The sequence below is a fragment of the Salminus brasiliensis genome, chromosome 2, assembly GCF_030463535.1.
Source record: "Salminus brasiliensis chromosome 2, fSalBra1.hap2, whole genome shotgun sequence".
In the NCBI taxonomy this organism is placed as follows: Eukaryota; Metazoa; Chordata; class Actinopteri; order Characiformes; family Bryconidae; genus Salminus; species Salminus brasiliensis.
In genome coordinates this window covers 56781886-56853974 of record NC_132879.1, presented here as the reverse complement: position 1 = coordinate 56853974, position 72089 = coordinate 56781886, and the positions used below count along the sequence as shown (strand labels likewise).

Below are 72089 nucleotides of genomic sequence, written 5' to 3'. Positions count from 1 at the left end.
AAAAGAAGCTGAGTTAGTGAGGTCAGGATGTTGGATGATGATCAACATCCCACCACCTCATTGTTCAACATCAACCAACTCCCCAACTCATCCTATCCAAAAGTACTGGATGGAGCACCACCAATCATCATTCCAGAAAACACAGTTCCTCCACTGCTCCACAGCTCAATGCTGGGGGGCTTTATACCCCTCTATAGCTCAGGTTCATGCTTACTATGTGCTCCAGAGAGTCCTATTCTATTGGCAGTACAGGGACTAGACAAGCTGTGTGTGCATTTGCACATCAGCGTCAGCAATGGGTGCAACTTATATTAGTAGATTAATGCATTTATTAGAAAAGGTGTCCACAATTATATGGACACATAGTGTTTTATTTTGTTGCTTGTTTTTGCTTGTTTTCATTGCAACAGAATGAAAGATATGAGAAATGCAGAACAGGCCTTCTGGACGGCCTCCAACTCTGTAACCCTGAAATTAGCAGAATGAACTGTTCCATTAATTGTGCATCTCAGAGTGTTCACTGTTACGACCAACCCCCCCATAACATCTAAATGCAGCTGTCATTTTAATGCCACGGTAGTTTGGACATAACAGCTTTATGTGATATTATTTGGAGGCTGTCAGAGCTGTAATATCACAGATGTCTCGTCTGCCTCGTCTTGGCCAGATCGCTGGGCAGCGTGGCAGAGGGGAATTCTAACAAGGTCGTTAGCGAGCGGGTTTTACGCCGCATTGTTCGTTATCTGTCAGAGACAGGCCCAAATGTTAACAAAGCTGTCAGCTGTGAGTTAATTCACTGATCATTTCTGGCCTTCGCCGCCTCGCGCTTGCCTCCGTTTTGCCATTTTAAAAAGGAGAAATGGCCTCGCTCAAGACAAGAGCCTAAAAAAAAAAAACAGAGTGTGATTCCGTGTCGTTCCTGAAGAGCTTCTGTATGGTTGTGTTCTTGCCAAGCGGAGTTCATGTTCACCCTTCAACTCCCTCAATTGCTCCAGGGCTGTGGAGTACAGCATCTCCTCACTTTGCTGATTATAGCCTCATCCCTGCAATTAGGCTCATTATTGACCATTTGGGACCTCTCCCAGAAGCCTGAGAGACTTCATTGTCTTTATCTGAGCAGAGGGGCTTGTCTGGAGGGCCTGTAGAGGAGCAGACACTTGAGAAGGTGCGGAAAAGGGAGCTTTTCACAGAGCATCTGCATGAGTAGACAGGAGGTTAATAGCCGGCAGGACCTGGAGTGATGGAAACATAAAGTTCATGGAAGTAAGGGGAGCATTTTGAAATGCTAATGAAGACATCAAGATGGAGCAGAAGTTCGGCCGCAGATTAGACCTGAGCAATTTCCATTACACACTTGAGAGAAGCAGATATTTCTCTAACAGAGCACTTCGCTAACCAAACTTTCAATAGTCCAGCATTATATCGTTGGAATATTGCAGGTTGGATCCACAGTGATGCCACAGCCATCCGTAACAATCCATCCCAGAGAGCATAACTGGCCTCACTCTCTCTGGGCTTCTTCTGAAATCAAGGCCAAATAGAGTTTATCCAACACCTACACTATCATTGCAACCACCTAGCAACACCAACCGACCACCCAGCAACCACTAAGCAACAGCATCTCAACCACCTAGCAATTACTTAGCAACCCTACAGCAACCACCAAGCACTCATAGCATAGCACACTCATCTGACAAATAGCAATGCCATCAATGTTCAATTACCTAGCAACTACCTAGCAACCACCGCATAGCAACCACCTAAGAGACATTGGCAACCACCAAGCAACGCAATAGCCACCATGAGCAACTATCTATCTCTACTGTCCAGAGAAGAAGACTTTCTACTAGAAAGTCTTTTGAGTAGAACATTGTTGTGAGGATTTGATTGCATTCAGCAACAACAAGAGCTGAGTTAGTGAGATCAGAAGATGTTGGATGATGATCACCACCCCAACTCATCATCCCCAACTCCTCACTTCTATATCTCAAAAGTACTGGATGAAGCTCCACCACCACCATCACTCAGTGCTGCTGGGGGGCTTTATACCCCTCTATAGTCTGAACGTCTGGCATTAGGCAGCATGGTGCCAATAGGGTCATGATGTTGACCTCCTCCTGCAGAGAGTCCTATTCTATTGGTAGTACTTCTATACAGGGACTGGACAAGCTGTGTGTGTGCATTAGCACATCCGTGTCAAAAGATGTAATGGGTGCAGCTTAAAGTAGCTGAATGAATTTATTAGAAGGGGCGTCCACAAATATATAGACACGTGTGTGTAGGTACTGGATGGGACTAAATTTGGGAGAAAATTAGGAGAACATTTGAGGAGGTAAAACTGATTTATAGAAATCTTCCTTTCTCAATGAAGAACTGCAGACAGGGTGAGTTAGAGCGAGGCTTAATGCCATGGCTGTCAGCTTAATACACTTTCACTCTGCCTTCTTATTCCTTCTTAAAAGGAGGGTTTAAAAGAGTGAGAAGTCGTGCACTCAGACGGCTGAGGCGGTAAAATCATCCACTTCAGCAGACGGTAAAAGCATTTCTTAGAAGTAGGCAAGCTTGTTTTAGGAATTCCAGCTGGGCCACTTGCCTTGCCAGCATTAAGGAGTTGGGTGCAACACGGAGCAACAGCAAGTTCTGTGCTAACTGGGTTTATTAACTGGGTTTATTAACTGGCTTTGAATTATATCAATACTGTGGAACAATCACTCACTTCAGCCTCCAATAACTGATGATAACTGAACTGAACGCTGCAAACCCAGCATGTGTGATATACAGTAAAGTCTTACGCCGCTGAAAGTGTACCTTCTGCTCCACTGGAACAATGCCATAGTTTGGTTTCCTAAAAAAAAGCTACTCCAGCATTTCCAAGCTAATTTCTATCTGCTGCATTCGTACTGGTTTAGGACACTTATCACGGCTGCTTGTAATATAGGAATTGCCTGGGCTCCCAATGCCCTGCACATTGTAGTGTATTTCACTACTCCAGCACACCTGACCCAGCACATGAGGAGCTTGGTAATGAGTTAAATCAGGTGTACTTTACTTAAGTAGAAATGTTGGTTCTCTAAACTTTAATTATTATATATAGTAATTATTTATTTTCAGACTTTTTACTTCTACTTCTCACATTTTCGCCCAATTATCTGAACTTTCTCCTCCTTACATTTTAAAAACAGCCTCGTTCTCCTATTTCATCTCCCTTAGTTTTCATTCCGTCATCAATAAAAACCCTCTCCAGATAAATCTCTCCATCCGGAAAGTGAGAGTCTGATCCTGATTGGATGAGAAGTATAAACAGACTCCATTCTGACTCCCTATTGGTTTATAAGAGATCCATCGCACCTGCACACGTCCCGTCACTCTTCAGCAGCTCACAGCAGACGCCTGTAGTCTAGTATGAAGACTGTGTCCGTGGCAGAGACTCAAGAGAGCTGCAGTGAAACGTCCCGACTGAGCCCCACATTTACATTCCAATAAAGCTTATTGATCACACGCCTCTGAAGTCTGACTTTCTGCAGCTTTACAGAACTTCTAGACAACGACTCCTCATATTTTCCTCCATGAAGCTCATGTTGATGCTCAGTAGAGCACAGAGACGCTCCTTTAATAGAGCTGATATTACTGAAATGCTTCATTTTCAATGGGCAGATCTGCAGCTGAAACAGGAGCCTAGTGCAGCCCAACATTTTTAACATCAGCATTTTAATAGATCATTCTCCTCATTATGACTTTTAGAGAAATGGGTTTTGGGGAGGGGGGGGGGTAGTGCACTATAGACCCCTGTGGCGCGGCCTAAGCTTTCAGCCTTTGTTTTCCTTCCATTACTTTTACTTTTCTACTTGAAGTGGTTCTGAAACCAGTACTTTTACACTTTTACTGGAGTAAAAAGCTTCAGTTGATACTTCAGCTTCTATAGAAGTCTTTTAAACACTCGTATCTCCACTCACTTCTACCTGAGGAATGAATGGGAATACTTTTGACACATTTTACAAGATGAGGGAAAGCACAGTAAATGTGTATAGTTTGGGATCTAAATAGTAAAATACAGACAACATTATTTAGGGTGGACACCACAGCAACCACCTAGCAACACCATAGCAAGCACAAGCAACTATCTAACTCCTTAGCAAACACCTGGTATACCATAGCAACCACTAAGCAATACTATAGTAACCACAAAAGAACTCTATAGCAAACACCAAGCAACACTACTTTACTTAATGCCCACCTCAGATACTATAGCAACCACCTAGCAACACCATAGCAACCACTTAGTAACTCTAGAGCAAACACCCAGCAACAATATCTTAACCACCTAGCAACTATTTAGCAACCACCTGGTACACCATAGCAACCACTAAGCAAAAAGAGTGCAAAGTTTCACCTTGGTGATAATGTGACACACACATGCAGTGACTGTCTGCTTCTTTTGTGCCCTATCTGTGATAAACCCCACTGCGATCCAGGCGTCCTGCACAGCGCAGTTACAACAGCATTGTGACCCCCGGAGAGACTTTAGGAGCCACTGGGTTTGGCTGAAAGATGCAGGAGTGTTTCCTTTGACAAATCATCCATGGAGCAGTTCTTGAAGGAACCAAAGGCAGTTCTTCTGAGGCTTCACTCCAAAGATAGCAAGTACCCTCACTACCACTAACAACAAGGGCCCTGCTGCAAAATGGAACAGCTCTGAGCTCGTCTTTTGCTTACTTTGGTGTGTCAGAACATCAGGGCCTCTCTTTGTCACGTTTTCATGCGCTCTCGCCGAACGGAGAATGCAGAAGTTCGCTTCAAACACCAGAGGGAGTTATCAACAGGCAGGGAATCGGTCTCATCTTCGTGCATAATGAGGAGGTTTATTTCAGGAACATCAGGTGGTGCGTTTTTTCTGTTGTTTTTTTATTTTTTTAATTTACTATTTTTTTATTATTATTTTATGGAGGTTGAGATGTGATGATTCTATTCCTGGCTGTGTGCTTCGCATCAGACCACCCCAGAAACAAGAGCGGTGGGAATTCAACATGAATACGGAAGCATAATTCAAAGTTGTGGATGAAAAACAATCTTGTTTGCAGTGTGGAAAGTTGGGGTGGGGGTACGAGGGTGGAGGAGTGGGGTTCAGACACTGATTCTGTGCTGTGATTCTTTAAATATGATGGTATTTCAACTGCATTAAATATAGACGCTGCCATAAATAGAGGAAATCCACAGCAGTATCAGAGATTAGCTGTTGGCTGCCATGTGTTTTCACAGGAGCAATATTCCATTTCAGCTACATCTTCTGCAGGAGCCGCCCTGAAATAAACAAAGAGAGCGAGAGCTTTGGTGGGAGTCGCAAAGTCATAACAAATAATTCCTTTTCTATCACTTTCTGTCTGCCAATAAAGCATCTGAAATAGCTTTGTGTTCGGGGACGATTTAAAGATGAAGGAATATAGCAGCAATAACCTACAGGAAAACACCTCGGCGCTCTGAAGGACTGCAGGAATTGGACACTGAGATTGGAAGAAGCTCCATCACACGGCCATGTTCCTCAACACACCTCACGTGAGCTGTTTAACTACCTTCACTGAGCAAAAACTGGGCAACCTTAAAGCTTCTCAAAGTCATGCCAGAAAGGGGAGTCAAAACCGAGGTGAATTTTCTAAAGAATCATAAAAATGGACTTTCACAAAATATCAAGGGCGAAAATAGACGCTATTGTCTCAGTTGAATATTAATGTTATTAAATATTGTCACTGACCTTTACATTGTTTGAACAGCTCATGATTAACGGACGAATAAAATATTATACAAAATGACTTTATAAAATCTCTTTGCATGAACGAAAGTGTAAGTTTACTCAAAATGAGGCAACAAAACATGGTTCTGTATTGTTCTTTGAGTGTCAAAAGCCAGCAGTTGAATTTACAAAACTTCATAACATCAATTTTCAATTAAAAATGTTATTTATGTATCGCTTTTCACAAGGAATGTAGTCACAAAGCAGCTTTACCGTGATCCAGGTCTAATCCTCTTTTGAGCAAGCCTACGCCAAAGGTGACAGCGGCAAGAAAATCTCCCTCAGATCAGGAGCAGAAAACCTTGAAAGGAACCAAGACTCCAAAGTCGACCCCTTCCTAGTATGGTCGACGCTGGATAGCAGAAGAGAAAACAAAACAACAAGACTAGCTGGACAGAAGAAGTGGGTTATGAAGAGCTGTGACTTTGTAGCCATGCAGGTTAAACAGCTATATAGTACCAATATCTTGTGTGGCGTGAATGAATCAGTGCGAGGATCCAGAGCTGGACATCATTGCAATAAGCAGCAGGGTGGTGGAGAGCCAGGTCAGGACGGGGCTCATTAGAAAGCGATTGAAAGAAAAATAAAGGTGTTGGAGAATTGTGGCAAATGTTTTCAAGCTTACACATTGGGAAAGCCTGATCCAGAGGGTAGGCAGGCAGCAGCACGCAACCCACAAACAGACATAAACCAGCATTGAGCAGACAGCAAGGAGAAAAGAGAAAAGGAAGAAGGGGGTTAGGAATATAAGTAGTCTAATAAAGGGCCTGTAAGGGAAGTAGGTCAGATAGACTACAGCAGTCATGATCAATACCCTGTAATCAGAGCAGTACAGAACAACAGCGAAGAAAACAGTAGCCTGTAATGGAGGATTAACTGAAAGCTTGTGTGAAGAAAAACATTTCAATATAGATACATTCTTATTCTTCAAAATATTTTAAAATAGATATTGTTAAATAATAGCTTTACACTGGTCTCAGACTGTGAGAATACAGTTAAGGTCAGTTGGAAAGTTGAATGACCCTGTTGATGGTTCACAGGCTGTCCTTCCTTTGGAACTTTTTGTAGGTATTGACTAGTGCATATTAAAAAAAAAACCCACAAGACCTGCTCCTGATGTTTTGGATATGTTCTGATGACCCAGTCACTGTCTAGAACATCATAGGTTCTTCTTGTCAAAGAGTCTCAGATTCTTACGCTTGTCAATTTCTCCTGCGTTTAACACCAACATCACCTTCAAGAACTGATCACTGTTCACCTGCTGCCTGATATGTAGATCCACCTCTCGACAGATGAAGATCCCACTGTAGATGAAGATCATCCATGTTCTAGCTGATTGGTAGATCTGTTAGAGCCCAGACACACCAAGCCAACAAGGACAAACTACTACCAACTACAACCAATTGTGGATTGTCCTCCATCAGCTCACTGTTACCTACAACTGATGGCTGACATGAATGTATATAACATTCATGTCACTAGGAACAGCTAGAGCCAACAACGTAGGACACTCCATGCAAACTGTAGACAATGGTCAGCTACTGACGCTCTCCAGTGGCCTGCTGGTGTCCAACAGAGCTAATCATCAGTAGGTATGTTGATGTTGCATGTATGCACTGTTTATGTGTTACTACACACTGTTTAGAGAAATGGAGTATGTGAGGTCAGCAAGGCTTCTACACCTCACTGTAGTATCCATATTTTATTGTAGCTCTCATTTTCCCGTTTTGCCGCTTAAAAAAGCATGTTATCCAGCCTGAATGGCCTAAACACCTTCCTCCTCAACAGCACACAGCCTTATGGTACTTTTAGTGAAAGCTTTCTTTTCTGTTGTTAATCAATTTTCTCCAATTTTGTCGAATTGCCAATTATTCCCATTCGGCCAGTGGCTTATTAACGAGCGCGAGCCGGTGATTTATCAAGGCATTTGCGTGATCGCCAGCGCCGTCCATTAACAAGCAGCTAAACTAACCGCTTCATCCATTTCCTGTGAAAACACGTGCCTTCACCCCTCCACAATGGATCTGTTAGAGGGCTGGTCCAGAGCCAGCAGTGACAGCCGAGAGATTGATTCCTATGGCCTGTGTGCCGCCGATAGGGAAGCAGGCCACTGCAGGCCCGGCTGTGCAAAGGCCGCTTGGGGAGAATACACAATGGACCGGCCTGCGGTGCCTGACCCCACTCTGACTACCCGATTTCAACATCTGGGTGGTCAGTGCATGGTAGGGACCCTTGCATAGAGAGAGAGGCTGAAAATGGGCACAAAAGAACAGCAATAAGGCTATGTGTGTAGAAGGGGAGATTTAACACAGCCACTCAGGGGAGAGTGAGTGGCCGGAAAATGTCCAGCATCCAAATGGAATGAAACCCAACACGTAATTTCAGGTCATTTTCTGCAGCAAACTCCATGTTATTTGCAGTCAGCCATTAGTGAAGTGTGAACTTTTTATACCTACTCTCTCTCTTTACTGTCTGTCTCTGTCTCGCTCACTCACTCTCTCACTTTTTCCTGCCTTGTCTATTTTTCCCTTTTCCCTCTTCCATACTCAAACTTTCTGTCTCCTTTTCTCTCTCTCTCACACTTCCTCTCTCTACTTCACTCTCTTATTCTCTTCTGATTTACTGTTTCTTAGAGAGCTGCACAGGGGTAACACATTCTGTCCCCATACCAACTGTCCCCAACATTGTCCTTCCTCCCCACATACTTCCACCTCATCCCCACTCCATATCTCCATATCCCCATAGTACCCTTTTGTAGTACATCCCCTGTAGTACCCTTCACCATCCCCACCACATCCCTATAGTACCCTTTACCATTCCCATCCCCATAGTACCCTTTACCATCCCCTCCACATCCCTATAGTACCCTTTACCATTCCCATCCCTATAGTACCCTTCACCATCCCACCACATCCCTATAGTACCCTTTACCATTCCCATCCCCATAGTACCCTTCACCATCCCACCACATCCCTATAGTACCCTTTACCATTCCCATCCCCATAGTACCCTTTACCATCCCCTCCACAACCGCTATAGTACCCTTCACCATCCCACCACATCCCTATATTACCCTCTACCATTCCCATCCCCATAGTACCCTTCACCATCCCACCACATCCCTATATTACCCTTTACCATTCCCATCCCCATAGTACCCGTTACTATTAGCATCCCCTGTAGTACCCTTCACCATCCCCACCACATCCCTATATTACCCTTTACCATTCCCATCCCCATAGGACCCTTCACCATCCCACCACATCCCTATATTACCCTTTACCATTCCCATCCCCATAGTACCCTTTACCATCCCCTCCACAACCGCTATAGTACCCTTTACCATTCCCATCCCCATAGTACCCTTTTGTAGTACATCCCCTGTAGTACCCTTCACCATCCCCACCACATCCCTATAGTTCCCCTTTACCATTCCCATACTACCCTTCACCATCCCCTCCACAACCGCTATTGTACCCTTTACCATCCCCTCCACAACCCCTATAGTACCCGTTACTATTGTCATCCCCTGTAGTACCCTTCACCATCCCCACCACATCCCTATAGTTCCCCTTTACCATTCCCATACTACCCTTCACCATCCCCTCCCCTCCACATCCCTATAGTACCCTTTACTATTCCCATCCCCATAGTACCCTTTTGTAGTACATCCCCTGTAGTACCCTTCACCATCCCCACCACATCCCTATAGTTCCCCTTTACCATTCCCATACTACCCTTCACCATCCCCTCCCCTCCACATCCCTATAGTACTCTTTACCATTCCCATCCCCATAGTACCCTTTACCATCCCCTCCACAACCGCTATTGTACCCTTTACCATCCCCTCCACAACCCCTATAGTACCCGTTACTATTGTCATCCCCTGTAGTACCCTTCACCATCCCCACCACATCCCTATAGTTCCCCTTTACCATTCCCATACTACCCTTCACCATCCCCTCCCCTCCACATCCCTATAGTACCCTTTACCATTCCCATCCCCATACTACCCTTCACCATCCCCTCCACATCTCCATAGTACCCTTTACCATTCCCTCCACAACCCCTATAGTACCCTTCACCATTCCCATCCCCATACTACCTTCACCATCCCCTCCAAATCCCTATACTACCCTTCACCATTCCCAATCCCATTTCTGTTGTACCCTTCATCATCCTCATCCCATCCTTGTAGTAGACAACACCATTTCCATTCTGTCCCTGTTGTACCCTTTACCGTCCCCATTCTGTTCCTGTACTGGCCTTCTCCCTTCCTTATTTCATAACTGTTTGATCTCAGTGTTGCCTTTGGAAAAAAATGACTTTGTTAAAATAGAGAATGATGTTTCTGAGAGCTTGCCAGTCACCTGTGGGGCCCCCCAGGGTTCGACTCATGGGCCACTGTTATTTAATTTATATATGCTTCCTCTTGGCCAGATACCTTATCACAGCTATGCAGACCATATTCAGATTTCTTTGGCCCTCTCCCCAAACAAACTAGGGTCCTCTTGATAAGTGCCTTGAGCACATCACCAACCGGAAGGTATGGAACTTTGTGCAGTGGAATAAAGATGATTTTACTTGAGAACAGTGATGAGAGGCACAGACTCTGCCTGCCTAAAAGATGGCACAGAAAGTCCACAGGGCCATAGGGCTGTCTAATTTTGCCTCTCTTCCAGGCCTTACGGGGGGCAATCCACTTTTTTGCAAACTTCCAGAAAGTCTGCTTGGCTTCAGCAGACTTTGCTCGTGGAATTCTGGCTTGGATGGGACAACATTAATCGAACAAGGATTGAGTCCAAAAAAAAGACATAAAAAATACGGACAAATCAACAAGCACAAACCAGCACACACACACATGCACAGCAACCACCTAGCAACACCCTAGCAACCACCTGAAATACCATACCAACCACCTAGCAACACTATAGCACCCATCAAACAATCACTTATCAACGCTATAGTCACCACCTAAAAAACCATAGCAACCACCTAGCAACACTGTAGCACCCATCTAGCAAACTACTTAGCAATACAATTGCAACTACCATCAAGCAGCCACTTAGAATTGCTATAGCAATTACATGGGATACCAAAAAACCCACAAAGCAACCACCTGACAACATCCTAGCAACCATCTGAAATACCAAAGCAACCACTTATCAACACTATGGCACCCATCAAACAAACACTTCTCAACACTATAGCAACCACCACACAACACTATATCACCCATCTAACAAGCTACTTAGCGATGCAGTTGCAACCACCTATGATGCCATGACAACCACCATGCAACCAATTTGAACTACTATAGCAATCACATGGGATACCAAAAAACCCACCAAGCAACCACCTAACAACAACCTAGCAACCATCTGAAATACTAAAGCAACCCTCTAGCAACACTATAGCACCCATCTAACAATCACTGAGCAACACTATAGCAACCACCTGAAATACCATAGCAACCATCTAGCAACACTATAGCAACCACCTGGGATGCCATGGCACCATCAAGCAACCACTTAGAACCACCATAGCAATTAGCAGGGATTCCATAAAATCACATAGCAGCACCATGACAACCACTAGAAATTAACCAACCAAAATAACCAGCAAGCAACACTCTAACAATCACTTTGAAGCATCATATCAACCACTTGGAATACTATAGCAACCATCTAGCAACACCATAGCAACCACTTAACAGAAAGTTAAAGGCCACACAGCCTAGCCTGCTGAGGAGTGGGAGCCACTTAACCACTTTTTCAGGAAAGCACTTTTTAAGTTTTACGTTATTCTCCTGATTTAATTTGATTTATTTAATAATTTCCTTTTTTAAATGTTTTATTTATGTTATTTTTATGATTTTTTTTAATGTAAAGCACCTTGAATGACCTCTGTGTATTCCTTTCTTTCTTTCTCTCAACTATTTCCCCTGTCTCTCTCTCTCTCTCTCTCTCTCTCTCTCTCTCTCTCTCTCTCTCTCTCTCTCGCTCTCCTACTCCCACGGGCGGCAGACCTCAAACCTTCGGCATATAAATTACTCTCCCTCCCACTGGAGTCCATTTCAGGCGCCCGCTCGCCCACTCGCCCACACACTCTCGCCCTGATTCCCAATCTGCCACCACTTGAAGGCCGGAGCCTGAGGTCCAGCCCGGGGGCTGCTTCAGACCGGAGTACTGTACAGGAAAAAGAAAGAAATATGAAAACACACAGGCCCGGTCCAGGAGCTCTGACCGGGTCCGAAAAAGCCAGTCACCATCACGCCCCCCCACCCCCCACTGACCCCTCTCCTAGCCGTGACGGGTGTTTTTCTGTCTGCCGTCGGAGCCAGGCTGATTATGCTGAATCAAGAGCTCTTAAATTTATCATCACAGAGAACACAGAACCTCATTATTATGCATAATGCATTACACATAATAGAGAGTAGAATTTCTCAACAGAGATTCGACAAGTATCAGCTATTTAGCGCACACTCAAATTCATCCCACCGTGGCCTTTGGCCGAGCGTAGATATGGCGCTGTTGAGACTGATAAGCTCCCACTGACTCATGAATAGCCAGCCTTTAGAGAAACATGCATTTAACAGAGCAATGAATTAAAAAGTCTAGCGGAAAGGAAAACATTCAATTTGCTGGATAATGAACAGCAATGTGATCCTACTCCATGATTAAGGCACATACAGACTTGTGCATAGAGTCATTCCACAAAGCAGGTGTGTCGGAAGAGGAATGCACAAAGCCTAAAAGCTCTTAATTAATTATTCTTGAAAAGGTTTATGAGAGAATACTATTTTTAAAAGAGCAAAAGTTTATCTTTAATCATCTTTCATTAGTACATGACACATTTTCACACCTCCATATTAACCAACATGACATTTGCATCTGAAAAATATCAGTATATTTGTCATAAAAACTTTATTATTATATGACAAAAGTATTGGGACACCTGTTCATTCATTGCTTCTTCTGAAATCAAGGGTATTAAAAGAGCTGATGCTTTTGTTGGAGTAACTGTCTCTACTGTCCAGGGAAGAAGACTTTCTACTAGATTTTGGAGGAACATTGCTGTGAGGATTTGATTGATATCAGCGACAAGAGCGGTAGTGATGTCAGAATGTTGGATGATGATGATCACCACCCCACCTCATCATCCCCAACTCCACCCAACTCATCCTAAAAGTACTGGATGGAGCTCCATCATCATCATTCCAGAGAACACAGCTCATCCACTGCTCCACAGCTCAATGCTAGAGGGTTTTTTACCCCCCTCTAGCTGTGGGTATGCATTTGCACATCTGTGTCAGCAATGGGTAAAAATAAAGTAGCTTTGGTGTCCACATACATTTTTACATTTAATATTTTAATTTCCAAACAAAAAAGCTATTTATTTGTGATAATTCTATGATTTGTGTGAAATACCACCCCGTCACACCAACTTGTTTTATCTATGAAGAATGTGCAGTTGCTTTAAATGACATCACATGACGTCTTTGAACAGAATTATGAAGGTCAGTTTTGATGTTGTTTCGATTGTATTTTTGTAGCTTTTTTCGTGTTCATCAAATGCAATTCTACAACCCCGTCATGTAAAGCAGAGAGCGAAAATAGGTTTTTATAAAAAATTGTGATGCTATTATTGCAAAGAAGATATTTTTGATTGGCGCTGGGTCAGGAACTGCAGCCAATTTAGGATGAAATTTATCGTCCCATCACTTATTACCCCGTCACTTACCACTCTGTCACTTACCACCCCATCACTTACCACTCCGTCACTTACCACCCCATCACTTACCACCCCGTCACTTACCACCCCATCACTTACCACCCCATCACTTACCACTCCGTCACTTACCACCCCATCACTTACCACCCCATCACTTACCAGTCTGTCACTTACCACCCCATCACTTACCACCCCGTCACTTACCACCCCATCACTTACCACCCCATCACTTACCACTCCGTCACTTACCACTCCGTCACTTACCACCCCATCACTTACCACTCCGTCACTTACCACCCCATCACTTACCACCCCGTCACTTACCACCCCATCACTTACCACCCCATCACTTACTACCCCGTCACTTACCACCCCATCACTTACCACCCCATCACTTACCACTCCGTCACTTACCACCCCATCACTTACCACCCCATCACTTACCACTCCGTCACTTACCACCCCATCACTTACCACCCCATCACTTACCACCCCATCACTTACCACTCCGTCACTTACCACCCCATCACTTACCACCCCGTCACTTACCACCCCATCACTTACCACCCCATCACTTACCACCCCATCACTTACCACCCCATCACTTACCACTCCGTCACTTACCACCCCGTCACTTACCACCCCATCACTTACCACCCCATCACTTACCTCTCCGTCACTTACCACCCCGTCACTTAATTCATAATATGGCTCATATTAGCTGGGAAAATATGTTTTTGGAGGATGAGCGTGTCTTTTATAGAATGGCTACATATGGAAACTTTTTCATTACAGCTTAAATACGTGTGGAATATACACAAATGAGCCAAAACATTAGGACCACTCACAGACTGAACAAATAACACAGACTCTCCCATAATAATGACACGTCATGTTATATGTCATTTGTCATGTTACTTATATGTTAGATATAAGTGTTTCTCATGGTTCTGCATAGAACCACAGCTTGTACTAACAAACCCTATTCAGTTATGAATCCCAATCCCAACTACTGAGAATTATTTGCCAACCATTTGCTTTAGCATATCTTGCGGAGCCCCACAGGGTTCCACTTTAGGGACTATGAAAGTTCTATACTATGATATGATCATATTGAAAGTGAAGACCTGAGGTGTGGGCCCACTGGCAGATCTAAAGAACCCTTGAAGAACCATTGCTGTGGCCCAAACTGGCTGGGAAATCCATCAGGTGCAGATGGAAGCTGTGTGACCTTTCCACAGGGGGCAATCCCAGGGTCATGCTGGGCTATTGAGAAGTTTTAGGTCATAGTAAATGGAAAAATAGTGGTAACTGGTGTGTGCATGTGTGTACGAGTGGGGTGAAAATTTGCTGGTGTGTCAGATTTGACAGCCCTGGGGTTGAAGATGTTCTAATGGTAAGAGTTCTGAGGATCCTGTAACGCTTCCCTCATGGTAGAGGCTGAAACTGGACGTGGCTGGGGTGTGCAGGGTGTGAGGTGATGCTGCTGGCTTTCCTCAGGCCTCTCTGACTATAGTGAGTGTACTAAATGAGAGGCAGAGTAGAACTGAGCCATTTTCACCACCCTCTGGAGAGCCCTGCCGTCAGCTGATGTCCAAAATAAGGCAATATCTAGATAATAGTAATGTCTTATAGTCACACTCCTCCAAACACACTCATACAGTCATAATGCACCAGTCCAGCAAAAGCAACCAAAGCAGTGAAGGATGGCTAGCTGTATAAAACCGCAGGACGTTCAGAAGATGGCGAGATAACACTGCAGGTGATTATTCTGCATCCTGGTGTAATTCGCAGGGCATTGTCCCCTTGTTTTGTTCTCCGATCAATACTCCGAGGGAATGAGCAACAGCATTTATTCACTATTAATCAGCCGATGCGTCGGGCTGAGTGGCAGGTAGAGGACGCCCGAGTTGAAGCACAGCGGGTTATCCGTTCAGCAGAGGAGGATCAGACGGCAGCTTTAACCCCAGTTCAAATCTGTCCAATTCACTCTATCAATAGAAACAGCCTTACTGTTCAAACTATCTTTCAACCACCTGACCTTTTTACCCCACAGTTTATCTTTACGCAAAAAACTAAGGAGCCAAAAATGATGACGACTACATTATATACAGCATTCAGTTCCCTAAGCTAGCGGTTCTCAAACCAGACCTCATGGCCCTGTGACTTGTGAGGTGGGTTGGACCGTCTGGACATCTGGAAAAAAATTTATGGAGTAAATTTGCCCAGTTTTATCCCAATTAGTCGAGTCAAGCACATCAAAAACACATCAATGTATTCATATTTTTACTGTAAATTGTATATGTAAATGTAAATATGTAAATGTCCATTCTACTGTGAAAATTCATGGAAATTCAATGATTTGTGTGAAATACCACCCCGTCACACCAACTTGTTTTATCTATAAAGAATGTGCAGTTGCTTTAAATGACATCACATGTGGCTGTGACATCATTTAAGTCTTTGATCAGCCAGGAATTATGATAGTAAGTTTTGATGTTTTTTTTTATTGTATTTTTGTAGCTTTTTTCATGTCCATTAAACGCAACCCTACAACCCCGTCACGCAAAGCAGAGAGGGAAAATAGGTGTTTATAAAATTATTGCAAAGAAAATATTTTTTGATTGGCACTAGGTCAGGAACTGCAGCCAATATAGGATGAAATTTATCATCCCATCACTTACCACCCCATCACTTACCACTCCGTCACTTACCACCCCGTCATGGTTTATTCATAATATGGCTCATATTAGCTGGGAAAATATGTTTTTGGAGCATGTCTTTTATAGAATGACTACATATGGATACGTTTTCATTTATCTTCACATACATGTGGAATATACACAGATGAGCCAAAACATTAGGACCAAACAAATAACATCTATCCCATAATAATAACACGTATTTCTCATCGTTCTGCATAGAACCACAGCTTGAACCATATTCAGTTATTAATCCCAATCCTGCAGAAACTACTGAGAATTGTTTGGCAACGATTTGCTTTAGCTTATCTTGTGGAGCCCCACAGGGTTCTACTTTAGGGCCTATGAAAGTTCTATTGTTTTTGTGCTGTTAACTGCATCCATGCTATTTATTTTTTTGCTCTAAATTACATGAATCTCTCAGTTTTGTACTATAAAATATATTATTTCTATCCAGGTTTTGTTACATTATTAAAGCAATGAAAGTTTTAATGCAAATTACCTTTATTTTGATCAAGTTTTTTACTGTTAATTGCATTCATGCTACATACGTTTTTGCAGTAAATTGCATCCACACTCATTGTTTTTTACTGTACATTTCACCCACATTCACCATTTCTACTGTAAATTACATCCATGTTTACAGTTTTTATGGTACATTACATCCACGCTTAGTTTTTACTGTAAATTCATCCATGTTTACAGTTTTTATGGTACATTACATCCATGCTTAGTTTTTACTGTAAATTACATCCATGTTTACAGTTTTTACTGTAAATTACATCCATGTTTACAGTTTCTATAGTACATTACATCCACACTTACAGTTTTTACTGTAAATTACATCCATGTTTACAGTTTTTATGGTACATTACATCCACGCTTAGTTTTTACTGTAAATTACATCCATGTTTACAGTTTTTATGGTACATTACATCCACGCTTAGTTTTTTTACAGTAAATTACATCCATGTTTACAGTTTGTACTGTAAATTACATCCATGTTTACAGTTTCTATGGTACATTACATCCACACTTACAGTTTTTACTGTAAATTACATCCATGTTTACAGTTTTTATGGTACATTACATCCACGCTTAGTTTTTACTGTAAATTACATCCATGTTCACAGTTTTTATGGTACATTACATCCACGCTTAGTTTTTTTTACAGTAAATTACATCCATGTTTACAGTTTTTATGGTACATTACATCCACGCTTAGTTTTTTTTACAGTAAATTACATCCATGTTTACAGTTTTTATGGTACATTACATCCACGCTTAGTTTTTACTGTAAATTACATCCATGTTCACAGTTTTTATGGTACATTACATCCACGCTTAGTTTTTTTTACAGTAAATTACATCCATGTTTACAGTTTCTATAGTACATTACATCCACACTTACAGTTTTTACTGTAAATTAAATTCATGCTATAAATCGTTTTCTAGAAAGACTGCTTAAGAAACCATTGACAAAATGTTATTTTTTTCCAAATATAACACGGGGGGTTAACTGTGCTGGGTGAATATTCTATTGCAAATGAAACAATAGAAATGGCCCAAAATGACCTGAAATGTACACCGAAGCTTCTTCTTTAAAGTTACTATTCTGAGAAATGGAGAAATGGCTTTAGCTGCGTCTGCAGTGTTAGGCAAGAGTGCAGAAAAAAGTCATGGAGTGTGTCTCCGTCCTGCTAAAGCAGAAGTATCAGTCGTCACGCTGTCTCCAGGAGTGACAGAGCTTAGCGACAGGACAGATATCTTCCGAATTCAGTGGGATAAAATCCGGGATGTGACCCTTTTTCCAGTGCAGATAAGACATATCACTCTAATGAAACGCTGCCGCCTGTTTCAGCGAGGGGAGAAAGCTATCTCGAGACAGGTGGAATGGGCCCTTGTGTGAATACTCTGGCTACACTGGCTATGCAAAGGGAAGACGCTGACTGAGATTGACATCCAGGGCGGCCCTGTGTAAGAGCCGGAGCAGACGTGATGCCTTCAGGCTGAGATAAGAGATTTTTTATGTATACATGATGCAGTCGGCCTCCTCCTGGAGACACATCAGGTCCAGGTTAATGACAAACATTTCATTTTGTTTCATCACTCCTCTGAAGCTGTGAGCTTTGGCAGGAGCAGTCAGGAGCCATTAGAGCGAGGCACATTACTGTTATCTAGAGCATCTTTTAAGAACAAAGGCTAGCTGAACGCCGGCTTACTTATCTACACTAGGACCAATGTTTTCGAACAGACTTCTCCAGCGTGTAACAATGTCCTGAGCCTCCTAAATGACCGCATACGGAGGTGGAGGAGGGTCAGGTGAAGGGGTCAAGGTTTTCCCATTTAAATGTACACAAATTTCACATCAAATATTCACAACTGCCATATATATATATATATATATATGAAACTATAAATCTATAAAAATAAATATCTCTAAACTATAAATATAAAAATATATATCTTTATATATATAAACTATAAATCTATATAAACAGACAAACACAATTCAGAACACTTGTCAAAAATGTTACTTACCTAAAAGTCCTGTATTTGTATTTTAATTGTACTTATGGATTAATAGTAGAAGTAATACTTTATTGTATTATATATATATATATATATATATATATATATATATATATATATATATATATATATACCACCAGCTGTAACAGCAGATTCCATATAATGAGGTCATACATGTGTAATAACATGAGACTATAAATCTATAAAAGTACATAATATAAACTACTACTTCTATATTAAAATATATATTTTTTTATATAAACATAGAAACTATAAATCTATGTAAATTGTATTTATATGAACTGCAGCTACTGAGATTCACAGTGTGTAACTACAAGAGTCAAACCTGAAGATATGTGTGTACTGAGCTAAGCTGTACAACTGTAATCCATCAGCCAATAGATCACCTGTAGTAACACTGTTATTGAATGGATTATTAATGTGTAATTACACAGTTATTACAGGCACGTAATAAACATCAGGATCCGATTTTCTTTATAATTGATGTACTTGAACTCACACACAGTCTCTCTCTCTCCCCCTCTCTCTCTCTCTCTCTCCCCTGTGTAAACTCTCAGGGCACAACCTACCAAGCGCAGCGACGAGTCCAGAGACACGGATTTCTCCGCAGAGCTCCTCCCGATGCCCGCTCTCAAAGCGAGGTAATTCTGTTTGTTAGAAAGAGCAAAGGGGCAAAAATGAAAAGTGTAAATCTAACAAATCTCACGCAGAAGCCCCTGGCAGAGCCCCCCAGGATCAAATCCAATTCTGGCGAGATACACATTAAGCCCTGTCACTCACGGCGCCGCCCTTGAAAAAAGAGAAGAAAGAGGCATGTTGATGAGACCGGTGGAAGAGCTCTCCCAGGACGAAGCTTTTCTTCCACAGGCCTCCCTCCTCAGCCTCCTTCCATTCTGCCTCACACACACACACACACACACACACACACACACACACACACACAGAATTATAAATCACAGGCGTGATTAAACTGTACCCTATATTTATGAAGTTACTGTATAAATAATGCTGATACACTCTATGGACAAAAGTATTGGGACATTTGCTAATTCATTGTTTCTTCTGAAATCAAAGCTCCACTCCCATTAGGCAGCAGCATGGTCCCCATAGGGTCATGATGATTCTCTGCTCCAGAGAGTCCTATTCTATTGGCAGGGACTAGACAAGCTGTGTTTGTGTATCAGCAGCAATGGCTGCAACTTAAAGCAGCTAAATGCATTCATTAGAAGGGGTGTCCATAAACATTTGGACACATAGTGTAACATACAATGTCTCTTACAAACTGGTATGCAGTGGTCAGTACCTACCAAAAGTGCTCCAAGGAAGGACAACAGGGTTGACCGGGTCATGGGCACCTAAGGCTCATTGATGCTCATGGATGCCCCGCCCACTTCACAACTTACTGGACTTAAAAGATCTGTTGCTAACGCCTTGGTGGTGCCAGATACCACAGCAAGACGCTGTTGTGGTACTAATGTTATGGCTGATCGGTGAATATGAAGTTTTATGTGGTGAACTGTTTGTCAGGAGGCACCAGCTCCATGGTCATCCTCCCTCCTCCTCCGTAATGGTGTATTCCTCATTTCTGATGCCATAATTAGCCGCAGGCTTGCAGAGAGGCCTCGTGTACAGTCTTGAGCGTGCAGTGCTGAGTCTATTTACTTTAAAGCTGGTCTTTGCTAATTATCTTCACTACACAACTAATTACAGCGCACTTCAAACAGCGCCTCTCCCGATGAGCCTCAGTCCCCCGTTTTCAAGGTGGACCGAATCGTGACATTTATGGATAATTGAGTAATAACCATGTTGCCTGAAGGAGAACGGGAGGCAGTTCGTGACCGAGAGCCAAACACAAATCGCCTTTCCCTGCCTTTTGTTATGGGGACAGAGGACAGATACAAGGGAACGTCCCGGTGCCGAGGTCACGCCGAACGTTTGCTGTAGCCTGACGGCATCCTGATGCAAATCAGAGCCTAATAAAGCGAAGTGACTGGTGAAGGCAGCTAGAGTGTAATCCATTTCCTCTGTCTAAATATTTATTCCATTTGTTCATCTGGCAGTGCTAACATCAATGGCTGCCACAGTGTTCCCTGTTACAGTTTGGAGAGCTCCATTAGCATAAAAATCAATTCTGTGTGTAAGTAAATGTGGCCCACCAACAGAGTTCGGCAATGGAGAGGAAGCTCATCAATAACAAATGAGCCCGGGCTTGCCATTTTTTAATCAGAGATATGATTACAGAGCGTATTAGACGGAGAGACGGAGCAGACGTAGCGATTTCATCCTCTTCATGGTGCCTTGAAGGAGTTCTTCACCGTATCGTCTGTCAGCCCCTCCTGTTTCATGCGGCCAATCAGCTCGGAAAGTAATCCTGAAGTTCTGAGTTCTGACTAATGTCAACAAGATTTTGGGCCTGCCATGAATTTGGCTCCATCATTTCAGACCACTTCTGTCAGTCCTGTGACCGACATCCCCGTGTTTCAGTGTCAGGTCAACAGGATTTGGGGCCTATTAAGATTCAGGAGAACCATTTTTGGCCATTTCTATAAGAGAGAGTATAAAGGGCTTCTAATGATTTCAAATGATGTAAAAACACATGTTGGGAAGTGATAATGAAGAGTAATACACATAACACACATTTTTGGACCATGATTAGACATTTTGACACAATATAATTACATCTAGCATTTCTGAATTATGTAAAAAAAAAAAAAAAACGTGTTGGAATGTAATTCTGAAGAGTTTCAACTTTGTAGACAGAAAAAAAAAATATTCTTAAATAATTATTATAAAATAATTATTTAAGGGCCTACCAAGATTTTGAGGAACCATTTTTGGCCATTTCTGTTAGAGAGAGTATAAAAAGCTTCTAATGTTTTCAAATGATGTAGAAACACGTGTTGGGAAGTGATAGTGATAAGTTTAGACTAATATCAACACATTTGTGGACCATAATTAGACATTTTAACACAATATAAATACCTTATGTAAAATAAATGTGTTGGAATGTAATTCTGAAGAGTTCAACTTTCAGAAAAACAGAAAAAACAATTATTATTATTAAATAATTATTATAAAATTATTATCATTTTGGGTCTACCAAGACTTCAAAGATCCATTTTTGAACATTTTGAGAAGAAATATCTAAGTTTTGACAAATTTAATATATATATATACAGAAGAAAGAATAAACATTTGTTTTTGGCCTCTAAAATTTCTAAATTAAGATATAACAATATGTTGGAAAGTAATTCTGAGTTTTTTAGACACTTTTATAAAAACATATAAAACATATATAAATCTACAGGAGAAACAATAAACATCTACCACCATGTTGGGCCATTTCTGTTAGAAACAAGAAAAAGTTTAAATTACGTAAAAACACATGACAGTGAAGAGTTGTGACTAATATCAACAGATTTTAGGATCATAATGTGAAGTTTTGAGATCAACACTTGTTTATATTTGACTAATATTAACAAGTTTCATTATCATTTTAATTATAAATTGACATTTTGACACAATATAAAGGGCCTCTGATATTTTACGGTCAACAGGATTTTGGGCCTACCAAGCTACTGAACCACTGGTTGGGTCTAGGTCTGTCAGCATGATTGTCTTGAGATTTTGCCACAATATAAAGGGCCTAGTTATTATAAATGATCCAAATGAACCTATCTTTCAGTGTAGGTTAAGGTCAACAGGATTTTGGGCCTATCTTTCAGCTTCATTGTGGGCCTATCTTTCAGTCTGATGGTGTTGAAAGTTCAAAATTATTTTAAGCATTTTTCACAACAAATGTCGGAACAAAGCAGCTTCACAGAGATACGCGTCCAAGCCTTCTTTTGAGGAAGCCAAAAGCAACAGTGGCAACAAAAACTCCCTCAGGAAACACAAGGGCCTCAAGTATTTCCTAATGTATAAAAAACGGCAATAAAAAAGGTTATTCTGAAGTTTTGACTCCGAAAACAATAGAAGTCAGTGGTAAATGGCCTCAGAAACTGCTAATTGTTTCAAGTTCTGTATAATTTCAGTGCTTTTAAGAAGTAGAGGAAACTGCGCTATGGTTACAGTGTGTAGTTATCACCCCGACGCTACACATACAGCAGACAGGAAAGAGTTAATATTATTATAAAATCATTACTTTAACCATTTAAGATTAAGAAACCATTCTTAATAGTCATTACACAGCAGTGTAGGACAAGGACAAGGACAAAGCTGTGATCCATTACTTCCCAACCTGCACTTTCTTTCCTGCTGGTTCAGGGGATTGAACCTGTGACCTTCCGGTCACAAGCCCACATCTACCAACCTTCTCTAACCTTCAGGCCATGGCTGCCATCCAAACAACAGAACTGCCTTAAGAAAGGCTAGCACCAGCAACAGTCAGACATCACCTCACCAAGATTTGAAGCTCTTGAAATCCATAGATTTTAGAATAAAATAATGAGGAGGTGTCTGAATACTTTTGTCCTTATGGTGTGGATAGGGAACACTGTTTTGTGTTCAAATATAGACACTATTAATGTGAACTGATTGCAATTCCCAGGGCAGGAACTTGAAGAACCACATGAAGAACTGGATAAAATTTACCACCCCGTTACGTTTTATTGTGAATTTGGCTCCTATGTCTGAATTAAAAGGCTAAATAGACTCAGGTTAAAGCTACGATGTTTTGATAACGACCTGAAAGCTCCAGCTCTAGCTGTTAGTCCAGACTTCAGCAATGTCCACCATTTGGCAGCTCCAAGCTCCGAGCTAGTCGTCTATCGCAGTTAAGAGCGAGGCCCTAAAATCTGTCCTGAATTTGTGTTTAATGTCAGCAAACTAAACGAAATGCAGAAATCTAACTTCTGATGTTTGTTGTTGACTCGCTGTACCCGGTAGGCCTTTGTTTTCCTCCTCTCGCTCTCTGAGGGAGCTGTAGGTTAGCTAAAACAGAGCACATTAATATTTATTCAGCTGCTGCCTACCCAATATTACGCCGAGTTTCTCTCACTGCCACTTGAGAGGGGGTCCGCTGAGGTAAGCGGTGAAGTGCTTTCCGCACTCGGAATACGACTTAAAAGAAAGTGGAACTGTTTAATTCATCTCATTGCGTAGTTTACATCTCTGAGACGCAGCTGCTAGCCGGTCGGCTGGCCTGCAAATACGGCTGTCCTGAGAACACAAGGAGGAATGACCTCTGGACCAACACTGCGTCTTCATTTAGGACCGATCACCATGAAGCTTCTGTGTGGAAAGCTTTCTGCAGAGTCCTGAGCAGAGGAGCTTCTACACTAGTTGTTTGTTTTACTGGGGTCACACAGACTTCAGAGGGCCACAGCCGTACCCCTCAGCTTGCATAATAATATTACTACTACTAATAATAATCATAATAATAATACATTTTATTTATAGGTGCTGTTCAGGACTCTCTAGGTCACCGTACAACGAAAAAAATGTATAATATTAATAGGGAAGCAAATACTAGTTACTAATAATGACATTCTCATTATTATTATTAGTAGTAGTAGTAGTAGTAATATTAATAGGAAAGCAAATAACTTATAATGATATTATTATTGTTGTTGTTGTTGTTGTTGTTGTTTATAATAATAATAATAATAATAATAATAATAATAGTCATATTAATAGGGAAGCAAATACCAGTTACTAATAATGATATTATTTATTATTATTATTATTATTACTATTATTATTATTATTGTTGTTGTTGTAGTTTACAATAATAATAATAATAATAATAATAATAATAATAATGATGATGATGATGATGATGATGATGATAATAATAATAATAATAATAATAATAGGGAAGCAAATACTAGTTACTAAGAATTATATTATTATTATTATTATTATTATTATTACTACTACTAATAATAATAATAATAATAATAATAATATGTTAGAAATAACATTAGCAATATTTCTACATAATAACTATTTATTATTATTATTATATGAGTAATATTACTCATGTATATGAATATGAATATGAGTATGAAATATTTCCAGGGGTGCTGCCAGGGATTTTTGGCCCTTAAAAGATATTACACTGGGCCCCACAACATTTTTAGAGCCCCTGTCATTCATAGGCCCTTAGACCCATCCTAAGGTTTCCCCACTGCACTGCACCTCTGCAGAAAACTACAGGCATCATCCGTTCCTGTTAGCTAAATAACCCACACCTCCAAAATCTTTAAGTCTGAAGTTCATTCTGTTCGGTTGGCTCAGCTCCTGAACCACCTTGCTGCTGCTCAGCCCTCAGGCTCTGGAACTAAAGCGATTTATTTCAGACCACAAAGAACCCAAACAGAGCCTAGCGTACCTCAAAATCCAAAACTATCTAGACACTCCTTAACTAGTGAATTCTGCTACTTTAGCATGTACCTACTGCTCACAGTTCAGATCAGGCCTGGCCCAGTAAACACACTCACATGGGGCTCACAGGGGTGGAACATGAGCCAGGTGGGTTTCCAGTGAGCTCAGGTGGGCATGGGCTCGGAGCGGGTTTGTATTTGTGTATGTGATGTTACTGAGACCCAGTTGAGCTTCCCAAATGGGCCTCATTGTTACAGCCTCCCTTTATCTCACATGGGTCCCATCTAGGACTCATTAGCAGTGTACAACCCAGATGGGACCCATGTTTAATCCCTCCTGGTCCCATCACTGACCCTGGTGGGCATCTATATGTGGGGCTAATGTGGAACCCATAGACAACCCAATATTTTGAACCCACAATGTACTAAATATTCATGTTCTACGTTCTAAGTTCTGCTGCAGTTCTAGAGGGATTCGAGCCTTTTTGGAGGAGTTTTTGGCCCCAATATCTTTTAAAGATCTCAAGTTTACAGCAATAGTACGTTCACTTATGGTCTTAAGCTCCGTTATGGGGGATTCAGAATGAACAACAGCTCATGAATTACAGCTCAGCGCGTGAAATGATTTGCTACTTCAGTGATGCTCAAGAAGCATGAATTCAGAAGGTGAGGTGAAGTAAAAAGATGGGCCTGCAGAAACTCCGAAAAAGAGCTTTCCCTGGCATATGGCAGCGAGGTTGGTTCCTGAACGCAGCAGATTTCCACTGGAGTTGACGTTTCGCACTGAAGCCTCTGCGACACCTCCATGCAGCGTGTGTGAGGGATTATAGAGCCCCTGGGTTGTCTCTGGGCTTCACCTGCTGACTTCGATCAGAGCGGCTCAAAGCCCCTGTTCCGAATGCAGCTAGGCCTCCTGAGTGCGTCCGGATAATTAGGGCACTTTCGGCGCCGTCAAAGTCATTTGATGACGCTGATGTGGGAGATTGATATTCATGCTCCACTTGCCACCCTCTCCACCTGAGCGTGGCGCTCACCTCCCCGTGCAATTAGTATCTGATAGCAAAGAGAGACGACAAAAGTGGCGCCCGTGCCGTATTTGCATTCAGCACCGCACATTCGACAAGCTCTAAGCAGCACAATCAACAGCTAGTTTGGCCCTTTCGACACGGTCAATTTCAGAGTCGAAGGTGTGAAAGAGTTGAACGATTTCTCCTAATATTACTGATCAGGGGTTATTTTGGGTTTCTGAATAGCAAAAATGGCCCTGCCTAATGTATGCACATAGTTTAGTCAAGTTAGTCAAAGACTTGGTAATACATACTGGTGATGATGCAAGAAAAGTCGGGATCCTAACCCAAACGATTGGACTGAGCGGACTGTTTATTCAAAGTAATATGTTTTTTGTTTGTAATATGTATTGCATGACTGGGCTGATTGGCCTGTATATTTTAAAAAGTGATACTTAAGCATCTACAACAGACGTACAGATGCTTGTGCACTAATCCGAAACACAGTAATACACACTGGTGCTGCAGGCCTGTATATCTGTAAGCCTGTAAATCATAACATAACAATCGTAACATAAACGAAATGGTTGTGAGTACAGTATTGGCCAGTATATGTTATGATCATGTGCTTTTACATAGACAAAAATTCTAAGGATATTAAATAACCTAGCCCAAGTGTGCAATACATACTGGTACTAATGTCCTTGGAATCCTTAGAATATGACAACTAAATGAAATATTGAAATACTGATTAGCTTATATTTATAAATAATATAGCTTTCCTACTTCATGTGCATAGTTTAGCCAAGACTCAGTAATACATACTGGTGATAACGTTCAGAAATGATCTAATTCACATGACTGGACTGACTGGCCTAGTGGTACTTTATGTGGTATTGTGTGTTGTAGTTACAGAGCTGAAAGAGTTTCTAGCAATAGTTTTTGCATTTTGGGTTTCTGAATTGCAACAATTCATATTTTGTGCATTATTTTGTCAGTTTAGCCCAAGAGTCCATAATACATACTGGTGCAAATGCTGCAATCTATAGGTCTTTAAATCTGTAACCTGAATGAAATTGCTGTAGATATTAACCTAGATATTTTAAGATGATGGAGTTTAATATAGAAAGGTTTTCTAGGAAATTTAGAGAATTTAGCCTAGTACAATAATACATACTGGTACTAATGTTGCAATATATGTTTTTGCTAAATTCAGTAACCTAAACAAAATGACTGCACTAATTGGCTTATATTTTAAAGCCAAATGGTATAAAAAAAGGTATATTACATTGTTTAGAGCCCAAGACTTTGTAATACATACTGGTGCTAACACAGCAAATCTATAGGCATTTATATCTGCAACCTGAATGAAATAACTGGACTGGCTGGCTTGCATTTTAAAGTATTATGGCCCCGCCTACTTTACATGCATATTTGGGTTAAGTTAGTCGAAGACTCAGTAATACATACTGGAGAAAATGCTGCAAATCTATAGGTCTTTAAATCTGTAACCTGAATGAAATAGCTGTACATATTAAGCTAGGCATTTTAAGATGATGGGTATTTACACAAAAAAAGGTTTTCTAGGTAATTTTAGAGAATTTAGCCCAAGTAAGTAATACATACTGGAGTTAACAATGCAAGTCTGTAAGTCTTTAAATCTGCAACCTATAGGAAATAACTGGACTGGTTGGCTTGCATTTTAAAGTATTATGGCCCCACCTACCTTATGTGCATATTCGGGTTAAGTTAGTCGAAGACTCAGTAATACATACTGGAGCTAACGCTGCAAATCTATAGGTCTTTTAATCTGTAACCTGAACAAAATGACTGGCCTGACTAGTTTATGAATGGCCTAATGGTTCTGCATGCATTAGGTGCATTATTTAGAGAACTTGGCTCAAGACTCTGTAATACATACTGGTTATAATGGTGCAAATCTATAGGTCTTTAAATCGGCAGTCTACACACAATGACTGGGCTGACCAGTCCAGATATATACTCAGGGACTATGTCTTTACATACGTTTTTTTTCCTTTCAATTTATCATTCTCTAAAATCCAAAATAAAGTCAATTCATACTGGTGGTAGTCCCCCAGCCCATAGACCTTACAATCTACAGCTTAAACAACATGCCTGGACTAAACCATCCATATATTTTGAAGTAATATGCTATAGTTGCCTAAACGAAGATGTTTAAGCAGTAATTCAGTAAATCTGTGGGAATTTCGGTTTACGCTAGTGTAAAGGGAAAAGCCTTATTAGATGAGTACAGGCTCCTATTGCAGCAACACTCCCCCATTCCGTCTACTTCGGGTGCACAGTTGCATTAACTTAGCCAAATACTGCACGACACGCACCAGAGCTAATGCCATGAACCCGAAGCATTAAGGTCTGTGACCTAGTCTAAGGTCATGTAGTTCAAATACAGGCAAAACACAGTGAAGACCACAATAACCAGGAACTGTCCCAGGGCCAGCAATATTAAAACTGCCCGGCCTACTTTATGTGCATGGTTTAGCCAATTTAGCCCACAACTCATGTAATACATCCTGGTGATAATATTTATAACCACAGGTTTTAGGCCTTAAAATACATAACCTAAATGAAATGCAGATCTGACCAGTATATATATATATCTCATAGTAATGTTATTAATTTACCTCATTTTTTTTATTGTAAATATAGCTGTGTGTGTTATGAAGACTTAATGAGGACTCTGCTGCATTCAAAGCAGCCCATGTCTGAAACGCCAACGGCTTTCATACTGATGAAGCCACAGTGCCATCCAGTGGCCGAGAGAGAGAGAGAGAGAGAGAGAGAGAGAGAGAGAGAGAGAGAGAGAGAGAGAGAGAGAGAGAGAGAGAGAGAGAGAGAGAGAGAGAGAGAGAGAGAGAGAGTCTCTCACAATTTTATTATTTATTTTCCTTTTTATTATTTTATTCATTGACACCTGACAAAGAAAAACTGAGGACTCTTTTGTGGTTCATATGTTTTGTCTGTTTTATTATCAGTGTGTCTATAAAAAAAGAATAGAAAGACAAAAAAAAACAAAACAAAAAAAAAGGAAAATTCCAGCAACCGTTCTGTTATCCAATAAAAGGAACTTCTCTAACGTATAAAAAGCTATCCAAACATCTACCCTTTGCTACCCAGATTACAACTAAATGAATGTAATGAATTCTTTCACTAAACAGTAAAACAAAAAAATCTAATTAATAATAAAAGGCAACCAATAGAAATCTGCCGGAATGTGCCATCAATGACTACAGACTCAATTCTTTCTTTCCCACTTAATATAAAGTCAATGCAGATACCCATTTTTACCCATTTCTTCACAATAAATAAAAACACAGGCACATTATTCCACAATGATCATGAAGGTCCCAAAAACACAAGCAAACAGTCAGCTTAAGCAAAACGGAACAAACGACACAAACAAACAAAACAAAAATACAAATAAAAATTATAATAAAGAAAAAGCATAAAAATGGAAATGTCTGGGCAGCATTTCTTTTCTTTTGGTTTCATGAGAACAAAGCACGTTCAGTTTCCATAACAACAAGACTTTGTGTGTGTGAATCTGAAGAATACAGATATATATATTTAGTTATATAAATATATCAGAACAAAATGGCGCTAAAACGGTTGTAAAAAACATTACTGGTTACAAAAAACAGTTAATACCAAAAGGGAAGTTTATGTTTATAAACTTCAATAATTTAAACAAAAAAAAAGAAAAAAAAAAAAGAAAAAAAAGAAAGAAAGAAAGAAAGAAAGAAAGAAAGGTCTCACATTGTGTTCAAGCCCTGATCTTGCATCCTTTCCTGCATGAGCTTCACAATTCACGTTTTTCCTGCATCAGTGAGGAAGACAAGGGGATGCTGAAGGTAATTCAGTAATTAATCAAAGAAAAAAAAAAAGAAATTAAAAAAAAAAAAAGTATAAATACTACTTTATATTTAAAAATAAAATAAAATGAGAGAGAGAGAGAGAAGTGAATGTACAGTACCCACTGCGGTAACTCTACAGAATAAGTTAGCATGGGGGGGTCATTTACAGTTATATACACAGTTCCTTAAATACGTGGAAATGAAAATGTTAGGTGGAGTCATGAACGGCGTGACAGGAGGTGGTGAGTGGCAGCGGTCACTCGGTGGTCACTCGGCACAGTGAGGAAGAACTGCTCAAACCCCTCCACACACTCAACGCAGCAGCAGCAGGACGAAGAAGAGCGGAGAGGCAGCGGACAGGCGGCAGGTTCACACGGAGGCTTGGAAGGCACATCGAGGGGGTATTTCACAAAGCAGGATTTCTCGATTTAGCTGGAGGTTCAAGACCCGACCCAACCCAACCCCCCCCCCCCCCCCAACCCACCCCTCCAACCCACCCCTCCTTTTCCTACATTACTACAAATGTGACGACTCTGGGCTCAGGCTATCAGAGTTATCATTAGAGTCATTTGCTGTGCTCCCAATGTAATTACATATTAATTATGATATAATACTACATATGTGTACTATGTACATAGTACCTTTTTTTCTCTCTTTACTTGTTGGTATACTATAAATCTGACAGCTGGGTTTTTTTTTAGTGCGTCAGAATGATAAATTATGATGAATGGACCAATAGAAATGCTCCAAAATGACCTTGAGTATTTATTATTTATTTATTTATTTTGCCTTGCCGTCCAGTTAAGCATTTATTTTCCTTCTTCTGTAAAGCTCCCGTTTTTGAGCGTGACCATGACAAAGCACTGCATTAACGGAAAGTCTTTGACGGTCCTCGCATCTTTAAATGAGCTACGAGTCCGAAGTGATTAACCGCAAAAAAGCGAGAGACCCTGGATAGTGGAACACCCCCCAAAGCACCTCTGAGTAAGCGCCAGGCCGGCAGGACGAACACTAAGGCTGTTTGTTTTCGGAAACCTGCCCCCTGCGCGGAGCTGCTGAGCCGTGCTGAGAGAGCAGGCTAGTCGAGGTCACTAAGGTCACTGGTGGGCTCGTCCTGAACTCGGCTCAGGTGGTTCATCGCCCGGCTGAAGGCGATCTGTACAGCCTTGCGGATGGCCGAGGTGCGTCCCTCCATCATTTTGATCTTGTCGATGGTCTTGTCGATGCCAAGAGGAACCATTTTGGATTTAGGAAGCCATTGCCTGGAGATACAATATTTCATGGTTATGACAGGGTGGATCATTTCTCTTACCTTCTAAGCGAATCACGAAAAAGGAGCCTGAGGCCACTGAGAGGCCTGTGGCTGTTAAACACAAGGTTTGAGGAGTCTAGAATTTATCAAGCTTGGGATTTAACTGGTGACACGCTTAAATGTTTTCATATATTGGATATATTGATCATTTTAATTGTATATGATGTTAATAAAGATCGAATAACAGATTTTCTATGTAGCCACAATATAAAATATACGATTTCAGCTCTTTTGAACTTTTATTACCCTCAAATCTAACATTTGCAGCTATTCCCAACACTGCTAGCAGCCTGGCAATGCAACAAAGGCTGAGAGCTAGCTAAGGTCCCCTGAAATCTCACCAGCTGCGCTTGTTGTCGAAGAAGAGAACGAGGAAGAGCTTCTCTTCGGACTTGTACTGCATCTGCTCTCCGATCCTGAGCACATCGAGAGGGGGGGTCGGAATGGACACCCCGTTGTGATGGCAGCCCACCCGGGGCATGTGAGGGTCGATTATCTACAAGAAACAAAATTATACTGGTTACAAACTCAACGGGTGAAATCAGCGGGGAATCTCTTCTTCAAGGGCCGACCGCTACAGAGGCGCAGAGGCAGCAAGTTGCGCGCAAATGGCCAGAGTCCATTAAAGGCACAGGGGTTTATTATTGAGAAGTGTTTGAAATGGTCAGCTGATCTCTTTAGAGGTAGAGCGCTGCCACCTAGTGGATGGAGAAATGCACCATGTCCCAGAATGTTTACACATACTCTCATCTCAGGGGTGGACAATATGTCAGTGTTCTCATAGTCATTAAAAAATGACATTAAGACACGGTTTTCTGCAGGGATGCACAACGATACGGGAATTATGTCAGTATCAGCAGACAAAGAGAATGGCTTAAGATAAAAATATATATTATATATATTTATAATATATATATATATATATATAACAGAATTTCAGAATTTCATACAGCTACTGATTGCAGCCAAGATTGGCTAAAAGCAATTCTGCTCATAATGCTGTATATATCTGCTCTACAAAGCAGCCCTGGAAGCTGCAACGAAGTAAGTAATAAAATCTGATAACTTATAAAATGGGAATTAAGGAAAAACATTTAAAATATTTAAAACATTTTAAGTAAAGTTAAATTCCTAAGCCATGTTTGTTACCAGTTATTCATTTTGTTTAATGCAATTTAAGTGTGTATATGAAAAAATGTACACAAAAATAATAAAATATAAAATTCAGCAAAATAGTAAAGGCATTTATAGAAATGCACATGAAAATATATACATCTCCCCTTTTCACGCACATATATATTTATTTATTTATTTATTTGCATAGGCCCACTTTGATTGTGAGATGGGTACTGCTAGTGCTGAATTAATTGTGTAAAATAAAAACAAATATATAGTTAGCAGTAAAAATAATACAAATATAAAGTTAATTTAAAAAATAAAAAAAGCAAAGGCATCCATAGATATGCACATGCCATACACCCCCCCCCCCCACCACCCCCCCAAAAAAACAAAGCCAAGTAATAGGATATCTGTCTACAATTCCTTGCTTTTAGTGTGAGATGGGTGCTTATAATACTTAAATGTGCATTTTTTTGTGTGTGAAAAGTAATTTCTTAAAAATAAAAAATAATAGATATAATAATATAAGCAACAATAACCTGGATATTTGCCTAGGCCCAAAATTCCCATACCAATGCATCCCTTCTTTGGAGTACAGATTTTTTTTTTTTAAACAAATAAATTACATTTTCGCCGTTGATTTTCCAAGTTGTATTCTTACCATATTGCCCACCCATTCACTGACATTAATGAAATAAACACATGCAGAAAATCTCCTTAGAGCCCTCATTACAGTGGGCAGTGAGGGAGTATGGATGTATGTATGTATGGTTGTATGTATGCGTGTGCGGCAGGTATCGCCCTCCTTGGTCAGCTCCCTGCATGGGGGAAATGGGGCGCTGAGAACGGAGAGAAACATGGTCAGTTAGCAGACAAGCATGCTCACACTCACCAAGGCAGGGTATGAGGGGTATCCGCTACATTTTGCCCAAACTAGTTTTAGAGGTTCCAGAACAACTGTTGCAGCAGTAGCAGGCATCCATATATTGCTGCTGCCAACCTCTACAGAAGCAGGAATAACGAGAACACAGTTATGAGGGTTCACTGCAAACAGAGCAGAACACGTCCAGGAGCCATGCCTCAACACAGCACACCAACTTTAACACACACACACACACACACACACACACACACACACACACACACACACACACACACACACACACACGTTATCTCATAATCTGAAAGATAAGGGACAAATACGCCAAAACAGCAGAAATCGGGACAGTCCTTTTTAGTCCTGTTAGTTCAGTTCTTCAGTAATTTTTCATTTATTTGTATTTTTTTAAACTCACTTCCTCAAAGTAATTGATCAATTACACCGATTACATCAACCAAATCCACCACAGATGGGAGACTGGATTACAGTCTTTTATAATGGGGAAAAGAAATTTACTTTATTACTTTTTTTGCAGATTCAAAAAATGACCCGATCTCACTAAAGTGAACACCACACTTTTCTGACTACCAGAGCCATAAAATAATAAATATCTTAATATAATATAATAACCCACTCACACGTTATCTATGAAAACGAGGGCGGGGTATTTTCTGACTCTGGCTCTCTATGAGCAGTGCTGATGGTAAACAAGCATGCCTTCAAGACCACCGTTTCTAATGGACGATTTGTAAGCATGTCCACTTACCTAACACACACACACACACACACACACACACACACACACACACACACACACTCTCCAAAGTGTGAACACACTGCCTACTACTGCAGCCACTGGCACATGCCCAGCTACCTACTCACCAGCAGCGAGTCTAGCGGCTTTGGCGAAGTTGCCAGTCTCAATGCAAGCGATGAGCTCGCTTTTGTCATCCACAGTGTTTCTTCGGACGAGTGCCGGCTTCCCCTTTCCACACTTTGGGAAACTCAGAGGGATGCTGCTGAAGAGAGACAGGGAGAGAAAGCGGTGATGCTGATACAGTGATGATGATACATGATGAATAGCCCAACACTGAAGTCCAGGACAGAGCTGCAGAGGTTTCTACAGTCTTGCTGAACACTGACCTGACTCTGTCTCAGTATATAACCCAATCAACATCAGCCACAGAACGGTTTTGATGTTACAGGGAGGAAGAAGATACTCAGCCTTACATTTAGAAAGGAGTACAGCGAGCCCGTCTGAATGAACTGCAATGACGCTGCTAAGTACAGTACAGGAGCCTGCCATGGCCATCAAACACTGTATGATCCGATATCTAGTAAACCAGACCCTTTGCCATCCATGACGTATAAACTCAAGTCCCTAGTCCTGCAGTCGGCCTTTCTTCCACACATTAGTGAAAGAACGGGAGGTTCTGAAGAGCTCACTGAACTCCAGCGTGGTTCTGTATGCAATAGGAGACACCGCTGCACCAACAAGTCTCGTGAAATTCACTAGATCCGATTTCTGAATGCGCCAACCCCTTTTAGCTCAGTGGAAATCTCATTGCTCTCTCAGACAGATCTGGCCCCGCAAAAATAAATATAGAAATAGAAGCAATTTCGATATCTGGCTCAGCTCACTGTCCAGATAATGCACAGCTATGCATATCTGGGTAATGAAGAGGGGCTGAAAAGTGTATGAACTACACAGCGCTCCAAAGGACACTGGATCTGATCTTTAATCCAAGCTTTATTATTGAGACAGATGATTGGACAACATACAGGATAACAGGCATAACAGTGTTTTCCTATTCCGGTCATGTAGCGTTTTGAATGCCTTCCTCCAATACGCCTGATAAGGTGCACATATTTGTCATTGTTCTATGTACAGAGAAATGAGCCCTCCGCATTTGACCCATCTGTGGTAGTAAACACACACACTAGTGAACTAGGGGCAGTGAACACACACCCCCCCCAGAGCGGTGGGCAGCCAACTCCAGCACCTGGGGAGCAGAGAGGGTGAAGGGCCTTGCTCAAGGGACCAACAGCGGCAGCTTGCTGAGCCCGGGTATCGAACCAACAACCCTGTCATCAATAGCCCGGAGCTCTAACCGCTGAGCCACCACTGCCCCCTAATGCACCTAGATCATTTTTTTTTCCCAGTATAAGAAATTTATTTATTTATTTACTGGTAATAAGAACAGTCTGACACCAACTACCCACATTTACTGTTTCCAAAATGTTCAATTAGAAAATTTCTAAACACATTAAGCAATAGGGCATTTTAGGGATGTAGGTTTTAATAATTTTGCCACTTTGCATAAATTAAATGCCAAGTTCTTGGGTCGTTCTGGGACCATTTCAATTACTTCCACACATTCTCATATCGTTTGCTGCATTTACAAAAGGTGCGCCTCCCTCTACGCTGGTTGGGATTTAATCACGTCATCACAAACATCACAGCTCGGTATAAGTTAAGTGTTTTTTGTCGGTTGTCGAATATTCGGTGCATCCCTAGCTGCATCTGTGCATCTCAATGTAAAAAAATGCATGTTGGGGGCCACTACTGAATTACTGCCTCAGCAACTGAAGGTACTGTTTACTGTGAATTTGCTTCTGAACATCAATAAAATCTCAATATTTTACCATCACTGACCACTAAACACACTCATGGAAACACCTTATACTTCCCAGTACCCTCCACTAGTGTTGCTAACGACAGCATTATGAAGTGACCGACTGCTACAGACAGACTGCAGAAACAGCCTACTGTCTCCTATAGTCAAGGAGTTATTTCCTACTGGGCCTGGCAACTGGCTGCATGCTACTGAGCTGAGGAACCCATTAGTTTGGGCTGAACAGGCACAGCAACTCAGCATAGCTACGTACGGCCACAATTCTGCAACACAGACCATCTTTCAGGTGAAGTGTATAAACCGTATAGAGCATGAAGGGAAAGCTAAGCCAAGCGAGAACGAATGTGGGATTGAAGTCCAATTAGCACAGAGCCCTGAAAACCACCTGCGTCCGGAGTGTATGGTACATTATCTGCCGCTAGGTTGTGCTCCACTCTCAAGTGCGGATGCTGGAGGGCTTAAAAGGTTGCAGATAAACATTAAACTCTATAATAAAGAGCCATTTAGATATGGAGTTTGAAGTGCACTGGAAATGGGGGAAAAATTAATATATATATTTTGTAAAGTATGTTTTTGATCAGAAACTAGCAGGTGTCTGATTAAACTGAATCATCACCAATCCTTAAGCCCTCTAAATCACTATACTGTACACAAGCCTACACTTCATAATCATATGGTCATAATTTACATCAATTTCACAGGCCCTCAAATAGAACCCTGTGGGACTCCACAAAATCTGGTTTAGAGTAGATTTTGCTTTAGCATTAATAACGCAATCATGAACTTAGGGTTTAAGGGGTTAAACGCAATACACAGACGCTTTAGGCGCTCTACAGTAGCGGGGTCCACACCCCGACGTCATAGGAGGCGTGCAAGGCCTTGTCTGCGTCTAGAAACCCCAAAAGTTACTGTTTTTTTCTACCAAACCAGACCACAGGAAATGGAGAAGGCAGCAAGTCATAAACGTATATATGAACTAATATTACTTATCTAATGCAATTATCAGTAAAGCAATCATTTTAGATAAACTAACACGCTCCCCTGCTTAATTAAACCTGGCTTATATTGAAACTAAGCTGGCATTTATATATTTTATTTTATATATATATGTTTTATATCATATCACTGTCGTAAATGTGCTGCTCTACGCAATAACTGTGATTGGCTGGGCAGTACTAGGGGTGTGCTGAATGCGAGTGTTGTGACTGGCTCAGTTCATCAGCAGCCAACATCATATCTAAAAGGGATCAGCTGTCCCATCTTCCCAATTACTGCTCCTTCTCTCCTCTCCTCGATTCCCCCACCTTCATAGGAAAGGAGGAGGAGTAGCAAAAGTTTCTGGACGAAGCCCTTGTCTGCTCGGAGGATCAGGTCCATCAATGGTGCCCAGAGGACGCCAGATGCCTACAGCTACAGCAAACCTAAGGATCGGAACCTTAAAAGCAGCGACTCTACCCTTTAAAAAGGCCTGGGTCGGTTTGGGACAGCCCTCATCCTCAGGAGCTTTGGGAATACAGCTGTTTGGGTTGGTCTGAGACCTAGGCTGAAGTGTCCATCATTGTGTTTAATGGAGAGCTTGAAAGAAAGTCCGGCTGCCATAAAGAGAGGGTGCGGCACAGCTGATGGGACAGTCCTCCCAGCTCAAAGCCTCTCGCTACAGCCGTACTACACTCCATATGGGCAATTTGGAGTGGGTGTCTGTGATTTTGTGGGGGTGTTTATGTGTGTGTGTGTGTGTGTGTGTGTGTGTGTGTGTGTGTGTGTGTGTGTGTGTGTGTGTGTACCTTGCGGTACCCAGCAGACTGCTGCTGGAGGAGATGCTGGATTCTGAAGCACACCTGCGGCGGGACTCCTGCTTCCTGCTGGGACTCAACTTCTTCTGCTGCTCCAGAACAAAACCATTCGACAGGCCTGAGAAAGAAAGAACGAACAAGAGAGAGAGAGAGAGAGCGAGCGTGAGCAAGTTAACATGCATAAAAGACCCTGCAGTGAGCATCGCAGAACAGGCCTGAGGGGAAACAAATTGCAGCCTGCAAGCCGGCTGAAGTCTGAATACTACGCTTTCGTTTGATGCCCTTTTCCCCCGCCGCCTTCACTATCAGACTGACTCTGGGCTTCGGTTTTTTTCCTAGTGCACTGTATGCCATCCATTTACAGTACTGTGCAACAGTCCTGGGCCACCTGAGGAGGACTTGAGCAATGAGCAAATTTGCTGGCAAAATAACAAGAGACCATTAGAGACCAAGTAGTAGGAGATATCCAAATGTTTGGTACCTACTGTACCTTAAAATTACTGATAAATAAGTACAATCAGTACAATAGGCCTACTTTAAAACACACACAGCATTAAAATGAGCCATTTGGAATGGTTACACCCATTGTCCAAATGTTTGTGGACACCACTTCTAATGAATGCATTCAGCTATTTTAAATTAGAACAGGACTATTGGCACCATGTCTAATAATAATGCCATGCAAGGCGTGGGCTAGAGGGGTATAAAGCCCCCCCAGCATTGAGCTGTGGAATGATGGATGGTGGTGCTTCATCCAGTACCTTTGGGTCAAGTTGGGAAGATTGGGATGATGAGTTGGAGTGGTGCTTAATGCAATCAAAACACTCACAGCAATGTTCCTGAAGCTAGTAGAAAAGAGAAAACTCTTTTGAAGCCTTGAATTCAGAAGTTGTGTCCCAATACTTTTGTCCATCTAGTGTCTGATTCACTTCTCCTTACAGATGGAGAGTGTAGTTTTACACCACCGCAGTAAATACAAATCATGCTTTGAGCGCTCCTTCATGGACAGCTGTACACATGCATTTCTGGACAAGCTGAGAGCTCCAGAAGCTTGAGCTGAAGGTGGAGCAGCATGTGGGCTGTAGAGGCGGTAGAGTAACACTACAGGACTTTACACTAATATGACTCTATGGGTTCTGCAGTGTTACACAGCAGCAGTTCTGGAGAGAGGTTCTCCTGTTCTCCTGCAGCTCCACCACCAGACCTCCATAGTGCAGTAGCAGCAGCAGCGCTCCGGCCCGGATCAGATGCAGACTTTGTCTCCAACCCTAACCCAACCTAAAGACATCTGCACAATGATATACCTATACATACATAAACTATATGGACAAAAGTATTGGGATACCTTCTCATCGATCGTTTCTTCTGAAATCAAGGGTATTAAAAAGAGTTGATCCTGCTTTTGTTGGAGCAACTGTCTCTACTGTCCAGGGAAGAGGGCTTTCTACTAGATTTTGAAGGATGGAGCATTGCTGTGCGGATTTGATTGCATTCAGCGACCAGACAAGCTGTCCGCATAGCTGAAGGCATTCATTAAAAGAAAGGTCCACAAACATTTGGACATACAGCATATGCATATACAGTGTATTAGTTAGTTAAGGTCTGGATCCTGCTCTGACTGCTGCGCTCCTGCAGTACCAGTGTTGGGCCGTTTGGTGGGCAACTCCTCTTCCCCTTCACTGCCCCTGCTGGCACTGCGTGTTCTCCTCCTGGTGTGGAGCAGGGTCTCCAGGCGGGGGATTACCACAGATAGGAAAGTCTTGGCGCCCAGCTGAGGACACTCTGCCTGGGCTTCCCCCCCACGCACAGGCTTCTGGGGGCTCGCGCTTTTAGACTTACGGAAAAGCACTGACGTCCGTCTGTTTACCGGACCGGAGGGCTCAGCCAGGGTCGACGTGGCAACCACGCTGACGTCGCCATCAGCATCGAGCAGCAGCCGTTCTCGCGAGTGTCCGTTCAGGTTCTCCTTGCGGGACGGGAAGGCGTCCTGGTGGCCGTCGAGCTTGTCTGCCCGGTGCTGCTCGGAGCAGGGCTCGATGGGCTTCAGCGTAGGGGGCTCGGAGGGGCCATCAGTGTTGGGGAGAAGGGGGTGAGAGTCGGAGGGCTCCAGTTTTGGAGGAGCCGATTTGTCACCTGGAGAAAAAAACAAAATAAAAGAAGATCAGTGAACACAGACAATCCAACAGAACCCAAACTAGGCACACCAGGTCGAGGAGACACGGAGAGGACAGCAACACCAGCCATTCTTCTTGCTACATTCTTGTTACAGCACTATGCTAGGCAGCTCCTGTGAGCCACTGCAGCATCGTACACTAGTCAGCCCCCCCCCCCCACCATGCCTCATAGTAACAGGGTGGTAAATAGGCATGTAGGCTTGCATCTGAGCATTTTTCACCCTAAGCAAAGCCACTCACTATTTATTAGAGGTGCGACTCTCTACACACCTCACGACTCGATTACAATTCTAAGGGCTGCGATGCGATTACACAGAAATTTGCTAGGGTGAACCATGCCCTGAGGCTTGGAGTCCAGGTCGGCTTTCCTGGGGTCTGTGTGTGAAGCCGGACCCTTTATTGGTTTGGTGAGTGATGGGGAAGGAGGTTGGCGCGAAGATTGTTCAGCACATAGTTGGATGGAGAAGAGGGCTTTATAAAGGGCAAGAGGATGGGGCGTGGTCCTTCTCCCAAATGAAGTTATGGGATGTAGCATGTGTAACAGCCCATTACTAATTTACTTCCAGTATCTTTTATTGATTGAACAAAGGGAAGAGATATGGCAAGTCAACTGGAAGCTTTTACAGTGGGGCTACAGTGGAAACGTCAACATCTCATGTAGGAATTTCCCCAGTTCAGCAGCAGAGGCAGCAGCTGCCATCAGTAACCAACACTAAATCCTTCTCAGCGGCGATCCCGGCGTCAGTAGGACATCTCCGATGTGGGATGCTGCTGTAACTGAGCTGAACCTGGTCCTTAACGACAGAATACAACACAAATCCTTGGCAATAAAAGTTGGGATAGAGTTTGCAATTCACTTCAGCCTTTCTAAGCTGTGCGGAAGCTTGGAAATTGCTTGCTCAAGGGAGCCGAAGTGCTTCCATATGCTAGCTTTTAATGCAAAGGGGGCCGGCTGGATTTCCTGTCCATTGTCCACTGATGGTCACAAACTGTCCGGGCTCTGCCCCTCTGCACCTCCGACGTCAGCCTTTTTGCTTTCCGTCAACATTTACAAAATTAATCTGAGATTTATGACACACCTTTGAATCAATTACTATTATTTACATCAAAGAACAACTTAAATGCTTAATACATGCATAGTTTATTATGCAAACCAAATACAGCAAACCGTGGACACCAAATAGGTCTCAAGGTCAACTAAATTTGGGAGGTTTACATCTGTGTAAATTTGTATTTCGGCCAAATTATGTTTGAAATAATTTATTATCTGGCCTGCGACAGCAAAGCCAGCAAGAGCAAGCGTTAGTCCGAGTCCAGCTGGCAGTCCCAAAGTCTGAAGACTTCTCTGCGTTCTTCACAGAACCCAACCACCTCAGACCACACGCTGCTGAAAAAGGTTTGTCTAATATAACGGAGATACACACATACACTTTTACACACACACACACACACACACACACACACACACACACACACACACACACACACACACTCTTAATTTGTTGTTCCTATTCATCATCAGCCCATATGTTTGGCAAGCTCGTTTCATCAGGGACTTTCAATAAGCTCTACAATGCGAGGTTCTAAAAGGTTCTAAAAGGGGGCAGAAAGCAAGATTTCCATTAAACCCCACATCTGCTTTGTGAGGAATTTTAGACAGCGGTTTACTTGGTTTTATTATAGGACTAAACTAAAGCGATGGTTCAGCCAAACCATATTTACACCATTTGTAATGCCCCAGTGCTGTCAAACTGCTATTTCAGACCCGTTTAGTCCCCTTTTTCTCGCATTGGATGCTACCAAGTAATGGAAGTGCACATCTTTCCAATTAGCATTAGTTATACTGCATGTCTAAATCATCACAAATGGACCGTCTGATCATCACCGTCTCCCAAACACCTCCCAAAAAAAAGTCTATCCAAATATACGTCAGCTTTACAGGAGAAGGAAAAGACCTTCTTTCTCTCAAGGGAAGTGAATGTAAAGAGAATTATATATAAGTATTGTTGGAGCATTTTGATTAGTCTGATCATCATCAGTTTTTGACAAAATGGAAATGGAAATACAAGGTTTTTGCCTGACATCAGCAATATGTGGCTTCTGAATCTATATGATGTACACGATATATACTAATATCTGTGGACACCCCTTCTAATGAATGCACCCATTGCAGACATGGATATGCAAATGCACACAGCACATACAGCAGTCTAGTCCCTGTAGAGAAGTACTGCCAATAGAACAGGACTCTCTGGAGCAGATCAACATTTATGCACCTATTGGCTCCATGCTGCCTTATAATGCCAGGCGTGGGCTATAGAGGGGTATAAAGCCCCCCAGCATTGAGGAGCTGTGGAGCAGTGGAAGAACTGTGTTCTCTGGAATGATGGATGGTGGAGCTCCATACAGTACTTTTAGGATGAGTTGGGGACGATGAGGTGGGGAGGTGATCATCCAACCTCATCCTGACCTTACGAACACTTTTGCCACTAAATGCAATTAAAAAAAAAATGCTCACAGCTGTGCTCCTCCCTGCACAGTAGAGACAGTAACTCCAACAAAAGCAGGATCAACTCCTAATACCCTTGATTTCAGAAGAAACCATGAATGAGCAGGTGTCCCAATACTTTTGTCCACACAGTGCAGCTACATATCTCTAAACTGACTGAATCACAGCTGCAGTTTGATCAGTATTTCAGCCGAACTGCCGCTTTAAACCAAGCAACCACGAAGAAAACATGCATGTCTAACTCAAACTCACCTTCTTCAGCTGAGCTGGGGTCTGCTGAAGGCTCCACCGCTGCCGTCCTCTGCTCAGAGGAGAGTGTTCGACTGCTCCTCAGACTCATCTCCATCCTCACGTCGCTGATGGTCTTCTTCAGCAGCTTCAGACGTTTACTGCGCGATGGGCTGGACTTCATGGCTGTGGTCAGGTCCAGCTTCTCCAGTAGCTCTTTCAGCTGCTCGTCAAGGGACATGTGCTGCCGATTGGCTGGGATCAGCAAGCGGTCCACTGAAGGAACAGACAGGGAGCATGTTTATTTTGCTAATATGACAAATGTGAATGTTGTAATTCTTTTGTAATGAATGAACCAAAACCACCTTATTTTTTTAATAAACAATGGAGGAGCATCTGTGTTTGAGGGCTGAGGACCTGCACCTATGGTTGACTGAGCTGAAACCTCCACCCAGACGTCCGTACGTCTGCTCTTACCATTCAGTGGAGGGGAACTCAGTCAGGAAGCTCCGGTGAGACGTACAGACAGGTTTGGGTGGAGGTTTTAAATTCAGCCCCTTCAACCACAGACGCAGTTCCTCTTCTGCTGTGGACGAGCTCCGATCTGTGGATCTGTTGGATTGGAAAGCTAGCTAGCTGCTCTCTCTGGGCCTTAGCTTGCAGCATGACCGGGATTCGAACCAGCGACCCTCTAAACATAGTGACAGCACAGGGACCACGTGGGGCCCTCAAAAGCTCTCTTAAATATGGAGCTTTAGGGAAACAAAAGTGGTTCTTCTACAGAAACACTCGATGAACCATTTGTGGTCCCTTTTAATAGAGATTGTATGTGTAATTAATTAATAAATAAGTAATGAATATTTTTTTACTTTATTAATTAATTACTTAATAAAAACCACACCTAAAACACACAAACTAAATTAATACTAAAATACTACATTAAATTGGCTCATCTCCCCCTTATTCAAGATGCAGACAAATCAGCTAAGGCAGGATTGATGTTCCTAGGTGCTTGGAGGCCTAGTGTCAATCACAAAAACCCTGTATCTCCATTTTGCTTTGTTTTACACTTTTTTTGTAAATCTGGCAGCAGTTCTTCACATTGTATCAGAATTTCATAACAAATGGACCAAATCAAAATGACCTGGAATAAGACCTATCTACATTGACTTCCATTGAAAGACCAGATGTTTTTTAGCCTTCTCCCATTATGCTGCTATTTTGGAGATATAAGATTTTTGCGTGCCAGCAACCATACATTTTCCACCTTAAACATGTCAAAGGTGGAAACCTATAAAACAATGTGCACATATTTTTTTTTTTGCATGTGTAAGTATGTGTACCTTCTTCCCAGGAGAAGGGAGTAGGTGCTTCAACAGTAGGAAGGTCAGCTGTATGCATGCCACTCTCAGAGTCGAAGCCGATGCACTCGACGTGCCGCCGCGTCTTCCTGAGCAAGGCCCCGCCCTGATCCCTCAGTCTGACAGCGGCGCGGTGGAAGTAGGTATCCTTGGCGTTGTACTTCATGCAGTTGGCAACGATGAGGTTAAAATCTGCTTCGAACTCATCGAGATTCCTGTAGCACTGTGCGTCTATGCGGTTCCTCATGGTAGAGAAGTCCATGGGGTGCTTAATGTGGTCGAGGTAATCAGGCACCTGAAAGGAACGAGAAAAGGTCTTTTATCACATTAAGAGCACTGGATTAACAAGATTACCTGTAGGAGGGGACGTTAGGGGTAGGTAGGGGTTGTGAACCAATTAAATGCCTTTCTGTGGGACTTGTAGTACACATTAGGGCACTGTAGCATAATAAAGCTTAAGCATTAGAGCCTGCAAGAGCTGCTAATACGCCAGCCACGGGTCTCGTCCTACAGAGCTGCTGCTGCGGCGCTAGCATGCCAGCCATGGGCCTCGGCAGCGCTGGACGAGGCGTAGACGGTCTAAAGGGGCCTCATGGGCACGGAATGGTGTGGATTGGACTTAGTAACTACAGTGAAAAAAGGGGCCCATGTATCTCCAGAATGCAAATCTTCATGCCTACCTCCTTGATGCTAACAGGCTCTGCGAAGATCCTGGCCTGGTCTTTTTCCTGTAGCTGATCCAGCACAGACCTTAGCAAAATGGCGAACGGAGTGAGCTGCATCTCCAGAATTGACTGCTGCAGCTTCATCTGTGGAGATGTCCAGACAAAATAGGAGGTTAACACCCTCCTAACATGACCAATAAAAGACTAAAGTACACTGTTAGAACACGCAGAACCTAAATCTAATACCCTCCCCACCAATTCTCCCAGGTTTATTTGTTTATCTACATAAATTATAAGGGCAAAAGTATTGGGACACCTGTTTCTTCTGAAACCAAGGGTATTAAAAGAGTTAATCCTGCTTTTGTTGGAGTAACTGTCTCTACTGTCCAGAGAAGAAGACTTTCTACTAGATTTTGGAGCAGAACTGCTGTGAGGATTTGATGTCAGGATGTTGGATGATCACCACCTCACCTTATCACAAAAGTACTAGATGGAGCATCACCATCACCACTATCAGAGAACAATGCTGGGGGGCCCATAGGTGCATGTTTACTATCTGCTCCAGAGGGTCCTATTCTATTGGCAGTACTTCTTCTCTACAGGGACTAGACAAGCTGCGTGTGTGCATTTGCACATCTGTGTCAGCAATGGTTGCAACTTAAAGTAGCTGAATGCATTCATTAGAAGGAGTGTCCAGAAATATTTGGACATATGGCATATGTTTTAACCACTTAAACCCTGGGAGGGAGCAAACGACAAGACCAACAAAACAGGCGGTCAAAATAAAAGTCCCTAACACAAACAACGCAGAGACACAAATTACGTACAAACTGAATGCTAAAATTAATCCCACAAAATCCCAAATATTCAGATTTGTGACTCAAAATCCATCTCATCATCCATGATCCAATCCGAACTGTGGGTTTTCTGATCCGTTATACCACTAGTTTTTAGTTATTATGCAGTTTTGGATCATAGTTCAGAACGTACAGCTAATTGTTTGGTAACCATGTGGTTTGACATATTTTGTGGAGTCCCACAGGGCTCTATTTTAGGGCCCATTAAAAAGTGAGGTCATGAGAATAGTGTAGTTAGAAAGGAAATAAGAGTGAAGACCTGAAGTGCTGGCTAACAACAAGATCTAAGGCCTGAGGGTGTCCATATTGGGTGACCTGTGTAAAAATGACAGCTCAGATCTACCCTCGCCAGCTGATCGAGTGACCGATGCCATTACCTCCTCTCTTTTGAGCTTCTCTCGCTTCCTGATGAGCTCCAGCAGTAGCCGGGCTCTCTCAAGGTCATGCCTCAAGCGATGCCACTCCTTGAGCTGCTCCTTAAGCGCCCGGCTCTCCTCCTCACTGTGCTTCTGAAAAAAATGAACCACAGAGTAGCGGACGTCACTCAACGCTTTAGCTTCAGTCAAGCGAAGTGTATGTGACTGGGCCCAGACCGGGCAGACTTACAGGCTGCGTGGTTTTCTGGGACTGTAAACTGGAATGAAGCCGCCTGATCAGCGGCAGCCCGTTCCGCGATTGTCTCTTCAGGGTCCAGTAGTTCAAGACCAGCTCGACGAATACCTTCTTCCTCTGGAGAGAAACTTGATTAAGGATTGTGTTTAACCTGTGGAAGAGACGAAGCCATTTCAGCGGTCAACATTTCCAAAGGATCAAGTTAAAGTCATGAATTACTAGCAATACTTTGCTCCCAGCGGTCAGCTCCTTCCCGTTACTTTTGCGAACCCACTTCTGAGATAGCCAGCATCACACTTATTGATGGAGCTTGGATGGATCCCTGGGATCACTGGGGCATCAGGACCATGGGACAAGTCCCACAACTTGTATTCCTGCCCAATACTGTGTAGGTCACCTTTACACCAACACAACAGATCTGACCGTTTGAGGCATGGACTCCTCAAGACCTCTGAAGGCGTCCTGCTGTGGTATCTGGCACAAAGACTAACTAACGTTAGCAGCAGATCCTTTAAGATCCATAAGAATCAATGAGCCCTGGGCGCCCTTGACCCTGTCGCCAGTTCAATGGTGGTTCTCCCCTGGAGCACTTTTGGTAGGTATTGACCACTGCATACCGGGAACACCCCACAAGAACCGCAGCCTGACGTTCTGGAGATGTCCTGATGACCCAGTCACTGTCTAGAACCTCACAGTTTGGTTCTTCTGGTCAAAGTGATTCCTGCTTTTAACACCAACATCACCTTTGAGAGCTGACTGTTCACTGGCTGACTAACGTGTAGATCCACTGTAGATGAACCGGTGCTAATCGTATGGCTGATTGGTGTATAGTCACACAGTATTCCAGGGCAAAACCCAGTGGAAAGTGTCTAGAACCAAAACTTAAGAAGTTTAAGCCAGTTTACTAAATAATAAAGTCTGGGGAAATCTGATCAACCAAACACGGCTTGGCTGATTGGATACTTTTGCAATGTTAATTAGCTATTGCTTAGATAAATCAATACATTATGGATCATCAGCAAAATGAAGCATCTCAATCTGCATCGTCGCACACTCCCAGACCGATCCTCACCCCTCTCGGACCCTCTGAAGCTTACCGTTGAGGTGAAAAACTAGGCACAGACGTTGCCGGCACTGCAGCCACGGGCTCTGCAGTCTTCTTGCTCTTCAGCTTCTTCTGCTTCCTTTTCAGCCTCGTTCGGCCGTTCTTTTTGTCCGCCGTCTGACAGAACCCGTTCTTGGTTTTGGTTTTGGGATCATCGTATATGGTTAGGGGTCTCCTAAGGGAGCCGTTGGGGGTGTGGGCCCCGCAGTAGGCCGTCTTCTTCACCGAGAAGGTGGGGGCACCCGCCTCGGTTATTTCTTTGATGGGCTCCATCTTCATGAAGAGGCCGGCCTTTTGTGCGCAGCTGACGTGGAAGGCGGTGTAACAGTTGGCTTTGTGGCATTGGATGCAGGCGCCTACGCCCTTCTCCTTGCAGAGGTAGCAGGTAAGTTTCCAGCGAGCAGGGGGGATGTTTGCCACTCCGTCGATGGGCTCGATGAAGACCGTGTTGGAGAAACCCACTTCAGGCACCCACAGGGCACAGACCACATGCCCCCAGCGGTCGTCCTCCGTTTTTTTCACGGCACCGCCCTTGTTGGGGCAGAGGATGCAGTCGGCAGGCTGGGAAGGAGACTGCAGGCAATGGCGGCACAGCCACTGGCCTTCGGGAATGTAGGGAACTCCATAGCACTCCTGATGCACGGCCAGGTTGCACATGTCGCAGAAGAGGATGGCGTTGCTGTCCTGGCACTCCCCGTCCATGCAGATGCAGCACACGGCATCCTCGTCCACCAGCGACTGTGGGTCCTGCTGGCCCTGGCTCTCCAAGAACGATTCCTTCTCGAAGCGGTCCACCAGGAACTCGAAGACGTTGGGAGACACTTGGCTGAAGCCTTCGCTCTTCCTCTTCTCGTTGACCAGGTGCAGCCAGGCGTAGTCCTCCTCGTCCATGTCGTACTCCACCTCCTCGTCCAGCTCCTCCGAAGTCTTCTCCTCGTACTTGTAGTACTGCGAGGGTCTCCTCGGCACAGCCGGCAGGTTGTACTCCACGGAGCGGAACTTGGGCTCCGGGAGAGCGCAGACAGGCGCCTGAGCCTTCTGAGCGGCGTTCAGAGCGGCGGTCTTCCTCTGCTGACTGTTTTTGAGGCGAGCAGAGCGCAGGGGGGCCTGCTGAGGCTTCTCCGTGTTCTCCTTATTGCTGGTGCACTCCATCATCTCCTGGATGGTGGGGTCGTCGTCAGCGACGACCTCCAGCTTGTCGAAGATGCTGATGCGGTGCACCCGGCCGTCCACCTCCAGCTCCACCATGCGCTGCGCCTGTGCGTAGGTGAGAGTCTCCCGGTTCGGGGAGGGTTTGATGGGCGAGGGCGACCGCTGCGGTGCAGAGGGTCTGTGATGCCGTGCTCTCTTCCTCATGGTGGACCCTTAAAGAGCTGCAGGAAGACGGAAAGACATTGGCATTAGGAGCCCATCAGCGTTAATAACACTCAGAAGGTTGAGAAGCCAACCGATCAACCCTGCAGAGAACTTGCGGCGCTAACCGACCGAGCATCCGTTTATTCTCCAACACACTTCCATCCACAGTTTCAGACCTTCTGCAAAATAACATCCACGTGGAGAAGATGGCCTCGGTTAGCTGTTACGCTTCTAAGCTCACATTAGATGCTCAGTCTCAGGACAAACTACTCACTCAGTTCAATTTAAACCTTAATTTTAGTGTTTTTTTATGTTCAGAAAATGAAGAAATTAAGGTTCTCCAAAGGGTTCTCTGGACAATGCATTAGAGATCCACGGTTTTCACCCGTTAGAAGGTTCTAAGGACCTCTTTTTGAAGGACATGCATGCCATCACAAGCCTTACATGAAGTTCACCACCAACACCAACACCAACACCAGCTCCTGGTCAAACTGAGCCATATACAGCTGAAGCTCCTGAATGGCTCTTCCTACAGATCAGGTTTTGACCATGGCCAACAGGTCTTCAGTTTTGTAGGCCAGAATCAGAGGCTAACTATACAGGAACCCAGTCCTGAAGCTGGTGTAGAGTTCCCGAAGCTGCAGACCCATGAGAACCAATGAAGGAACCAATGAAGGAACCAATGAAGGAACCAATGAAGGAAGGAACATCCACCCAGGTCTTCAGCAATAACCTTGACTCAAGCACAGCCCGGCTACAGGAGCCCATACGGGGCCTAGCACCAGTCGTTAGGAGGCAGGGTTTCCTTGGTGCTCTGACAGTTCCTGGCTGTGTCTCACACCACAAAGTGTGAGGGTGTTGTGGTGGTGGTGCTGCTGCTGGTGGTGCTGTTGTTGTTGATGGTGGTGGTGGTGGTGGTGGTAGTAGTAGTGGGGGGCGGGGAAACTACACACTACACACTACATACCCCCAAACCCTGCATTTCTACACTGCATTTCCTCTCTATGGATTCAGGCTGAGCTCCAACACGGGAAGCGAGAGCAAGAGGAGCCCTCAACAATAATAAAGTACAGGAGCAAATGGCGCCCTGCACACCATCAGATCAGTCTCCCACCACACACACAGACCCCCAGACCCCCATACCCGTATACCCCAGCACACACTGCTGGCCTGAGCTGTGCGGCGTGTAGTCGAAGCGCAGTACCTCGGAGCCCCGTCGCTTCGGGCTGAAAAGAGAGGCGGCGGCAGCAGCGGCAGCAGCAGCAGCAGCTCCAGAAAGCAATGGCGACACGGCCTGCTCGGCGGCTGTGAATCCGTACACAGTGTTCTCATCCACGGGGCGCAGTCGGAGCTTTCGGCGCTGAATCGGAGCTCGGGAGAACACGGATGAGCCGCAGGCGCCGAGACTACGGTGCGCGGAGCGTGATCCGCGGGGGGAAACTGGGTCTGAAAGCCATTCAAAAGCAGGAGCGATGCCCTCTCTTCCCCCGCGAGCGACGAGGAGGCGCAGCTGCTGCTTGCGAGGCTTCTCCTTCCCCCCCTAAAACAACAATGCAGGCGGCTACTACAGCACGGCCCACCCGCCACGCACGACGACGTGATGGCGTCTCACGTTCAGAGCGGCTGACGCCTCGTTTCGTAGCCGGGCGGATATTTAGAGAGTAAACAGCGGGGCAGTGTGAATTATTATTATTATTATTATTATTATTATTATTAAAAGTATATTATTTACAGTAGTGACGTAATGATCATGAGTGTTATAAATGTAACGCTGTTATTATTATTATTATTATTATTATTATTATTATTATTAAAAGTATATTATTTACAGTAGTGACGTAATGATCATGAGTGTTATAAATGTAACGCTGTTATTATTATTATTATTATTATTATTATTATTAAAAGTATATTATTTACAGTAGTGACGTAATGATCATGAGTGTTATAAATGTAACGCTGTTATTATTATTATTATTATTATTATTATTATTATTATTAAAAGTATATTATTTACAGTAGTGACGTAATGATCATGAGTGTTATAAATGTAACGCTGTTATTATTATTATTATTATTATTATTATTATTAAAAGTATATTATTTACAGTAGTGACGTAATGATCATGAGTGTTATAAATGTAACGCTGTTATTATTATATATATTATTATTATTATTATTATTATTATTAAAAGTATATTATTTACAGTAGTGACGTAATGACCATGAGTGTTATAAATGTAACGCTGTTATTATTATTATTATTATTATTATTATTATTAAAAGTATATTATTTACAGTAGTGACGTAATGATCATGAGTGTTATAAATGTAACGCTGTTATTATTATTATTATTATTATTGGTAGTAGTTGTTGTCATTGATATCACTGTTGTTAAATGTAATAATAAATCTGAATAATAAAGTATATTATTTATAGTAGTGACGTAATGATCATGAGTGTTATAAATGTAACGCTGTTATTATTATTATTATTATTATTATTATTATTATTATTGGTAGTAGTTGTTGTCATTGATATCACTGTTGTTAAATGTAATAATAAATCTGAACAATAAAGTATATTATTTATAGTAGTGACGTAATGATCATGAGTGTTATAAATGTAACGCTGTTATTATTATTATTAATATTAATATTATTATTATTATTATTATTGGTAGTAGTTGTTGTCATTGATATCACTGTTGTTAAACGTAATAATAAATCTGAATAATAAAGTATATTATTTATAGTAGTGACGTAATGATCATGAGTGTTATAAATGTAACGCTGTTCTTATTATTAATATTATTATTATTATTAATATTATTATTATTATTATTATTGGTAGTAGTTGTTGTCATTGATATCACTGTTGTTAAACGTAATAATAAATCTGAATAATAAAGTATTTTATTTATAGTAGTGACGTAATGATCATGAGTGTTATAAATGTAACGCTGTTCTTATTATTAATATTATTATTATTATTAATATTATTATTATTATTATTGGTAGTAGTTGTTGTCATTGATATCACTGTTGTTAAACGTAATAATAAATCTGAATAATAAAGTATTTTATTTATAGTAATTAGTGTTATTAAATTAAAAGTAACACTGTTCTTCTTCTTCTTATTATTATTATTATTATTATTGGTAGTAGTAGTAGTATATTATTTATAGTAATTAGTAAGTATATTATTTATAGTAATGAGTGTTATTAAAATTAAAAGTAACGCTGTTCTTATTGTTATTGTTATTATTATTATTATTATTATTATTATTGGTAGTAATTGTTGTCATTGATATCACTGTTGTTAAATGTAATAATAAATCTGAATAATAAAGTATTTTATTTATAGTAATTAGTGTTATTAAAATTAAAAGTAATGCTGTTCTTATTGTTATTATTATCATTATTGGTAGTAGTAGTAGTATATTATTTATAGTAATTAGTGTTATTAAAAATAAAAGTAACACTATTCTTCTTATTATTATTATTATTACTATTATTATTATTAGTAGTAGTAGTAGTAGTTGTATACCATCATTGATATCACTGTTGTTAAATGTAATAACAATAATAAAATTAATGATTAAGTATTATTATGATTATTAGTAATAGTAGTAGTAGTAGTAATATCAGTAGTAGTAGTATACATCATTAATATTGTGTCACTGTTGTTAAACGTAATATCAATAATAAAAATAATGACTTATTATGATTACTAGTTATAGTAGTAGTAATAGTAATAGTGGTAATAGTAGCAGTAGTAATAATAGTATTAGTAATAGCAGTAGTAGTAATAGTAGTATTAGTATTAGTGATAGTATTAGTAGCAGTAATAGTGGAATTAGTAATACACATCATTAACATCATTATTTAACGTAACAACAACACTAAAATAATATTGTTACAATTATTATTATTGTTGTTACTAGTTATAGTGGGTGGAGATTTATTTGCATGTTCCTCCAGTTTACACACAACATTTAATTCGAGCTACTGATGAAAAGTAAGCGTAAGCTGCTTTTCCACATTGCAGTTTAACATAAAACAGCCTTTTAGTCAGTCATGTTATGTCGCCCTATATTTCAGGCTAATACTAACAGAAACTTCAAAGCATTTTTTAAATCTTATTAGTAATTATTATTATTAATAATAATAATAATATAGTAACTGCAATATAATAATATTGCTTAAATATATTAAATACAGTTGAATACATCTAATAATGTAAGTTATTGTGCATTGTTATTATGCAATTAGTGAGGATTTATTTTTTATATTAAAAAAAAAAGTGAGGAGACAATAGAAACCTTACGTTGGCTTAGAGGTGACCACTTTCCACACTGCAGCCTTTTTACTGTAGTAAGACTTAAATAAATAAATAAATAAATAAATAAAGAAAAAACTAAGAAAATATATTATTTATTTATTTATTGAGTAAACAAACGTATTTATTTACGTTTCAGGGAAGGTGCTTTCTGGTGCAGTCTATGCAAATGAGGGGAATAAAAGACCCCTATTGGTCGCCCCGCCCCTGATGGCGCCTTTAGTGCCCCTGAGAGAGACCCTCGGGTCAAGAAACCCCGTATGTTTGGTTTACCAACACGGTAAGGCCGCTTTACACCTCCTGCAAAATCACACAAGGAGGACCTCGCTTTCTGAACACACACACTCTCACACACACACACACACACACTGCGCGCGCTAAGCATGGCACGGTCCCGTGAATGCGTAACGGCGTAACGGCGTAACTGCGTTGACCCCCCCCCCCCCCCCCCTTCTGTCCCCCCTCCCCCTCCCCCTCCCCCCCCTCTCCCTCCTCTTCTTCGCCCCTTTCTTCTTAATTTAGCTAACCCCGGCGGTTCGAGCCGTGTTTTATTTTTATTACCCCCCCCTCTCTCCCAACACCCTCCTCCTCCTCCTCTTCATCACCCTCACCCGCCATGTTGGTGTTGCCCTAATACCCCCGCCGTGACGTCACGGGCGCATGTTCCTTCCGTCCGACGCTGAGCGGAGCTCCAACTGCTGAGTGTTTAACCGCTCCGGAGACAAAGCGACGAAATTAACTGCCCCCCTCTAACTACCTGCCCCGGGTCAATCACAGCTACAGTCCCAGCCCGGAGCTGAAGGTACGTGACCCCTCGATTGTCCGGCCGACTTACTTTCTAACTCGCCGTGTTTATTAATGAAAGGCGTGTGCGGTGCTGTGCGGTGCGGCGGTGCGGCGGTGCGGGGGGGCAGATCCAGTTCTCCCTTCACTGCTGGTTCTATCGAGCTCCTTCTGTCCTCCTGCCACCCGGGACCTGGGTTCTGCCTCGCCAGGGTTGTCCAGGCCTAGCTAGGCTACTTATTATGACCCCCGGGAGCGGACTAAACCGCATGAGGAGACTTTGGGGAAGGTCACAAGTCTAAATTCGCTGTAAGTTGGCTCTGTCAGAGCGGCGGCGGCTCCATGTGACAGTACGGTAATGCTACGGTGATGGTAATTACGGTAATGGTAATTACGGTAATGGTAATTACGGTAATGTTGGCTACGGTCGCGGCGCGCTGCTGTTGTTTGTGTTACTAGCTATATCCACCTTCCTAGCTCAGCTAACCGGCTACTACAGCAGCTGTAACGTTATCTAGCTGCTTGCGAGGCACAGGGTCGCGGTGTCGGGCTGCGGAACATGCCTGTAATCAGCAGCCAGCTCGGCCGACCGCGCTCGCTCCTCCGTGCTGGGGGTTGTTTACCATCGGTTAGCTCCGAGCTAAGCTACAGCCTATCAGTGTAAGACGGAGCGCACCGCCGCTTCACCGTGTTCACCGCGCTGCCCGGCGATTAATGAGCGAAGTTCGGGGTCGGGAGGTGACTTAACACGTTTAACTTGAATATTCAGCCTCGTTTGCTTTGTAAAAAGTCTATTTTAGGTCGTTTCTGGTGTAAAAAGGCACACAATGTTGGTCATGGTGGGCTGGCTGGCTGGCTGACGAGTCCGGAAAAGTTAGCTAGCTTAGCTTAGCTTAGCTAGGTGGACATTTATTTATGTAAATAAATAAATACATAAATTAAAATTTATAACTTATAAAAATAAATATTAATATTATCTAACATAACTAAACTAGCCAGGTTTTATTTTTTTTATTATTATAATTATTATTATTATTTTATTATTATGGACACTCTAGCACCGGATTAGTAGCTAGCTAAATAAAACACTCACATTTGCTTGTTACTCTCCTATTTTCGTCGTTTCTGTGGTTATTTACGTGGTTAAAAGTGTAGGATAAGGAATAAGGACCGACTGTGCAGCTCCTGCTGTTCCGGGTTAGGTGAGCGAGCCGGGCCGGGCCGAGCCGATCTGTCAGCAGTGACCAGGGCTGGGGGTCCAGCGAGGACCCTGCTGCACGGTGTGTGTTTTTACACCTGTAATTGTAGGTATTTAAGCACCTAAATACAAGTAAGTAAGTGAATAAATCCTCTGCAAGCACCTAAACTGTTATTTCCTGCACATTTATTGTGTATTTGGTTAATTTAATATCAGCAAACTAAAGCTGATGTGCATGAAAGTAGTGGCACGTTAAATAAATAATAATAATAAGATTCATTCATTTGTTTTTGTTTTTTATCTCAGATTGTTAAACCCGGAATATGAATAGTAATTATGCTCTGTATTTGCAGAATATGCAGTGATTAATGTTCATGTAGAGGATTTGTGATGTTACCGGGGGGGCGTCCAAACTTTTGCATAAGACTGTATGCCTTTCGCATAGCCTTGCATTTTATAGTAAAGATGAATTGAATTGAGTTCTTATTGAAAGTGTTTGTTAGGTCATCTGACCAGACCTTTGTTTGTGTGTGTGTGTCGCTGCAGTCCAATAAAAAAACCACGTATCTCCATGTTTGTCCGTTTTTAGTTTTCTCCATGGTTTAAACCCTCCTGTACGCTCAGTAAATAATAATAACATGGATGAACGGACCAGTAGAAATGCACAAAATAACCTGGAATAAGCTCTTACTTTCTATTGCCTTTCAGTTAAAGTAAAGATCCTTTATTGATCCCGGAGGAAATGTCGCATCCAGCACCGTAACCCAATCAGCACACTATAGGACGGGGTACAGACAGGACTCTCATACACGTACTAATACAATAATTAAACAGTACAATTACAAGAGGACGTTTTTGCCTTCGGTAAAGTCACTGTTTTGGAGATGCATTGTTTTCATTAGACAGTGACGATATTATTTATATATTATTATTATTATTGTTATTATTATGTGTAAGGTGTGTATGTATATATATATATGTAGGTATAATATATTTAAGTTTAAATGTTTAAAAGCTCTGCATAGGAAGGAAAAACAAATACAACAAAAAGATAAATAAAAAATATATAACAAATTTTAAAAATAATATTTATATATGTATGTATATAATGCGTGCATCATATATAAAATACTAAATATGTGCAAGGTGTGTGTACATATTATGTAAATAATATATTTAAAATGTTAAAATTATATTTAAAAGTTAAAAAATGTTTACAATCCCTGCATAGGAAGAGGGAAGAATTATATATAAAATTGTATTTTTGTACGGAAATTATTAAAAATAATATTTATATATGTATTTATATAAAGTGTGCATCTTCTATATAAATATAAATAATATAATAAAGTTCAAAATCCCTGCAGAGGAGAAAAAAAAATCTGTGTGTGTATAATGTATAATAATTATAATAATAATGTATAATAATTATAATAATAATGTATAATGCGTGTATTTCCAGTGTTTATATGGCTCTTTAGTTTACGCGCCTCTCTGTTTTCGTTTTCAGATTCGACATCGAGGGCACCTCTCTACCACTTTGCTGAATGGAGTCTGGAGCGTCTCCCTCGCACTGCTGTAAATACTTCTTTGACGGATGAAAGGAGAGACAGCCAAGCTGATGACACTTGAACAATTGAAAAGCTGCTTTCATTAAAGAGGTTCACTAGCAGCAATTCAGTCTGCTAAAAATGGACGGAGAGGAAGATCTCTCTCAAAAGACTGATGAAGTGCACCTGGAACTTAATGGTTCTTTGGAGAACGACAAGAAAAAGGAGGCCAAAGGAACCTGTTTAAAAATCGAGGGGCAGGATGGTTATGTATTTAAGTCATACAGCATTACTCCTCACGAGTTTACAGATGCAAAGTCCTCTCATTCTCCCACAGACACACTGGCTAAAGACTCTTCCTCCTCCTCCTCATCTTCTTCTTCTTCTTCTTCTTCTACTTCTTCTATGTCCTCCTCCCTCATGGGGACACTGGACAATGTATCTTCTCAGGTTGATGGACATTCAGGAGATAGTCCCGAAGCGGAGAACTGCAGTAAGCAGGACTCTCCAACTTCTCCAGCCATTTCAAATAAAAGCCAGAGCACTGAAGTAGACCAGGACAATTCAGCCAATGAACCCCTTCTACATATCAAAGAGGAACCAAACGAGGCGGGCGAAAGTGCTCAGGAGGACGAGAGGTTGTATTTCGACGGTGCTGTAGGTCCCTTCGTCACTAAAAGCAGCGACGACGACTACGGGAACTTGCTGAGCGGCTACTCCAGCACGTTCTACGACGTCGCGATGGATGCCGTCACGCAGAGCCTTCTGTCGTCTATCCGAAATCCTCTCAACCCTAGAAAGAAGTCTCCTGCCTGGAACCATTTTTTCATATCTCCTCGGGATAGTACCAAAGCAATCTGCATGTACTGTATGAAAGAGTTCAGTCGGGGTAAAAACGAGAAAGACCTCAGCACCAGTTGTTTAATGAGGCACGTGCGAAGGGCTCACCCCACTGTGCTCCTACAAGACAGCGACTCCTTGAATACGTCCAACTCTGCCTCATCGTTAATACCTCCCCTTCAAGCACCAAATAACGGAGACCTGGCAGCTAGCATTAAGCCCCACCTTAACAATCACACCTCACCGTCCACCTCTTTAGCAGAAGCCACAGATGTAGCATCCAAAGAGGCATCGCAAAAGGTCAAGCCAAAAGCGGAAAAGATCGCCAAGGCCGACTCGGCCGGCGCGGTCCCTTCCCCACATTCCATCAGCAACCACAACGACGACGCCATGGACGTCGGGTCCGACTGCTCGGGCTCAGCCCACAAAAACTCAAGTTCTCGAAGGCGTTCGGCCGTGTGGAAACACTTCTACCTGTCTCCTGCCGACAGCTCCAAAGCCGTGTGCATTCACTGTATGAACGAGTTCAGCCGGGGGAAAAACGGGAAGGACCTGGGGACGAGCTGTCTCATTCGCCACATGTGGCGGGCCCACCGAGACATCGTCATAGAGGAAAACGGGCAGGGCTCCACCATTCCGCCACCCTATACCACGCCGCCAACACTACTGTCGCACCCACAGCAGCTGCAGGATCCCGTAGAGATCAAGAAAGAGCCCGTCTGCACCTCTCCTGAAAACATATCGGATGACGTGACGAACGACGACGGCGAAAACATGGTTCTGAAGATGGAGCTGAATGACGCCGCGTATCTGTCTGGACAGGAATCCTCGCTCAATGTGTCCTTTGACCTAAAGAGTGATAGCATACCTCTGGCCTCGTCCCCGGACAACTCCGCAGAAGGTCCGAGCCAGGACCAGAGCTCGGTTTTCCAGCAAAACAAGAAAATCATGAAACGGGTGAAGTCGGAAGTGTGGCACCACTTCATCGTCTCCCCGGTCGACCAGCTCAAGGCTTTGTGTCGATACTGTCCTTGCGTCATCAGCCGCGGGAAACGCGGCGACTTCGGCACGAGCTGTTTGATGCGGCACCTGATGCGGCGGCATCCAGACGTCCTCAAGAACCAAAAAAGCACAAGCGTCCGAGCCTCTTCGCCGCTGTCGCTCCACGCTGCTCTCACGGCAGACGAGGACATGTCGGCCAGCGCAACCGACAGCCCCGCTCGCGAAAAGAAAAAACACAGTCTGCCCATTTTCAGCAAGAAGACGTCCAAACTGTGGAATCACTTCTCTATATCTTCTGGAGACCCGACGAAGGTGGTCTGTTTGCACTGTAGCCGCACAATAAGCCGGGGCAAGAAAACAACCAACCTCGGCACTAGTTGCTTATTCAGGCACATGCAGAGGTTTCATGGACATGTGCTCGAAAACAACAGCAGTATCTCAGGGGACGTGTCGTCTGCTGATGTTACGGTAAAGCCGGAGCTCATGGACACGTCTGCGTACGAGGAGAACAATGAGAAATTTGACGATTGCCACCCGGTTGCCAAAAAAATCACCAAACTCCTCGCAGAAATGCTCGCGCTGGATCTTCAGCCTTCAGCCGTGGTGGAGAACGTCGGTCTGAACCGCCTGCTGGAGTATCTCCAACCGCAGTATTCCGTACCCTCTTCGTCTTTCTTCACCAGCACCGCCATACCTGAAATGTACGAGAGCGTGAAGGAGGTTGTTCTGACACACCTCAAGGAGGCCGAGAGTGGAATTATCCATTTCACAACCAGCATATGGGTGAGCAGTCAAACCCGGGAGTACCTGACTCTCACGGCTCACTGGGTGACGTTTGAGTCGCGCGTCCGACCTCAGGGCCAAGATTTCCACTGCTCGGCTCTGCTCGGCGTCTCCCCGATAGACTGCGATTACAACATGCTGAGCATACAGAAGCAGCTGGAGTATCTTTGGGACACCTGGATCGCTTCCTCGGGCCTGAAAATCGGATTCACAGTGACCGATAATCAAGCCGTAGGAAACGTGCTGGAGGACAGCGATCATACCGTCATGCATTGCTTTGGTCACAACATAGACCTCATTGTTAACGAAGCCATAAAGAGTCAGAGGATGGTCCAGAACTTGCTGAGCATCGCCCGGAAGATCTGCGAGCGCGTTCATCGCTCGGCAAAGGCAAAGGAGAAGCTGGCGGAGCTGCAAAAGGCCTACAACTTGCCCGAAAACCAGCTGGTCCAGGACGTTCCCTCCAAGTGGAAGACCTCCTACTTCATGCTTGAGCGTTTGGTGGAGCAGAAGAAAGCCATCGACGAAATGTCTTTAGAGTGCAACTTCAGGGAACTTATAAGCTGTGACCAGTGGGAGGTGATGCAGTCCGTTTGCAACGCCCTGAAGCCCTTCGAGGTGGCCTGCAGGGAGATGAGCAATCACGCCGCCACCCTCGGCCAAGTCATACCCCTCATCCATATCCTCAACCGCAAGATAGACATGCTTTTCGACGAGACCATGGGTATCGACAACATGCTGAAGTCTCTGAAGGAGGCCATGGTGACCAGAATGTCCCCCACGCTTCACGACCCACGCTATACGTGGGCAACCATGTTGGACCCTCGGTATAAGACCTCCCTGTTCACCGAGGAGGAAGCAGAGCAGTGCAAGCAGGACCTCATACGAGAACTCGACACCGTGTCCGTAGCTACCTCCGGAGACGCGAAAACGGCCATGTCCAACGGATGCGGCGAAGTTTCTGCTTCGCCCAACAGCTCGGCCCCGAGCAAGGACAACCTGTGGGCCCTGATGGACGACATCCGGCAGAAGATCAAGCAAGAGGAGAGGCCGAAGTCCTCGGAGCTGGCTGTTCTGGAGTACCTGGAGGAAGACATCCTCGACCAGAGCTGCGACCCTCTGGACTATTGGAATCTCAAGAAGTTCCTGTGGCCTGAGCTTGCCAAAGTAGCTGTACGCTACGTGGGTTGCCCGCCCAGCATCGTACCAGCAGAGACTCTGTTCAGCACGTCGAGCGTGAACTGCGCCCTGAATCAGTCCCGACCATTGCTAGAAAACCTTGAAGGACTCTTATTTTTAAAGGTCAACCTTCCTTTGATATATTTTCAATACTGAGAGCATTTTTTAAACGTATGCAAGCTTGTTTCTTAGACCCTGGTGCGCCCTGACCAAGGACCAAATCGCTTCCGAGATGGCCCTTTAAGAAATTTTACACTGAGGTTTAGATTTGTTATACAGAGCGTATAGATCCACGTTAATTTAAGGTAAATGCTTTGTACGTGTACTACTGTCCAACACTCGATAACTGGAGTTAGTCTTATATCCGGCAAGGAGTGTTTTCAGGGAGGAGGGGATGGGATGGGAGGGGATGGGAGGGGATGGGAGGGGATGGGAGGGGATGGGAGGGGATGGGAGGGTAGGGGAGGAGAGGAGAGGAGGTGCTTAGCTGTAGGGACTGTTGTGTGTTGCTGTTTTGTTTTTATGGCCAGATATGTTTTACTTCTCTCTTCTTGTGCCTTAAATGAACTACTTCAGGTCAAAATGCTGTAAATATTATCTGATGTGCAAATCACATCATAGTCTTCTTCATGGACGACTTATGTAAAATAGAATGGGATGCTGAATACTTCTTTTTTATTGTTATTATTATTATTATTATTATTATTATTGAATATGAACACATGGCCCAAAAAGAAATGCTGTGACTGAAAGATGATGTTTAAATGTTTGTAATTTAATATTTTCATTGTGATATTGTGGCTTACGGTACTGTCCATTAGAACTAGTTTCTTTTAAACTTTCTTATGTAATATAAAATGCTGTAATATCAGGGTGAGCTATCTGTTTGAAAAATGAAAAATTTCGCAAGCACAAATGTCTTTTTTCTTTTCTTCGTTTTTGTCTGGGGTTTTAAATTATGGGTCAGTGTTGAGTTAATGTACATTTTTTTATAAATAATGATTTCCAAACCAATTTTTGCTAAAGAGTAAGCATTCAGACTGGAACCATGCAATTTTTGTGGTTATTTGTTAATAAAAGGTTTACCCTTTAGTTCTACTTTGTCCTGCTTTTCTGTTTAATGCTTCCTTGCAGTCATTTCTGATCTCTGGCTGCGTGTCTACATGTCTGATCTCAGTACCGGGGCTGATTATTTGTATTATTCCTCATGTGACGACTCCACGGCAGGCGGAGAAGCTGTTTAGCAGAAGGAGTGGAAGTGAAATAGTCCCGTGTGGTGTTTGGTGCTACAGTACAGGCATGTTTTTTCACTCTTAGTAAAAGGAAGTGGTGAGCAGATGACCAGGCCATTGCACAATCCCAGGTGCCTTTAGGAAGGCAGGCAGGCAGACATGGCCCACAAACCAGTTTTTCTTGAGGATCAAGAATTCGTGCAGCCTGGCACCACAGGCCCTAAATAATCACATGTTGATTTAGCTCAGTGCTCGTCTCTCTTGCACCACCACCAGTCTGAGAACCCTTTATCTACACAAGAACAACTCTTACACATAAAAAAAAAACTGTATTGGTTCATTGATTGCTGTTTACAACATAATTGCTATGAAAAACACTGGGCATTAGCAGGCCATCAGCTTGGTGGAGAACGTGGCAGTCTCTCCAGCACCACCAGCTTATTGCTCAGTTTAACACCAAGTGGTGGAAACTGGGATACATCGACTTCCATCCTGTCGTATCCCTGTACGAAGACCAGAGGCTGGTGGGAGGCACTAAGCAGCGATATCCGAGTGGCGTTTGCCTCCATCAGTATGTGCGAGTAAGCCTTCATGAGCGGATCTCCAGGTGCCAGATCTTCTCTCTTGTCGTATCTAAAGGAAACCAGAGAGGGAAAGCCATGTATGTCGTTCTGTAGGTCAGAGAAAACACATGTTCAATGCAGTGAGATGCTCACCTCCATTTACTATTCAGCTCCAAGAAGCGAGAGACTCCGGCCTGAGCAGCAAACGCATCGATGTGGAGGGAAACGTCTGGGACAAGAGAAGAAGTTTAGATATTATAGTCGTATTCACATTCATTCATCACTCAGGTAGAAGTGAGTGGAGATACGAGGGTTTAAAAGACTTCTATAGAAGCTGAAGAATCAACTGAAGCTTTTTACTCCAGTAAAAGTGTAAAAGTACTGGTTTCAGAACCACTTCAAGTAGAAAAGTAAAAGTAATGGAAGGAAAGCAAAGGCTGAAAGCTTAGGCCGCGCCACAGGGGTCTATAGTGCACTACCCCCCCCCCCCCCCTCCCCAAAAACCCATTTCTCTAAAAGTCATAATGAGGAGAATGATCTATTAAAATGCTGATGTTAAAAATGTTGGGCTGCACTAGGCTCCTGTTTCAGCTGCAGATCTGCCCATTGAAAATGAAGCATTTCAGTAATATCAGCTCTATTAAAGGAGCGTCTCTGTGCTCTACTGAGCATCAACATGAGCTTCATGGAGGAAAATATGAGGAGTCGTTGTCTAGAAGTTCTGTAAAGCTGCAGAAAGTCAGACTTCAGAGGCGTGTGATCAATAAGCTTTATTGGAATGTAAATGTGGGGCTCAGTCGGGACGTTTCACTGCAGCTCTCTTGAGTCTCTGCCACGGACACAGTCTTCATACTAGACTACAGGCGTCTGCTGTGAGCTCGCTGGAGAGTGACGGGACGTGTGCAGGTGCGATGGATCTCTTATAAACCAATAGGGAGTCAGAATGGTGTCTGTTTATACTTCTCATCCAATCAGGATCAGACTCTCACTTTCCAGATGGAGAGATTTATCTGGAGAGGGTTTTTATTGATGACGAGCCGGAATGAAAACAAAGGGAGATGAAATAGGAGGAACGAGGCTGTTTTTAAAATGTAAGGAGGAGAAAGTTCAGATAATTGGGTGAAAATGTGAGAAGTAGAAGAAAAAAGTCTAAAAAATAAAGAATTACTGCAGTAAAGTTTAGAGAACCAACATTTCTACTTTACAGGCTAATTTCTCAGCCCTGAAACATACCTGAAGTTGCTGGCACTAATGAGTGGAGCTGCTGAAGGGCTCTGCCTCCTGGGTAGTTATGATGGGAAACGTACAGTGAGACACCAGAGTACACACCATTCGCCACCAAATGTCCCATCACGACAAGAGAGCCGATTTTATACATCCAGGATTTCTGGTAGTTGTTCAAACTGAAACAAAAAGGAAAAGAGATCAGGTTTCATGATCAGGTAGAACATGTACACACGGCCTCAGTCCTCAGGAAACCCATGCACCACACTTGATCTTATCTGTCCTGCACCAGCACCTCTTACTTAGATGTACAGGGCATGAGATCCTGAGATACGTTTATTTAAACTACACCCATTTTAATACTGTAAAAACTGATTCATTAAACACCGACCAGCCAGAACATCTACACCGAAGGCCTTCAGCAGACGCTCTTCTCCAGAGCGACTTACAGAAGAGCTTCACTGTTACTCAGGAAAGACCCTCAGCTAGGTTATATAGACTAGGCTCCAAAAGATCCTCTAATCTTAGACTCTTCTAAATACAAAGGCCAGTCTGGAGACATAATACTCTACTCTTCACCCAAGTCCTCTCAGAAGAGGAGGGTCTTCAGTCTGGGTTTGAGGACAGCGAGCGTTGGACTCTGCTGTTCGGACACCCAGGGGAAGTTCGTTCCACCACTTCGGTGCAGGACAGAAAAAAGTCTGGACGCTCGTCTTCCGTGGATCTTAAAGGATGGCGGGTCGAGCCGAGCCGTACTTGAAGCTGGAAGGGCTCTCGGTGCAGATCGGCTTTTGACCATCTGTGGTCACTGTGAACTTCATGTTCATCTAAGGCTCATTAAAGAACAATGAATGAGCAGGTGTCCCAATACTTTTGTCCCAATTCTCAATTATGCTGTTTAAAACAGAGAATAGGTGGTTTCTGAGGAGTTCGCCGGCCATAAAAATATGGACTCCACAAAACCCGAGATGGTGTCCTGTGGATCTGGACACCTTCAGACGTTAGCAGTTGTGAGGTGGGTGGTGCCTCGAAGAGCATTAATAAGTCTTAGGTGCCCATGACCCTGTCCTTTCTTGGAGCACTTTTGGTAGGTACTGACCACTGTTTACCAGGAGGAAACACCCCACAAGACCTGCTCCTGATGTTTTGGAGATGTTCTGGAGATGTCCCAGTCGTCTAGAACCTCACAGTTTGGTTCAAGAACTGACTCGCTAACATAAGCCTTGGGGGGGTTCAGGACCCTACAGTACTTATTATAAAGGATTAAACAGCTAGGGACTTCTGCTGGACCGGACCGGACCAACTGTACCAAACACGCCCCAAGACTGGGTCAGCATGTACGGTCTGTACAGACGGCAGATGGAGCTGGAGGTGAGTAGCCCCGCAGATACTGGAGGATACCCTACATACGAGGCAGATGCTGGCTTCTTATAGCAACTTCCGTTCCACCTTAAATGGTGCTGCACTATCGGACGTCTGTAGTACCACCAGAATGTAGCTGCTGCATCGTTTAAGGTGGAACGGAAAATTTGACGATGAAAAGGACATTTTATGAGCTCAATTTTCATTGGCTATTAACCGGACTCATGCAGATTGGGAGGAGCTGACCAGTTTATAGTACTATAGTATTATCATCGAGATGATTTTCCCCTGAGGAAAATATCTACGGGGCTAAAAATCTGAGATTTTCAATTAAATTTTTTTTTTACTTCACCTGTCAGTGGTTTTAATGTTATGGCTGATTGGTGTTTATTGAAATATACGATTTCCTCATATCGTCTCATCATAATCATGTTGGAATATGACCAAAGTGTGGTGAGGTAAGAGGTTCTACACCAGTAGAAGCACCAGTTTCCCAGAGCCACCACTCCACTGCCCCGCTGTATTCAACTCACATGAACGAACAGCCTCGTGCTGCCACTATATTGAAGACGGGGAAAGCGTAGATGATGAAGCGAAGCTCCTTGTGTGGCAGGAAGGAGTACAACAGGATGAAGCCCACCGTGGGCAGCAGCAGCGTTCGCATTCGCCTGTCCAAAAGACCGAACGGGACAAAGACGGCGGTGGTGCCGAGGGCCCGAGGGATAGCAGAGTAGACGTACCAGAGGAAGGGAGAGGTTTACTGAGAGCAGGAAGTCAAGGAAAGACTGGCCAGGAGGCTTTTTTTTTTTTTTTTGGGGGGGGGGGGGGGGGGGGGGTCCTGGGGGCGTTCTGGTGCATTTGAGGGGTTCGATCCTGAACACCACTCATCCAGTGAGGGAGTGGTCTAAAGTGAAGGGAATTGAGGTCATATCTTTATATCATTAGCTAAACTGACCTAAACTGTGTCCAAATGTTTGTGGACACTCCTGCTAATGAATGCTAGTGAATTAAAAGTCAGTGCCCACTGCGGCCCCACCTCAGCTTTGTCTGTCCTTAGCTGGCAGTACCGGGACCTGATGTGGTCTTCTGCTGATGTAGCCCATCTGATGTAGCCTTGAGATTGGAGTTGGAGGTGTTGTAGAGTCTGAGCTGCTTTTCTGATCACCACAGTTGCACAGAGTGGTTATCTGAGCTACTGTAGCCTTTCTGTCAGCTCCAACCACCGGTCTGACCGTTCTCTGTGGACCTCTGTGGAGACCATCAATCACCTGAGATAACAGCTTCTCCCATTCTGAGGGACATTACACTGTGCATTATCGCAGAAGGTGGGCAGATTTGATAAATGCACAAGTATTAATAAAGGATATTCCCCAGTTGGAGCTTTTGTTCAAGATGGTGTTGTACCAGAGGACCTGACCTTCAGGCCACAGAAGCTTCTTCCAGAAAATAGAGTCAACGCAGACAGTGAGACCTGCAAATAAATAAATAAATAAATAAATAAAAAACAGAAGAGCCTTATGATCAAGGGATGACCTACACGTCAAAACAGCGCTCACCCAATGACAAAACCCCAGCAGGGACAGCATAGTAAAACAGCCGTGGAACGCTGAGTCTCCTGGACAGAAGGGACATCAGCAGCAGGAGTCCTTGCAGAAGACACAGCTCGGAGCGGAACACGATGATGACGAAAGCCGAGAGACAGACGAAGGGCCCGTGCCTTTGAGCCATCCAGGAAGTGAAGGCCAGCAAAACTGAGGGATCAAACATCCATTAATCCAAACATACACTATATGGACAAAAGTATTGGGACACACCCTTTCTTCCACACATCAGTGAAAGAACGGGAGGTTCTGAAGAGCTCACTGAACTCCAGCGTGGTTCTGTATGTAATAGGAGACACCGCTGCACCAACAACAACAGTAAGTCAGCTTGTGAAATTTAGACCTTCCCTCCTAGATCTTCCTCCATCAGCTGTGAGTGGTGTTATTATTGAACAGTGGAAGAGTTTAGAGGAACAGCTCACAGAGAGCAACTCAGCCACCACGTAGTTAAAGTTACAGAGTGGGGTCAGGGCCGAGCGCTGAGCTCAGAGCTTTCCATTAGAAGGAGCTACACGTCCGGATGATACGTACCGACAGGCAGAGCGAATACATTGGGGAGCGTCCTCGTGCTGTAAAACATCAGGTGGAACTGCGAAGCGCAGATGAGGCCGAACAGCCCAGCGACCAGCGAGCCGAACTGCCTCCTCACTTCTTTCTGCATCTGCCACAGGGACAGGCCCACACACACGCCTAGGACTGCTCGCACTGTGGGGGCGGGACACAGCACAGCACTATTATTATTATTATTACCATCACTTACAAGCTGGCAAAACACAACACATGGACAAAAGTATTGGGACACCTGCTCAGTCAGTGTCTCTTCTGAAATCAAAGGAATAAAAAAAAGAAGAGCTGATCCTGCTCTTTCTACTCTCTACTAGACTTTGGAGGATGGAGCATTGCTGTGAGGATTTGATTGCATTGATAAGCACCACCCCACCTCATCATCCCCAACTCCTCATCTTACCACAAAAGTACTGGATGGAGCTCCAGCATCATTCCAGGGAACACTGGAGTTCCACTGCTCCACAGCTCCATCCCCTCCACTGTATTAGCTAGCATGCTACTAGTTAGCCAGCTGATGTAGCTAGCATGGTACAGTGTTAGCCAGAGATTGAGATGAGATCATCCGGGAGTTGAGATAGGACGTGTCCCCTTAACTAATCAACTTTCCATTGAAAGTTAAGAAGGTCTTTTCCTTCTCCTGTAAAGTCTCTGTTCCAGGCACTGGAGGTTATGGTGTGACCATGCCGACATAACTGTTAGCATCAGTAGATTTCATGACTACTAAAATAACCAGCAGTGAAATCCCAACAACATGCGGTTGCTGGTCTCTGACTGCGTTCGTACGTACCAATAATCTGTGTGTAAAACTTTGGAGCCTCGAGCAAAGAGAGTAGGCCTGCCATGGGCGAGCTGAGCGCAGAGATGAACAGAGGGCCAAGGAACGTGCGAGGAACCACCCCGGGGAACTCATGATGATCATACTGAAAAAGAATAGAAAACACAGCAAGTTTTATTAGGGTTCATCCTGCTTAGCGATGTTCACCTGGTTCTAGTTCCAAGTGCTCCCAGTGCTCCCAGTGCTCCCAGTGCACAACTCAGCAGCCAGAACCAGAGAGAACACAGCTGGCCTTGCTTGTGGGCAGGTCTTGTGGGGTATGCAGCGGTCAGTACCTCCCAAAAGTGCTCCAAGAAACTACAAGTACATGTAGAGCCTGTTGGCTCTATAAATGTTAGCACTATAATGTCCAAATGTTTATGGACACCCCTTCTAATGAATGAGCCTATTGGCACCATGCTGCCTAATGGCAGGCGTGGGCTAGTAGAGGGGTATAAAGCCCCCCAGCACTGAGCTGTGGAGCATCATCAAACATCCTGACCTCACTAGCGCTCTAGATGCTAAATGCAATCAAATCCTCACTGCAGTGCTCCTCCAAAATCCAGTAGAAAGCCTTCAGTAGAGACAGTTATTACAACAAAAACAGCTGAATCAACTCTTCTAAAATCACAGAAGAAGGAGCAGGTGTCCCAATACTTTTGTCTATTTAGGGTATTTGGTAAGTAAGCTATAGACGTCATTAGACATGTGTATTTCACTGTAGTACTGAAGGGTTTCAGAACTAGCCTTTAGTACATGGCCTACACTAGCTGATGCTCTAGTGACTGAATGCAATCAAATCTCAACAGGTGTTATTAGGGCAGCAGATGATAGGGGGTTCAAATCCCTAACACCTTTGTTTTAAGCACTTTAAGGTACAGCTATAGTGTCTGTAAACTCTGGTGCTGTGTGGAGGTGCAGCATTCAGCAGACCCACACGGTCAGTCAGCACTGAGTGAAGGGCTACAGGCTGCAGCCCAGCAGCCCAGGAGCCAAGAGGCCCAGCATCTCAGCAGCCTAGGAGCCAAGGGGCCCAGCATCTCAGCAGCCTAGGAGCCAAGGGGCCCAGCATCTCAGCAGCCCAGGAGCCAAGGGGCCCAGCATCTCAGCAGCCCTCTAGCCCTGTAGCCCAGCAGCACTGCAGCCCTGCATCCCTCTAGCCCAGCAGCCCAGCATTTCTCTAGCCATGTAGCCCTGCAGCCCAGCAACCCAGCATCCCTCTAGCCCAGCAGCCCTGTAGCCCATCAACCCAGCATCCCTCTAGTCCTCTAGCCCTGCAACCCAGCATCCCTCTAGTCCTCTAGCCCTGCAACCCAGCATCCCATCAACCCAGCATCCCTCTAGTCCTCTAGCCCAGCAGCCCTGTAGCCCATCAACCCAGCATCCCTCTAGTCCTCTAGCCCTGCATCTCAGCAGCCCTGCATCTCAGCAGCCCATCAACCCAGCAGCCCTCTAGTCCTCTAGCCCTGCATCTCAGCAGCCCTGCATCTCAGCAGCCCATCAACCCAGCAGCCCTCTAGTCCTCTAGCCCTGCATCTCAGCAGCCCTGCATCTCAGCAGCCCTGCATCTCAGCAGCCCTGCATCTCAGCAGCCCTGCATCTCAGCAGCCCTGCATCTCAGCAGCCCTCTAGCCCATCAAACCAGCATCCCTCTAGCCATGTAGCCCTGCAGCCCAGCAACCGAGCATCCCTCTAGTCCTCTAGTCCTCTAGCCCTGCAACCCAGCATCCCTGCATCTCAGCAGCCCTGCAGCCCAGCAACCGAGCATCCCTCTAGTCCTCTAGTCCTCTAGCCCTGTAGCCCATCAACCCTGCATCTCAGCAGCCCAGCAGTCCTGTAGCCCTGCAGCCCAGCACTAACCTTGGTCTCTTACCTTCTCAAAATCAAGCCTGTGATAAAGGATATCGTGAACTGCTTGTAAGTTAAAACTCTCCTCGACTTTGGTGAACGGACACGCAAACAAATGCAAAGCAGCTACGAACAAGAAGAGGAGGAACAGGGGAAACTCAGGGAAGCTCCTTTTCCGCGCCATGACGGTGAGACGGGCTTACTGCGCCTGCGCACGAGGGGCCGGCGCCTGTGCAGCGTCAATGTTTACAAAGTAAGAGTCCTCATTTACCAGGACTAGCACCTCCTTCAGTACAATACGAGTAATGTACCACAACAAACAAGCACTGCACACAAATTAAATGAATTGTCATTTTAATCAAATAAAACAATTAAAAAGTTGCAAAATGTGCAACTATTACATTTTAATAATATATAATAAAAAAATACTATTACTGCTGGTATAATATCACAGCTAATATTATAACATAGAACAGTTAATAATAAAGCACAATAAGTATAATTAAGAAGATAAATATGAAACTACTTAGTAAAAAGTGTACGATTTTGAATCAAATGACATTCAAATGATGTTTTAAATATTTTATTGAAATGATTATGACATTATTATGAAATAATTTATGACATAAACCGTTCAATAGAGTAAAGTGACTCTATGTATAATGGAGAAATCCAGAAGTGACTGTACAGCATCCCCTCATTCCCCATGTCTCATGTAGCAGTGTGTGTGTGTGTGTGTGTGTCAATAGTGCTACTTCAGTATTGATCCATTTATCTTTTACATTGTATATATCACATTACATTACTTAGAAATATACTTTGATCTTTAGCTTTATAATGTATATATATATACATGTATAAATAGCATGTGTGTGTGTATATATATATATATATATATATATATATATATATATAAATATTAGTAGTAGTATGGAAACATATCTGCCCTCAGTTAGATTGTACATCAAAAGATGTGCTTAAAGATCACAGGTTTGTTTATTTATCCTTTATTTCCTGCTAGATGAAAGCTCCTTGTTCTTGTTTTCTCACCTCCCAGTTCCTTATTTCCCTCCTCAGACCCAATTCAGCCAGTTTGCACTTCCTCTTTGCCTTCTTCTCCCAGGAAAATCCACTGTGCGCTGTCCTCTACACTTAGGTTTACGTGCTTAGGGGAAGTGGGTCTCAGTGAGGCCCTGAGCCGCAAACTGTGTCATTTTGTACTACATAGTGTTTATGAACAGTATCTCACTCCCATCATATCACATATTACTATAAAAGTTCAGTTATTCATCCATCCATCATGGATCTAACTTTAACTGTTATAACGAGCAGTTAGTCATAGTTCACACATATGCAAATAACCATTTAAAGAGGTGGGGTATTCAAATATATGCAAAAAGATGCAAATATAGACCCTTTGGATTTAGAGATTTTGATTTGCTTGCTTGTGGGATTTGTTTTTATTGTTTGCTTTTCACTATAAAAAAATAGAATTAAATATACTTAGATTAAGTAAAATAAAACAGGACACTTAAATGAAGAACATTTTATGTAATATAATTTTATATAATTTACATACAAAGTAAAATAAATATAATAAAATAAAATAAAATACCTTATTAAAAATTATACAACATACAATAAACATTTAAATTAATCACATTCAATGTAATTTTATTTTTATATTATTTACTTATGACATAAAATAAAATATAATGTATTTAAATAAAATGAAATAAAATAAAACAGAACTCTTAAGTGAAAATGTATTTTTTATTTTACATTTAATGTCAAATAAAATGTTTTTAGGTCAAATAAATAATAAAATAAACAAAAATAAATAAAACAGAACACTTAAGTGAACATTTATTGTAATGTAATGTTATATAATTTATGTATGATGTCAAATAAAATAAAATATTTTAAAATAAAATAAAATAAAATACTTAATGTTATCCAATTCAATGTATTGTCATTTTGTATCATTTCATGTAATTAAATTGTAAAATAGTTGCATGTAATAATATAAAATAATAATTCAATAAATAATATAAATAAATAAATAAATAAATAAATAATACGCCTGCAAATGGACATTATAGATTTATTGGTTATTTATTGATTAGAAATCGATTAAGTAAATAAAATAGCACTACAGCGATGTATGGATTTTGGACAACGAGTATTTAATCACACGTTAATTAAATAATTAACACCTTAATTCATTATTAATTAATTCCTTTTCAAAATAGAACAGTTTGGAACAGAAGCCCCGCGCGTGGCGGCATCCCATTGGCTGCCGCGCTGACTGATCTGGCCGCCTGACCAATCAGGAGAAGCCACAATGGTAACGAAGGCTCCGAGGCGGAAGTGTACATGTGTGTGGGGACCGGCATGGAGCTCTGCGTGTTTATCAGGGCAGAGCGCTGCAGGCTGGAGGCTGCCGACTGAGCTCGACCTGACAGCTCCGTTACTGCCCTTTCTTCAGCCCGGAGCTTCTGATCATGGTATTTAGGCTTTAGTGCGCGGTGTGTGTTCGCGTGTGTGTATATGTGAGAGTGTGTGTGTGTGTGTGTGTGTGTGTGTGTGTGTG

At 43.0% G+C, this 72089-nt stretch overlaps 4 protein-coding genes across 14 annotated transcripts in view; 2 read left to right on the top strand and 2 right to left on the bottom strand.

Moving 5' to 3' along the window:
• Positions 1-30504: 30504 nt before the first annotated feature.
• Positions 30505-50255, bottom strand: brd1a (bromodomain containing 1a). 3 transcript variants are annotated; one of them, XM_072673264.1, is made up of 13 exons: positions 49812-50255; positions 47244-48624; positions 46141-46297; positions 45912-46043; positions 44693-44821; positions 43995-44307; positions 42676-42927; positions 39379-39873; positions 37732-37858; positions 34194-34330; positions 33324-33433; positions 31654-31808; positions 30505-31262 (listed from the first exon to the last, which is right to left on the bottom strand). In XM_072673264.1, the coding sequence occupies exons 2-13, from the start codon at positions 48605-48607 to the stop codon at positions 31079-31081; spliced, it is 3555 nt and encodes a 1184-aa protein (XP_072529365.1). In that variant the 5' UTR covers positions 48608-48624; positions 49812-50255; the 3' UTR covers positions 30505-31078. The 3 variants fall into 3 exon arrangements, with proteins under 3 accessions (XP_072529365.1, XP_072529366.1, XP_072529367.1); XM_072673265.1 differs by having other exon boundaries at positions 34194-34327; positions 49812-50254; XM_072673266.1 differs by having other exon boundaries at positions 39580-39873; positions 49812-50253.
• A 3284-nt stretch (positions 50256-53539) lies between these two features.
• Positions 53540-60673, top strand: zbed4 (zinc finger, BED-type containing 4). 9 transcript variants are annotated; one of them, XM_072673256.1, is made up of 3 exons: positions 54146-55013; positions 55640-55795; positions 56442-60673. In XM_072673256.1, the coding sequence occupies exon 3, from the start codon at positions 56623-56625 to the stop codon at positions 60439-60441; it is 3819 nt and encodes a 1272-aa protein (XP_072529357.1). In that variant the 5' UTR covers positions 54146-55013; positions 55640-55795; positions 56442-56622; the 3' UTR covers positions 60442-60673. The 9 variants fall into 9 exon arrangements, with proteins under 9 accessions (XP_072529362.1, XP_072529357.1, XP_072529356.1 ...); XM_072673255.1 differs by having other exon boundaries at positions 54146-55063; XM_072673261.1 differs by lacking the exons at positions 54146-55013; positions 55640-55795 and adding an exon at positions 53540-53752.
• Positions 60674-61833: 1160 nt separating this feature from the next.
• Positions 61834-69689, bottom strand: alg12 (ALG12 alpha-1,6-mannosyltransferase). Its single transcript, XM_072674021.1, has 9 exons — positions 69522-69689; positions 67622-67754; positions 66799-66972; positions 66223-66417; positions 66035-66137; positions 65200-65424; positions 63314-63483; positions 62234-62309; positions 61834-62150 (listed from the first exon to the last, which is right to left on the bottom strand). Exons 1-9 carry the CDS (start codon positions 69678-69680, stop codon positions 61913-61915), a joined length of 1473 nt encoding a protein of 490 aa, XP_072530122.1. The 5' UTR covers positions 69681-69689; the 3' UTR covers positions 61834-61912.
• Positions 69690-71857: 2168 nt separating this feature from the next.
• Positions 71858-72089, top strand: part of creld2 (cysteine-rich with EGF-like domains 2) — a 5384-nt gene continuing 5152 nt past the window's right edge. Inside the window, exon 1 of the mRNA XM_072674020.1 lies at positions 71858-72089. This exon is cut by the window's right edge and continues 144 nt beyond it. The gene's annotated coding sequence lies outside the window, so the exon portion shown is untranslated.

What these genes read in the sequence shown, in the direction of transcription:
- brd1a (XM_072673264.1), bottom strand. Translation starts at nt 48,607, where the DNA reads ATGAGGAAGAGAGCACGGCATCACAGACCCTCTGCACCGCAGCGGTCG. An exon ending in CCCCAGCTCAGCTGAAGAAG is followed by an intron (nt 39,874 to 42,675) that starts GTGAGTTTGAGT and finishes TTTTTTCTCCAG; the next exon opens with GTGACAAATCGGCTCCTCCA. An exon ending in AGCCGCTAGACTCGCTGCTG is followed by an intron (nt 33,434 to 34,193) that starts GTGAGTAGGTAG and finishes CTGCTTCTGTAG; the next exon opens with AGGTTGGCAGCAGCAATATA.
- zbed4 (XM_072673261.1), top strand. Translation starts at nt 56,623, where the DNA reads ATGGACGGAGAGGAAGATCTCTCTCAAAAGACTGATGAAGTGCACCTG.
- alg12 (XM_072674021.1), bottom strand. Translation starts at nt 69,680, where the DNA reads ATGGCGCGGAAAAGGAGCTTCCCTGAGTTTCCCCTGTTCCTCCTCTTC. An exon ending in TGTATTCGCTCTGCCTGTCG is followed by an intron (nt 66,418 to 66,798) that starts GTACGTATCATC and finishes TTGATCCCTCAG; the next exon opens with TTTTGCTGGCCTTCACTTCC. An exon ending in GCACGAGGCTGTTCGTTCAT is followed by an intron (nt 63,484 to 65,199) that starts GTGAGTTGAATA and finishes TTTTTGTTTCAG; the next exon opens with TTTGAACAACTACCAGAAAT.